We start from the raw sequence: 72,089 nt of genomic DNA, 5'->3' as shown, positions 1-72,089 counted from the left end.
TGTGTTTTGTGTAAAGTTTCGTTATTTTCGTCCTACGTCAGTTTGTTTTCGACGTTCTAGTTTGAATGTCCCTTTTATCTCTTTGCAAATAGATATATGTACCTACATGTTTACACTTTCTGTTTTAACCAACTAGATACCCTAGCCTCAGTATTCTCTCCAATAATGAAGCGAAGTGAGGTGTACATATTTCTATTTAGATATGTTACAAACATTATAAAAAGTTTGAAAGCTTATGATTAAAAAACTGTACAAATGGTATATGAGGGGTGAAAGATAGCACAGGGACAGTCAAATTCATAGATCAATAATAAACTGACAACGCAATATCTAAAAAATAAAAAGACAAACAGACAAATAATAGTACACAAGACACAACTTAAAAAACTACAGACTAAGCAGCACGAACCCCACCTATAGCTAACACAAACTAGTATCTTCTTTCCTCTGCCTGGCCAATAGACTTTTTTAATACTCATTGGTGCAAGCCTTTTTTTTTTTATTATACTGTCAATTGGATATGCATGTTATGCCACCTGGTCTATATAAACGCAAGCAATAATCGGATGAATAATATCAGTTTAAATAATCATTAAAATAAAAGGACAACTCCTTTATCCTTTAAAATTTTAATCATATGATAAAATTAACAATTGCACTTTTATTTCAACATCAATTTCACAAAATTGAAAGACATATATATACAAGTAGTTGGACTTTATAACAATTCAGGGATGTTAATACATGTCAAACTATAGTATAACTACGAAATTCTTGATTACTGATGCACAAAATATCTTAACAATCACAACGACAGCAAACCGGATTTATTAACCTTTATTTGTGTCTTGGCAATATCACAAGAACCATTACTGATGAATGGTGAAAGTGAAAATCGTCAATATCAAATTTGACCTCTATTTTGTCATCAGTATCAACATATTAAAATTTGAAAAGCTTAGATTGAATGGTTCACGAGTAAATGCAATAAAGTGAATGGAAACGCCATTTTACGATCTTTCAAGAACCATAACTCCTGAACGGTAAAAGTCAAAATCGTCATTATTGAACTTGAACTCTATTTTGTCATCAGTAACAACATATAAAAATTTCAAAAGCTTTGGTTGAATGGTTCATGAGAAAATGCACGGACACGACTGGAAACATCATTTTTCAATCTTTCAAGAACCATAACTCCTGAACTGTAAAAGTCAAAATCGTCATTATTGAACTTGACCTTCATTTTGTCATCCGTAACAACATATTAAAATTTGGGAAGCTTTGGTAGAACAGTTCATGTGTAAATACACGGACATGACTGGAAACTCCATTTTTCAATCTTTCAAGAACCATAACTCCTGAACGGTAAAAGTCAAAATCGTAATTATTGAACTTGACCTCCATTTTGTCATCAGTAACAACATATTAAAATTTGGGAAGCTTTGGTAGAACAGTTCATGCGTAAATGCACGGACACGACTGGAAAAACCATTTTTCAATCTTTCAAGAACCATAACTCATGAACGGTAAATGTCAAAATCGCCATTATTGAACTTGACCTTCATTTAGTTGTCAGTAACAAAATATTAAAATTTTAAAAGCTTTGGTTGAACGGTTCATGAGTTAATGCACGGACAACATTTGATTGCCGCCCGCACGCCCGCCCGACTGCCTGGCCGCCCGGCCGCCCGCCGTACATCCCCAAATCAATAACCGACATTTTTGTCACAAAAATCCGGTTAAAAAGGACTAAATATTGCCCCTCCCTCCCCCAAAAAAAAGTAATTTTGAAAACAAATTATTTTTTTTTTTTTAACTACTGGCTCATGCATCAAACTGTTGTTTATTGTTTTGTGTTTGTTTCTTACAATCTTTTGTTTCTTACAAACATAAATGAGTGAGATTTTTTGTTCTGCAGCTATTTGCAAATTTTAGCATTTACTTAAAGGTAAATGAAAGAAAGGGGGGTTCTTTATTAAAATCCATAGATTTTTAATAATTAGTCATTTTGTAGTTTTTATCATGCTTTTTTCCAATATATAATAAAAAGTATGGGTCACTGGACTTATTTTCATGCTACAGGTTAATTGTTCAAAATTGTTAGATTTTGTATAAATTATGCGTAAAAATCAAATGTTGTGAGAAAAAAAGAAAACCTACAACCAATAATACAGTATTAACAGTACAACATTATTCTACAGCACCCATGTTAAACCAATCGAACAAATTATACAATCATCAAAAGAAAGACAAACTTGTAGTTTTAAAAGTAAAACGAATTGCACCAAACTAAGCAAACAATAAACAAAAATTTTACAAAACAACTTGAGCAAATAATAAATATGACAAAAGTAATGTAACTGTTTGGGATAAGAATGGGCAACAGTATTTACTACTGCTAAAAAGAGTAGGACCAGCTGTATGAACTTGGCCAACCTTAAACAGTGTTAAATGCTTCCAAAATTAAAGGCTGATACTGCTCTGAATTTAGTTTGAATTACTGTTTAAATGCATTTTAAGGGTCTTTTTCCTGCTGGAAGACATTATCTTCCTTGTAAAATTGTAATTGAAATATGCATTTTGTATAACATAAAAAAAAACAAAAACATGTCAGACCATATATGTCACCAATGTGTTCTGACAAACTTGAGGCTAGCTTAATTACAATGTTTTAATGCAAATTTTTCAAATCACTTAATATGAAATATATAAAAGTTTAATTGGATTTGATTTTGCAAACTACTTTTACCTAAATTTTCAATAAATGGTTATGAGGATTATATAGTTACTATACCAAAATTTTCAGTATTTCCGTGTTTGAAGGCAAATGTCTCCCTTTCCCAAACAGGCAGTGTTCATATTGCTCTGAACTGATTATTAAAACATAGATTGCTCAGGAGAAAAATGTTTCGTCAATAATACTAGATCAATCCGAGTTTCAATGAAGCACTTTCTTATAAATTTAAAATTAGCTTTTGTATGTTCTGAAATTTGTGCCAGCATTAATAATTGAATATATTTTAAACAAGTGGCAACAATGCTAGTTTAATTAATCACGTTTCATTTAAATAAATCTATATAACAATTTGAAACTACAAGTTTTACTTCTGCACAACCTATCCTATCACATTTTTTTGCAAATATATAAAAAACAAGAATTTACAGCATCTCTTTTCAATCTCCTTCTATAATTTGAATAGAACAGCATCCCTCCCATCATTTACTTAAGAAAAGACAAAACCAGAATGTGTCCCCAGTACACGGATGCCCCATCCTCACTATAATTTGCTATGTTCAGTGGACCGTGACAATTGGGGGAAAATCTCTACTTTGGCATTAAAATTAGAAAGATCATATCATAGGGAACATGTGTACTAAGTTTTGATTTGATTGGACTTCAACTTCATCCAAAACTACCTTGACCAAAAACTTAAACCTGAAACTGGCACTTCCATTTTCTATGTTCAGTGGACCGTGAAGTTGGGGTCAAAAGTCTAATTTGGCTATTAATTTAGAAAGATCATATCATAAGGAACATGTGTACTAAGTTTCAAGTTGATTGGACTGCAGCTTCATCAAAAACTACCTTGACCAAAAACTTTAACCTGAAGCGGGACAGACGAATAAACGCACGGACGGATGAACGAAGAAACAGACGGACAAAAGAATGCACAGACGGATGAACGGACGCACAGACCAGAAAACATAATGCCTCTCTTCTATCGTAGGTGGGGCATAAAAAGACAAAAAATTTAAAGTTAAACAAATATGAATGAATTGATATATTGGAAGATGAATGGTTTATATCAAATGTAATGTATGTATTGATTTTATTTAATGATGCAATAAATGCTTGTGTGTTATATCATGGTAACAATGTCATAAACTATATATTTGAGATCATTTCACTTTTTGTATTTACTGTAATAAAACATATATCTATTATACTGATACAATTATTATTGATTAGCAAATACCTTAATGCTTTGAAAAAAATATGTTTTAAAACTGTGCACACACTGCAGTCTTTGACATTCAATACAATATCTTATGATTCACAATAGTTATGATAATAACAGGGATAATGTTCTAAGGTATTCTTGGCATTCTAATTTCTGAAACTGTGGCCATTAAGATTTTTTTTCAATTAATCTTAATACACAGTTAATTAACTCATAGGAATATTTTCACAATTAAAAAAAAATAGTTGAATAATCAAATAACCAAAAGTAAAAAGTAAAATAACATAAATATAAACCTTTACATATATATATACCCATGTTGTCTCCCAACAAATAACAAGCACCCGTACGAAATTATAAGGAGTATTACGCCTGGAAATAAGGCGTAAACCAGGCGTAAGTGGTAGTTACGTGATGCAAGCGTAAGGGAGCAGGAAACGTAAATTTGTAATCCTTACGGGCGTAGAAAAAAGCAGGAAACCTGGCGTAAATTAAAATAAGCAAGGCGTAAATTGAAATAAGCAAGGCGTAAATTTTCTTACGGGCGTAAAACTGTTGGTATGGCATAAATAGAAATACCCATAATGCTTTGTTTAAAGGATCATGGGATTTTTTTTTTCAAAATTTGGCTCTTTGGTTTTAGTTTGCAAGAGTTGGACACATGGCAGCTTCATATATTCAGGGATAATTTGCTTGTTTTGTGCTTTTCGGAAGAATCTGAAATTGGAAATACTGAATCATATAAATTAATGAAAATTGTGAAATAAAAGGAAAGAAGTAATACATGGTAAATAATAATAATGTGAGTATAATTAAATATTTTTTTGTAATATATATTTTATTATTTTCATATCATTTTCAAATCTCATCTACAAATAAAGATGTACACACAAATTATTCTGCTATAAATCTTAAACATATGGTTTACCATACTTGTTATAAATTATAAAATACATTGTACAAAGTCAAATAACAGAATACAGAATACATCTGCATCGAGCTCTATTTTTTAATAATATTATTAATGTTTGACCATTTTTCTTTTATTCTTTTTGCTTTATTGGTAGAGCACAAACTCATAGAGACCATGTCAACCCTATAATAATAGTTAAGCCATTCAATTGCTTCAGCAACAGATGGGACTGTAAATCTAACTCTACATAAGTAAACATATCTCTTCAATATCAGAATACATGTATTTAGAATATCTTTAAATATGTGATAATTAACACCCAAGATTATACTTGATAAGGTTGGGAGAAAGCTTACATTACATACATCTTCTAACTTTTGAAAAAAATTAAGCCAGAATGTTCGAACGTATCTACATTCAAAAAAGAGGTGTATGTATGTTTCTTTAGTTTCTGTACAAAAAGTGCACAGTTCTGTTTCACTATATTTACACTTCATAAGTAAAATATTTGTTCCTAGAATTCTATGGAGTAATCTGTATTGAAATGCCCTTAATGTGGGATCTTCAGTTATAAGTAAAGGAAGACTAAAAAAATAATTCCATTCTTCGGCCACAATATCTATTCCCAATTTTATTTTCCATTTCTCTTGTATGCGTGATGGGGTTTCCTTTATTTTCTCTAGAAAAAATTTATACAAATGTTTTGATACTTTATCAACTGTTTTTATGGCGGTAACAATTTTGTGACTGACAGTATTTAGTTTGATAAATACTTGTGAATGAATTATATTCTTCCATTCCTTTGGAAGAGCCAAGATTAGTCCATAGAACTCTAAGAAAGTTGTTTTTATATTATGATTTCTAATAAATTCATCATAATTGTAAAATTCTCCATTTTCCTTAATGAGATCATTTATGAAAAATACATTATTCTGTATCCACCTTTTATAAAAAACTGTTTTTCCATCAATCATAATATTTTCATTTAAAAACAATGGTTGAGACAAGATATCACTTGGGGCTGTGGTCAGAGGTTCACACAGTGAGGCATATGATGAAATTACATTTTGCCAAAAAGGGTTAAATTCTTTTTTAATTTCATTGAGTGCTGATTTTGATAGATGCCACATATTTTCTCCACCATTCATTTCAAGGTGATCTGCCAATAGAACTTTCCATGAGGAATAATTTGTGGGGTCTAAAACTTTTTTAACCCAGGATAACTTAAGTGATTTTATAAATGATTCAATATGTGGCATTTTTACCCCACCATCCTCGTAATTTGAGATAAGTATATTTCTTTTAATTTTGTCCCCTTTACCATCCCACACAAATCTGTATAGCATAGCTTGTAACTGCTTTAATATATCTGGGGATGGATCTGGTAAAACAGTAAAACATTGAATTAGAATTGGTAGGGCGAGAGTTTTCACAACTACAATTTTCCCATATATAGTAATATTTCTGAATGACCAATCACTTAAAAGATTTTTTACTTTTTGAATTTTTTCTAAATAATTATCAACACATATATCAACTTTTGACAAACAATATTGAATGCCTAGGAGTTTGAAATTTCCTGAATGGTTCCATATTATTGTTTTATTTGTGTTTAGCTCCTCACCACAGCCCCTTTTTGCCCCAATCCATATAACTTGGGTTTTTTCAAAATTAGCCTTCAAACCAGAGCATGAGTAAAACAAGTCTATCTTATTTAGAGCACTGTTGAGAGATTCTTCACTATCATCCAGGATCAAAGTCGAATCATCAGCATACTGACTGAGTAAAAATTCAGAATTTTTAATCTTTATACCATTGATGTTGTTGTCATATTTTATAGATGCACTAAGCAGTTCCAAACATAAAATAAAAAGATAGGGAGACAGCGGATCCCCTTGTCGTACCCCCCTCTCTATTACAAAAAAATCAGATAGATAGCCATTATTTTGAATGCAACTTTTTGAGTTGTAGTAAAGAGTTGTGAACCATTTCACTATTGTGTCACCAAAACCTAGAAATTTCAAGGTTTCGCATATAAAGTTCCACTCAAGAGAGTCGAAAGCTTTTTCAAAGTCCAACAAAACAAGCAAGCCAGGAATATCTTCCTCATCTACTTTTTTCAAGAGGTCATATATAAGTCTTGTACACTCACCAATATATCTGCCTTTCATAAAGCCAGTTTGAGTTTCACTAATCAGGTGATCTAGGACTTTTTTAATTCTATTTGCAATACATGTTGATACTATTTTATAGTCTACATTAAGTAGTGAAATAGGTCGCCAATTTTTTAGAAAATGTTTTGGTTTACCATCTTTGGGTAGACAGGTAATAACACCTTGTGTTTGTGAAATTGATAATTTACCTCCTTGAAATGCTTCTTTGAAAGAACGCAGTAGGAAAGGATTAATGTCGTGCCAAAAAAATTTATAAAACTCAGTTGTAAAACCATCCAGACCGGGAGATTTTCCATTTTTCATATTTTTTAATGCATTATGAATTTCTGAGCTTTTTAGTTCCCCCTCTAAATTAATATTTTGTTCATCAGAGAGAATTTTGATAAATGGGTTTTCCAGAGAAAAGAAATTAGCTCTGTGTGTATTATTTATAATTGTTTTCTTAGATGAATATAGATTTTCATAATATAACTTTTGTTCCGCACGAATTTTTGCTTGATCAGTGATAGTTTCACCATTATCTAGAGTTAATTTTTGAATTACTTTTTCAATATAATTTCTTTTCTCTAGATTACAGAAATATTTTGTACTTCTCTCTCCTTCAATTTGCCATTTTGCTTTTGCTCTCATTATTGCCCCTTTTATTCTAGATTCTCTTAAAGACCTTAACTGAAGTTCAATACGTGTAATTTCTTCCCTTTTATCATTGATATTTTCATTATTGTTCAAATTGTTCAATTGACTTTCTAGTTCTTCTTCTTCCCTACTGCGTTCTTTCTTTTTAAAAGATGAATAAGATATTGTTTTTCCTCGTATCATCAGTTTTAATGTTTCCCAAAACAGTTGGTCTGAAATGGAAAATTCTATTTCTTCCCTATTTTCAGAATCAACTATTTTATATTGATCAATACAATCAGCAATACAAGTTTTAGTATTAGCAATAAATTCTTTGTCGTATAATAAAGCATTGTTAAATTTCCACGTCCCTTTGCCTCTTTCATTTGTATTAAATTGAATGGACAGAGATACAGGTGAGTGATCAGACCTATATGCAACACCAATATCACACGAGGTTATCAGTGGTTGAAAATCAGATGAGACAAGGAAGTAGTCCAGTCTTGCCTGCTTCTTGTTAGGTCCTCTCCAGGAAAACCTCTTTTTCTCTGGGTATAATTCCCTATAAACATCAACCAAATCTATTTCTGACATCATTTCATTAACCTTTTTTTGGGCTTTAGGATTATTTTTGTGCAAATAGTTTAAAGTATCCATATCATAATTTTGTGGTAAATTCCAATCACCCCCCACTATTACTGAAGTATTACCAAAATTTTCAATATCTCTTTGGAGTATTTCATAAAAAACTGGTTTGTCCTCGTTGGGTCCATATACTACTGCTATTGTCATTCTATGATTGAAAATTTTTATATCTAGAATTGCATAGTTCCCGTCTTGATCCACTTTCTGTCCAAAGATTTCAAAAGAAAAAGTGCTTCTAAATAAGATAGCCACGCCCCTACTGCTCGTGGTATGCGACCCAAATATTATTTTATACCCCCATTCTGCTTGCCAATACTTTTCAAGTTCTTTTTTACAGTGAGTATCTACCAAGAAAACCATATCATAGTTTTCTCTACATTTACTAAATATATCTCTTCTTTTAATTTTATCAGAAGACAGGCCTCTACAATTTATGCAACCAATTTTCAAACTACCCATATTTTATATCACTTACAATCATTGACAATTGTAACGGATGAATGATCTAAAATTATACAGTCAATAAACATATTCAGAGCAATACAAAAAAATGAAGTACAAATAAATAGAGAGAAATGAAAGTGACATAAAAATGCTTTTTTCCAACCATTTAAACAATAACTACCAAAAAGCTCCCGTTTCATGGTATTGCAGCAAATACAATTTAAATCAAATAAATTAAGTAACTAAGATACAGTGGGTTTCCTTCTTCCCCAGCCATTTATGTAAACAAAATATAGTGTTGTCTAAATCTTTTTTATTATTATTATTTTTTTTTTTTTGGCTCTTTTCTTCATGCCTCTAAAAGAACAGTTTTTTAACCTTAAATATGGTGTAAAATCTATTTCCCAGTTAATTTTAATAGTGTTTGATTAAGGTTCGGAAGTTTGAATGAAGTATTTGTTATTTTTGACAGGGGTGCCCCCTTTTTTTGTGGAAAGCAGATAACTATTTGTTTGTAACTTGTCTCTCAGGTAGACATGTTTTTTTTAAAGATACTAGGGTTTTATAAATATTCTTTAGTGACATGTTACTTATATGTAGGGCTCTTTGAAATAGAGAAAAAGTGCAACATGTGGTGATATGTATCTTGACATGTGGATTTTATGATCTACCGCCGGTGACCACGCTTAAAACTTATAAAACTATTTTCACCAATAGGACAAGTTCAAACATGTTACGTAACTGGATTACCTTTTGCCTAATTACTCTCAAAAGGCACATATTGTGTATTTATTTAGTTTAGAGTAGGCAATATTACTGTAATGAATCTATTAGTGTTTATGTCTGATTAGCTTGCACGAGTCAAAACATCCGGTTTTGTTTGCGCATGTCTACCTGGGATACCTAATATGCAAATTAGCCATGTGCAGATTGACCGGGACACTCAATTAACAACATAGAAAAAAAAACCCGAATTTAGAGAGAGTTTCAAAATACACAATGGCAAAAAAACATCAAAAAACAAAGTTATAACATACAATAATACTAAAAAGATATACTATGAGTGTTCAAATGAGTTTTTGTTACAATTCTTGGTTTAATTCAGTTAAAAGTTGTCATTGGTTTTTTTTTTCACGAGTAGGTAAGCTAAAAAGTCTATGATGATCTCTTTTTTTTCAGCATAACAAACGGATAATCTTTAATGTACACTAGATGGACGTTCCTCTGTTCAGATGAGGACAGTGCACGTCTTTCATTCAGAAGGTTAAATCTAAGTTTTGCAACAGACGGCGGCACATCGGGAACGACACTGTAACCACTTCCACGTTTTAATTTCATTCCTGCAGCCAGAACATCATCTCGATCTATTAGGCTATTAAACCGTACAATGATCTTTCTCTTCTCCTTGTCGCTCTCTTTTCCTGGTAGCCTATGCACGGCCTGGAATAGCATTTTTTCTATGCGCTCCTTTGGTATCTCTAGAGTTTTTTCAAAGAAGGCCCGGACATAAACATCAGTCGCTTTAGGCATCTCGGTCAAGGGGGATCCCCTCACGACACTTATAACCAGGTTCCATTTTCGGCCCCAATACTCCAGCTTTAGACGTTCCTTTTCTTCTGTTGATATTTTTTCCTCAATATCAGGGAGGAGTGTGTTATGGACATCTTTTATACTATCCTCCATGAGTTTAGCGTGAGATTCAAGGTTTTCTACATTGTCCCTTAGTACCTTGACCTCCGTTCTCAGAGTTTCAACATCCCCCTCTAATTTAAGGTGCAAACTTGCAAAACATTCGGACACAGACTTTGATTCGTACATTTGTTTTAGTGTCTCATACCTTTCTTGTTCCCTGGGGTCCATTGTATCAGCTGTTTCAGTATAATACCGTCAAAATGTATTTCAGGTATTGGTTTCTATTCCGACCAGTGGCCTCTGTTTACACGAGTACTGGAATTCGGTCCACTCGAATGATCTTATAACTGTAATGTTTGTGGCAATTAAAGAGTTTTTATCAGATAAATGTCATTAAAACAGACAGAGTTGTTTCTGGATCATCTATTGTTTTTATTTTAAGACCTAGCTCATAACTCACATAACTTATTAACTGTGTTTTCAATAAAAACGGCGGAGAGTAGAAAAACACCACTTCATGCAATCGCCATGTTACCGGAAGTATAATTAAATATTATGTTCTATCAGAATTTTTGAAATCCCAAAACCTTTATCCTTGCATAATTAAAATTAAAATCTTTTACTTTAAGTTCAACTGCAGTATTATCATTTTTTAGTTCAAAAGACAATAATTTTCAAAAACAACTTAGTTAAAATGCTACTTTTATTTCAAGAAAAAATAATGGTGGTCATAATTCTTATTTAAACTTAAACTTATTTGAGCCATTGTCTGCATAAAATGTATTTATTTCTATATTAGCTTCTTCAATGGTTAATATTACAAGTTTTTTGTCAAACAATAAGAAATAAAAACAACAGTACAGAAGTTTGTATCAAATACACAAAAGTACACAGCTTAGGTTAATACACTGAACTAAAATAAGTGTAGTATTATGTAAGGATATTACGCCTGGTTTATTTATTGACCAGGCGTACTCATTTGCATATTACGCCTATTTTTTTGTGAACCAGGCGTACTCATTTAAATATGACGCCTAATTTTACGCCTGGTTTACGCCTTATTTACGCCAAGTTTACGCCTGGTTGACGACTGGACATGCATTTTGTAAACACTGCAATGCCGCCAGGATAAAGTATGATTTTTACGCCTGGTTTCCGTGTCATATACGGGCGTCACAGTTCGTACAGGCAGTATCTGGTATTCCTCTTTCATTATGATCAGTGTATAACTAAAACTTTTTCATTATGTTGCAACATTGTCTTCCATAACCTATGACCTTTGAAACAAATACAATGGTCACAAACTCGGCTTGCAATCTTTTGGAACCAACATTTTGAAACAACATTTATCTCTTGATCATGGGATCTTTTATGTTTCAAAAATGTTTTTGACATGGCAATGGCCAAAAATTAATTGATACCCCAAACAAATTGGGTTTCACTATGCTTTCCCTCTTTAATAAATCCAATAATAATAATAATGCCAACTTACCATCAACTGCTTTTGAAAGTCTAAATATAGAACTTTATCTATCATTGTTCAAACTATCTATAAAAGAGGGACAAAATATACCAGAGGGACAGTCAAACTCATGAATCGAAAATAAACTGACAACACCATGGCTATCTATAAATTATTAGTAAGACCCATCTGTAATCTACAAATTTACAAAAAATAATACAAGAATTATGGCACAACCTTTGACTAGTTCAGAAATTACATTTCATTAAAGCTTTTATGACTTATATTACAATTAAAAAAAATTTGAACATAGAAATCAAAATAATGTGAATACAGTATTCAAAAATCTTAAATAATAGAATAAGAATTATTAATGCAACACCTCAAAATGGACAAATAAATCAGCTCAACAAATGATTATTTTAGTACATTTGTACATCTATACAGCTACCAGAATTGTATTTTTTTCTATATATTCAATACTCAACTAATTGCATCTTTCATTTTAATATATCTTGCTCCTGATAATAAGCTATAAAATATAAGTAGGATCAATATAGATTCTAGAAAATTAAAAAATACATGAATTATGGCAGAGTCTTTGACTATTGCAAAACTCAAAGTAACCCGTGCGAAATTATAAGGCGTATTACGCCTGGAAATAAGGCGTAAACCAGTTGTAAGTGGTAGTTACGTGTCTACAGGGGTAAGGGAGCAGGTAACGTAAATTTGTAGTCCTTACAGGCGTAGAATAAAGCAGTAAACCTGGCGTAAATTAAAATAAGCAAGGCGTAAATTTTCTTACGGGCGAAGAACTGTTGGTATGGCGTAAATAGAAATACCCATAATGCTTTGTTTAAAGGATCATGGGATTTGTTTTCAAAATTTGGCTCTTTGGTTTTAGTTTGCACGAGTTGGACTTATGGCAGCTTCATATATTCAGGGATTATTAGCTTGTTTTGTGCTTTTGTGAAGAATTTGAAATTGGAAATACTGAATCAAGTTGATTAATGAAAATTGTGAAATAAAAGGAAAGTAGTATACATGGTAAATAATAATAATGTGAATATAATTAAGTTATTAAGTTTTATTTTCTATCAGAAATTTTAAAATCCCAAAACCTTTATCCCTGGATAATAAATTAAAATCTTTTACTTTAAGTTAAGTTGCAGTATTTTATATTTTTGTTCAAAAGACAATAATTTTCAAAAACAACTTAGTTAAAATGCTACTTTTATTTCAAGAAAAATTAATTGTCATAATGCTTATTTAAACTAACTTATTTGAACCAGTGTCTGTCTAAAATGTATATATTTATTTAGCTTCTTCAATGGTTAATATTTCAAGTTTTTTGTCAAACAATGAGAAATAAAAGCAACAGTACAGAAGTTTGTATCAAATACACAAAAGTACACAGCTAGGTTAATACACTGATCTAAAATAAGTGTAGTATTATGTAATAGGTATATTACGCCTGGTTTATTTATTGACCAGGCGTACTCATTTGCATATTACACCTATTTTTTTGTGAACCAGGCGTACTCATTTAAATATTACGCCTATTTATACGCCTGGTTTACGCCTGGTTTACGCTTGGTTTACGCTTGGTTTACGCCTGGTTTATGCCTGGTTTACGCCTGGACATGCATTTTGTAAACACTGCAATGCCGCCAGGATAAAGTATGATTTCTACGCCTGGTTTCCGTGTCATATACGGGCGTCACAGTTCGTACAGGACAGTAAAAATACAGTCCCAGATTATAAAAAATGAAATAAATATTGATATGTATGTTCTGGTAATCAAATAAACACTTTAAAAACAATCAAGGAATAACATTATCAAAAACCCCATGAGGTGGCTCGAAAATATATAAAATGTCAAGTCAACATGTATTAAATAGACAAAAGTATAATCACAAAAATACTGAACTCTGAGGAAAATTCAAAACAGAAAGACCCTTATCAAATGGCAAAATCAAATGACAAAACACATCAAACAAATAGAAATTACAACTGTCATATTCCTGACTTGGTACAGGCATTTTCGAATGTAGAAAATGGTGGATTGAACCTGGTTTTATAGCGCTAAACCTCTCACTTGTATGACAGTCGCATCAAATTTCATTATATTTACAATAATGCATGAACAAAACAGACATATAATAGGTAAAATAGTCAAAATATAGTCAAAATATGGGTACAGTCATCACTGTGTCAGAATCTCAAAACAAACAAATATTTAACAAAAAGCTCAAAAAGCCTCTATCAAATTTAAAAAACACATGCATTGCTTTGCGTGTTTGACGTCATAAAATGTAATCGTCACATATGAAGAAATATAAAATAAGTTGTTTAAAAAAAAAAAAAATCACATTGGGAATGGTGGTATACAGGGTTAAAAAATCAAAAGTATGATAGAACTTATTTCAGAAAGAGACCAAGATTTAAAATTATCCAGAAGTTCTTTAGAAATTTTAAGAATCCACATATGGTTAATACCCCTGTGCGAGTAAAATTATTTTGTCGTTAAAAGTATTTTCAACTTTATAATAGAACAATAACATAATGACATATAATACAACAATAACACATTGGCGGGATCTTTAAAAGTACAGAGTCCCGTCATATGAACCAAAGAAACACCTTAACTATTTCCATTATATAACTTGTTACCTTGCAGTTGATTAAAATATTTTCATTTTATGATTTTAAATTCCTTTACAAATGCACTTAAATAAACTACCTTTGACAATCAAATCATAACTTATAATTCTACTGAGCTTATTAAAACAATCATCATGATCATGAATCTAGCAGAATATTAACACAAAATTAGTGTTTCAAGAAAGGTATAAAATCATTACAAGATAGCACAATCTTTATCCTGTTTTCTACTATTGTTTGAGTAGTTCTGTGATGAAGATGGTTGGTTACCAGATGAACTTGAGCTATTCCCCATACTTGATGCTGAATTAGAAACCGGATTATATATTGGTGAAGTCCCTGAACTCCTTCCTCTTGGTGCATTTGGTGCTGAAACATAATTAGAATTAAATCTAGTTGCAGTTCCAAAACTAGTTCCTCTTTGGGAGTAGGCAGTAGAACTTGCTGAATGCATACTTGATTGTACTGGTTTCTGTGCAACTCCTAAACTGGTTCCTCCTGAGGAGTAGGCAGAACTTACTGGAGGCACTCTTTGATGTATTGGGTGCTGAGAAGTTCCTGTTGATAATGGATACGATGATACTGAACTATGTGTTGTCCCTGTAGAAATTCTTCTCTCACCATAATCCTTCTCTCTGTAGTTAATTAGATATTCTGGGTAACTTTGACTCCTGTCAAAAATGACGAAAATGTTTGGATCTACTGGATGGTCAACACAAGAATCATACAGTTTATGACTCTGCCCTGGTATTTCTGGTGGTCTGCGATAGGTTCTACTACCTTGTGTAAATTTTCCAACTAACACTTTGGCTCTGAACATGTATCTATCACCAAAATCTGAGGACGCTTTTGTGTAATTATGACTATAACTTGCATCCCTAGCAAAATATGATCCCTCTCCAAAAACTGTTGCGTTTTTACCACTTTTTCGAAAATCAAAATTGTTTATGCATATGCCTCTGCAAACGTCTAGAGAATCTGTGCCATGAAACAGAGACCTTTCATCTATTGATGAAAATGTGGGATTGTCTTTTTCTGCATCAGCATGCATGTGTTTCTTCTTGCTGCAAAACAAATTGAAAAGCATAAAAATTGGCAAACATTTTCCTGGTTATAAATGTATAGATGTTTTCTTCCAACATATTCTCTTGATGAGATTGCCTTATTATGATAAACCATCAAAATTACAATTTCTATAGCACTACTACATATGTGGTGGGATGCATAATACTTAAAGAGTCATACATGTAGCTGAATATAACATATGCATTCTCTAAAGCCTTTGTTCAGATGATTAGAAATTGTAATTAAGAATAAATAAAGTTCTATATGTCTAGTGCATTAACAAAATAGAACCCAAAACAGTCATTTTCCCTTTTAAAGAAACTTTATAAATATCAAAAATTAATAAACACACAGAAATATAGTTATATACAAAATACTCAAAACACAGATATAACTACAAATTATATTTTTATAAGGACTTACGTCTCAAACTCTGACCACAGTTTCCTGCTCTGGACTCTATAAATAGATCTGACTTCATATTTTCCCCTAGTCATAGTCTTCTGGAATGAACTCAGGACATCATTATATTCCTTAGTAAATGAAGAGACTATTTCAACCAATTCAAACTCATTAGCAAGATCCCATGGATAAAAATGTGCTGGTTTAGAATCTTCACCGTAGAGTTCAATAGCTTTACTCACAATTCTCTTTGGACTGAAAAAGAAAACGATCCTCATTCTAATTCATTGACAAGCCATTCTTTAAAACTAACGTTAAAACCTATATAGCTAGGTATCAGAGAAATTTGACCATGTAAAGAGGTAACATTTAAATTGAGGGTCAAATTGCATATAGTTTACTAAAGCAGGACAATAATTGGGTAAACTGACAACTTTTTCAATAAATAGAGTGACTTTTACCACAACTTTGAATGTATTTTGTACCCGTAAGAATATCTAGTTTTAAAAAGGATAATTCAAACATCCCCACACCTTTATCTCTTAATTTCCATGCTACTGTACCAAGTCAAGTACCAACGTCAGTGGTTGACAGTAGTGTTAACATTTCATCTGAATGATTTTTGGCCTTTAGGTATTTTGATATCCACAGCATATCTTTGAAAGTTATATTTATTCACTACTTTTGACTGTATTTTGTTTTTGTTTATTTGTGGTGCTTGGTTACCATGTCATTGACATATACCATGTAAACCCCACATTTCTTTTTATTCATATAAATAAAAAGTTTCACCAAAAAGAAATTATTTCAAAATTGATTGGAAACTCTTCTTTATAAATAAATAAAGTGCCACTGATAAAAGATAAAGGAATTGAAAGATACACATCCAAAATAGCTTATATTTTTGGATTAAAGGTCTGCAATGATTATATTATATTTTCTCTGAAAAGCTAAATATAGGCAAGCCTTTTCTATTTTCTATAGTAATTCAATATTTTCAAAAAAACATAATTTTTGACTTAATTAAACTCATTATAGATACCAGGATTAAAATTTTATATTTACGCCAGATGCGCGTTTTGTTTATAAATCGACTCATCATTGACGCTCAAATCAAAAAATGTTTAAAAGGCCAAATATAGTACAAACTTGAAGAGCATTGAGGACCAAAAATTCCTAAAAGTTTTACCAAGTACAGCTAAGGTAATCTATTCCTGAGGTAGAAAAGCCTTAGTTTTTCAAAAAGTTCAAAGTTTTGTTAACAGTTAATTTATAATCTATAAAAAAAAACAAGTTATGGTTTATTTAGCTCATTTTGGAAATTCGTTCACAAATTGATAGCAATGGGTTTGTCTCCTAGAAAAATTCCCTTTTATCTTAAAGTTTTTGACTACTTTAACTATTTTTTATGTAATTCCTTTTTTTTTACAGTCATGACAGTTTGCACAAATGACACTTACTAATTTTTTTTCAGAAGATCTTCTTTTGAAACAAGTAATGGACGTCTAATAAGTACTCTAGTTGTTCCATATTCCAAGTTGACCTGTTCCATTGAGTTGAAGGATAATCTATATTTTTTTTTATAGTTTTCTCTTGAAAACAAATATGTCTTCTGTTGTTTTAGAAATTTCACCTCCAATGTGTAAGTCTGTAAATCCTACAATAACGAATACTTGAACTAATGTAGATATTAGTAATAACATGAATATAGAATTCAAAAGAGTAAAAATTAATAAATCATCAAGATACTTAAAATTTTCATATCAATAAAATGCAGATTTCTTTCAAAATTGTATAATTGATGGTTTTTATATTTCCTATATATGACCTTGACTTCTGACATTTGATCTTAACATAATTTATGTCCAAACAAGACTTACTACACAGAGAAAGGTTTGTCCAAATAACCGTCTAATGTAGATTCAAATCTGACTTGACAGAATGAAAAGAGCAATAATTTCACAAACAGTTTACTTGTAGATTGATGGAGACAAACTCAAATTGACTGAATTCATTTCTTAAAGGACTGAAAATTATTTGAGATTCAGTTCACTGTTTAAGAACCAAAGCAATAGCCAAGGAAAGAAAGAGAAAACAATGTATTTCATATTTTCCATTTTTCTCCTTTACAAAAACTTAACTTTTCCAAAACGAAAAACCTGATTGCCTATAGCTAATCAAAGAGGGAAAATAAAACAGATGATTTTCTAGAAATCAGGTCTACTTTATGGTAGGGTTTAAATACTTACTGTATCATAACATAACCACACACCATGGTCATTTTTCCAATACCATCTCCATTGTGTAAGGTAACAATCTATATCCAGGTATCTCTCACCAAATGATGGAGTACTAAGACGTCTAACAATAACCCTATTAGAACTACTACCAGTAGCATCAAATACAATCCCATACATATTTTCATCTACAATCTCAAAGCTTATATGAACTGTACATATGCTTCCAGAATAGACAATATCCTGTCAACAGAGAAAAAACAAGAATGTGTTCTAAGTACACAGATGCCCCACTCGCACTATCATTTTCCATGTTCAATGGACTGTAACATTGGGTAAAAAATTTAATTTGGCAGTAAAATTAGAAAGATCATACCATATGGAACATGTTTACTAAGTTTCAAGTTGTTTGGTCTTCAACTTCATCAAAAACTACCTTGACCAAAAACTTTAACCTGAAACTCCCACTTTCATTTTCTATGTTCAGTGGACCGTGAAATTGGGGTCAAAAGTCTAATTTGGCTTTAAAATTAGAAAGACCATATCATAGACAACAAGTGTACTAAGTGTCAAATTGATTGGACTTCAGCTTCATCAAAAACTACCTTGACCAAAAACTTTAACCTGAAACTTGCACTTTCATTTTCTATGTTCATTGGACCGTGAAATTGGGGTCAAAAGTCTAATTTGGCTTTAAAATTAGAAAGATCATATCATAAGCGACAAGTGTACTAAGTTTCAAGTTGATTGGACTTCAGCTTCATCAAAAACTACCTTGACCAAAAACTTTAACCTGAAACGGGACGAACGAACGGACGAACGAACGGACGAACGGAGGCACAGACCAGAAAACATAATGCCCCTCTACTATCGTAGGTGGGGCATAAAAATTTGAATTACAAACTAATCAATTAAGTAGCAAACTACAATTGATATATCAACAAGAATGTGTCCACAGTACACGGATGCCCCACTCGCACTATCATTTTCTATGTTTAAAGGACTGTGAAATTGGAATAAATTCTCTAATTTGGCATTAAAATTAGAATGATCTTATCAAAGGGAACATGTATACTAAGTTTCAAGTTGATTGGACTTCTACTTTATCAAAAACTACCTTGACCAAAAACTTTAACCTGAAATTTGCACTATCATTTTCTATGTTCAGTGAACTGTAAAATTGGGGTCAAAACTCTAATTTGGCATTTAAATTAGAAAGATCATATCATAGGGCACATGTATACTAAGTTTCAAGTTGATTGGACTTCAACTTCATCAAAAACTACCTTGACCAAAAACTTTAACCTGAAGCCAAAAACTTTAACCTGAAATTTGCACTATCATTTTCTATGTTCAGTGAACCGTAAAATTGGGGTCAAAACTCTAATTTGGCATTTAAATTAGAAAGATCATATCATAGGGCACATGTATACTAAGTTTCAAGTTGATTGGACTTCAACTTCATCAAAAACTACCTTGACCAAAAACTTTAACCTGAAGCCAAAAACTTTAACCTGAAATTTGCACTATCATTTTCTATGTTCAGTGAACCGTAAAATTGGGGTCAAAACTCTAATTTGGCATTTAAATTAGAAAGATCATATCATAGGGCACATGTATACTAAGTTTCAAGTTGATTGGACTTCAACTTCATCAAAAACTACCTTGACCAAAAACTTTAACCTGAAGCCAAAAACTTTAACCTGAAATTTGCACTATCATTTTCTATGTTCAGTGAACCGTAAAATTGGGGTCAAAACTCTAATTTCGCATTTAAATTAGAAAGATCATATCATAGGGCACATGTATACTAAGTTTCAAGTTGATTGGACTTCAACTTCATCATAAACTACCTCGACCAAAAACTTTAACCTGACATGGGACAGACGGACGAACGGACGAACGGACGAACGAACAGACGGACGAACGGACGCACAGACCAGAAAACATAATGCCCCTACTACTATCGTAGACGGGGCATAAAAAATCTGATAGCAATGAAAGAGCTGCGACAATAAAAATCAAGTAACACGCAAACCCTGAAATTATGTAAAGACTGAATTTTGATGAAAATTGATTTGTCATTTCATAAAAAAGAATGAAAATGGTATAGAAAAATCAGACCGCTAAGTGATTCCATACTATTGTGGATTCATTATTATTCATTGGATACAAATTTTCCTGGACTTTGTTGGTACAAGGGAACAACAAATTTAAAAGTTCAAGGAAATACTAATTTTCAAAAGGAATGTATGCCTACTTTGTCAAAACCACGAAATTACATATCGACAAATATACAAGTTTTCCATAATCCATGAAAATTGGTACCCACGAAAATAAATGAATCCACAGTACTGTGTATGTTTTCATGATAATTAAGTATGTCAGAATGATTAAGCAATCAGCTAATTAACTTACTGAGTTACATGTACAAAGAAAAATGTCTACGCTAATACATGATAAATGTATGATAAAAGTCTGTAAAGCACAGCAAGGACTAACCTTAATCTGTACATTCTGTTCAAGTGAGCAGAAGGCATTTTCAATTATAATGTTGTCCTTTGGTAGAAATGACACCCATTCCCCATCCATTTTTAACTGCCATAAGTATGGGACACCATTCTGTAAATGTAAATCTGAACATACAGAGCTTGGGCAATCTTTCTTCGTCAATGCTAAACATATGTGTTTTTTCCCAGCAGCATCTACCAGCAGACTATCATCTGATTCTGGGGTATCTTCAGTGACTGTAGATTCACTAGACAATGTATATCTTATCCCCATTTTTTCTTGTATTGTTGGTTGAATTACATTAAACTTGAACGTTGAAAGATGTTTAAACCTTCTTCTCCCATCTGTCTGTTGTTCATTGGCTATAGATTTAATGCTTTCTTCCCTTGAAATGTCATCTGATGAAAAATCTTCTGTATCTTCCTGTTCCTCCGGTTTCTCTAAATTAGAAGGAACATAAATCATTCTTTTCAAAACGTCTTCATTCTGATTGCCTAGATGACAAGATGTTAACACCCACTTATTATGGGGATCTGAAAATGAGTGTTTATACCTACAACCATCACCCCTGTCACATTTCCCAAAGAAATAATCTTTACAATAATGTAGATATGGACAGGCTTCACTTTTATTTTCAGTTTCTTTACATCCACCATGTTCATATATATAATGGGGGCATAATCTTGGAAATTTCCAGTTTAGTAAGACAATTATGTCAGAGTCTGTAAAATCGTCAAGTCCATATTTTGTTTTGATTCTAACATTCTGAGCCAAATTCAAGTCATGAGGAAAGCTGCAATGGCGTCTTTTACAATTCCCTCTCACAAAATTCCTACAAACATGGAAGAAATTACAGTTCTGATTGTCACAAATTGTTGGCTTTGAGAAATTGAAAAAGTGCTTGCAAATATTCAGGTCCTTGTAAAAAGGAGCAATGTAGACTATTTTTGATCCATCTCTGTAGATATGAAATTTGTTTGACCTTGTGTTGAACCATTCTCTTATTCCCTCAAATGCATGAAATAAATCATAAACAGAACGCATAGTTGGCACACTGCCTGCAGTACAACCAAACAAATCCAAACTACAGCCTCCCCCAAGTGAATGAACAAGAAATTTAAGTAATTCCATTTCATTTACTTCATCTAGTGCTTCTTCTTTGAGTCGTTTTTCTTTCATTTCTTTACTTTCAGTTTGTATTTTAACCTTTGGGGTATCTTCTAGTAATGTATTAAATTTTGCTAAAGAATTAGTAACATCTTCAACTGTTGAAAACTTGTCATCAAAACCACTGGATATGTCTACTTTAGAATTTATATTCTTATCTAAATCATCTGTCATTTTATGTTTCTGTTGATGATGATGTCTTAGTCTCAATCCTCCTCTAATCCTACTTCCTTTTCTGTTTTGTTTACTACTTCCTCTGACTGAAAAATGTGCACCTCTCCTCCTTATTCGTGTACCAGAGTTTAAAGAAGATTGAGAAAGACTATCATCATCCATTTGCATAGATTCATCATCAGCCTCCTCACAACCTTGAATCTTAACAACTTGAGCTTGATGCCTTGTATTGGTCCCTTCTTTAATTGTCGGGGAAAAAGAGTCTTCTGACTTTATTAATGTTTCAGTATCTCTGGCTTGAGGTTTATTCCTAGTATCTTTATGTCTCACTCCATCACTACTTCGTTCTAAAGCAATATTTCCAACATTATCATCAATCTCTGTTTGTTTAGATTGAGAAGTATCAGCAATAAAATCATCCTGATTTCCCCACCCACCCTCTTTTTCTATATTTACTCTATCTGGTAGCTCAATGTGAACTGGATTGTGTTGTTCACTATTGATGGAAGAAAATGATTGTGTGTCATCTAATGATTTATCAGAATCTGCAATCAACTCTTGAGTTTCAAAATCATTCTTTCTTACATTAGTTCTGACATCATGCTGAATGACATCTGATATCTTATCTGTTTGATTTTGTGTGTTTTCCACTTGTTGACTAATTCTTCCCCTAATAAATCTTCCTCTCCCTCCCCTGCCACCTCTTTCTGTTCTATTACCATGTAATCTACCTCTATATGGTTGTTGATGATTGGGATTTTGCGGTTCATTATTGATTGAAGAAGAAGATTGATTTTCATCTGAAGACTGCTCAGAATCTGATGGCAATTCTTTGGATAAAGAGTCATTTAGATATTCATCATTTCTTTTAGAACGTTGAGCATCTTCATGAATGACATTTGATCTATTGTGGTTTTGTGTGTTTTCCACATGTTGGTGATTATTTCTCCCCCTGTGACCCCCACTAAACCTACTTTCTCTCCCTCCCCTGCCTCTTCTTCCTGCTCTGTTACCATATCTACCTCTATTTGGTTGTCCAGGAATTTGATGGTGCTTTTCACTATTGATGGAAAAAGATGAAGACTCTCCAGAAACTGATTCTTGAGATAATGAATCACCAATTGCAACATATGTATCATTTCTTTCAGTAGTAGTTATGTAAGCATCTTGCTGAATGACATTGGGTCTCATATCATTTTGGTTTACTGTGTTTTCTGCTTGTTGGTGATTATTTCTTCCCCTTTGACCTCCTCTCAATCTACTCCCTCTCCCTCCCCTTCCCCCTCTTCCTGCTCTATTTCCTCTCCCTCTATTTGATGAGCCCAGTTGATTACAAATTTGCTCTTTTTGTTCAACGCTGATAAAATCAGAAGAATTTTCATCATCTGACAATACTTCACTCCTTTCCGTATCTTTACCATCTGCTTTGCTACTGAAAGTGTTCTAAGAATAAAAAGAAAACTTTATACATTTCTTTGGAATTGTATTAAAACCCCAAAAATTAAAAGCCATTGAAAAAAAGAAAGTCAAACATAATTGTGCTGATAATCAGTTAGACAGGAACCAAACTTTCCGTATCTTTACCATCTGTTTTGCTACTGAAAGTGTTCTAAGAATAAAAAGAAAACTTTATACATTTCTTTGGAAGTGTATTAAAATCCAAAAAATTAAAAGCCATTGGAAAAAAGAAAGTCAAACATAATTGTACTGATAATCAGTTAGACAGGAACCAAACTTCAAGTGAACAACATAAAGCATTCAACAAAAACAAAGGTCTATTTGGTATATATATATACATAATACAGAATAAAGCTCAATCCTGTCGATAGTCTGATTTGATTTGTTGATACATTTAACAGAAGCAGTCATAGATCACTTGTTGTCAGATTTCTTAATGGTAAAAAAATCATTTGGGTATAGACTAAGACAGCCACTTTTTCTGATAAAATGTAGACACATCTACACGTGCTTTGCTTAAATTAGTTTTGAAAGTACTCAACCAAGCTTACAGGAGTTAAAAAATATTCCAGGTTCAATCAAAACATTACTTTTACATGTAAAATAAGTTTATAACTTTCATGCTTTCATAAGAAAGGTGTACACAAGTTTCACTGGCTATCATATGCCTCATCATGACTTTGAAATGTAGAACAGCAATAGGAGCACTGTGTGTTCCTTTAATGTTTATTGTTTTATGTTTGCCTAGTGATTCTGTGTCATGAAGTAGAATGTACACTATATTATTTCCAATGCATTGTATTATATTTTTATATATTTATAGAGAACACTTGCTACAAGACAGTTCTAAATGATTTATTTTAATTTATTTACCTTCAGAGCATCCAATTTGAAATTCAGCAAAATTTTGGCATTTTCTACAGATTCTGGTGTACCAATAATGTTGAAGACAACACCCTAAAAGAAATAAAGATATTTATAATATATTTATAGTCAATTTCATTGAGTGTGAAGCCAAAGGTTATATCTTTGGTTAGCTTGCTTATCAGCTGAATCATGAAGTCATTGTTATGTCAGGTAAACTACCCTCCTTTAAGAGTAGACAAGTCCAGCAGATCTATCGGTCTTTTGAACAAGGCTACTTCAAAAGGAGGGTAGAATACCTGACTTAATAATGATTTCACGGTTCAGATAACAATCAAGCTAACAAAATATATTACCTTTAACTACACACTCAATGAAATCGGCTGTAATAATTAGAACTATCAGGGATATGTCTTAAAATGAAAGCATTATTTTAGCATTCAACTTCATTCAGCTACTGTGGATTGATTTATTTTTCGTGGGTTCCAATTTTCATGAAAATTGATGAAAACTTATTTTCGTGGACACTTAATATTTTGATTTTCCCCAAGTCTGCATACGATCTATTGCAAGATATGTAATTCGTTGAACATTTAAATTTGCACCCACAAAATCCACGAAAAAATGTATCCAACAAATAATAATGAATCAACATACATTGTTCAGATTACAACTGATGATATAGGTTATAGTAAACATATTAACAACATTTTGGTTTCAATTTTCAAAATAAGTGTGCATAGTAGTCATGCAGTCTTGAATTTTGAGGTTATTTTTGAAATGAAAGCATAATTCAAACATAAAATCCTCAGTTTTGAATTTTAAGGAAATATTTATTTGTTTTATCATCAGTTTTATACATTGTAAGTTCAATCACCAAAAAATTTGCACTCCATGTATTTGTGGCCATCACGTTCAGGTTATTGTTTGGATTACACTTGAGCTGTTGTTTTTATCTTTTGCCATTAAAAAAACCCCACCAAAAGACAAGCCTCATAACAAATAAATTAAATAATAATGCTTGATAAACTTACATCAGGTCTATTTCGTCTCATAATTTTGATTACCATTGATTTATTTATGATCTCATCTATTTCTTGCCCAGCCTTGCCAATTATACGTCCTAAAATTTTAAACACTACTTAAAAATGGTGATACTTATAAAGTGTCTTGGAACAACTTAAATAAGTGTACCAGTTAAACAACTTTTTGTAATACAGTAAACCAATGCATGCAAAAAGATTAAACATAAAAGTAAAATTTCCATCGTACTGGCTAATACTGTGGTAGATATCTCCTTATCAACAGGTTTGTTCTAACATGAACAAGACGATGGGTGCCACATGTAGAGCAGGATCTGTTACTTTTCTACGCTGTATTTTGTGTACTGATATTTGTCTTTTAGTCTATCTTTTTTTGCCATGGCATTGGCATTTGTGTTTTTGTATCATATGCTTCTGTTTTGTAGTTTTATTAGGGTATGCAAGTATTGACATAAGCATATTTGTCATCTAGCATGATAAAAGTCATACTAAAAACTTGTTCAGGGTTATCATTTGTACAACCATATACCACTGCAAAAAATTAGTCCAGTCAATCTAGCATTAATTTGACCCTAACCTTGAAGTAATTGCAACAGAAGATGTTATAGTTTTTCTCTGCAGCATTATATCCTAAATATACACAGAAAAAGTCCCATAAAATCTTAATTAAGGAAGACTAAAAAATCATGACTTAAAATTCCTATGGAGATTTGCATTGAAAAGGGAGATAACTCTGCAAAAAAGGCAGAAATATCAATAAAAATTGATACAAAATTATAATTTTACCGCTTCATTTCAACAGATTGTATTGATTCTTGATATTTTAGCCGTATTTGGAGTATAACTAACAAGTCTAAAGGTGTTTTCATATCTTTTATCAAGCCAGACTTGGGGTAATTGTAATTGTAATCGTTAATCAGCTGTAATTGATTACAATTTTTCAAGTAATCAGTGTAATCATTAATCAGCCAAAAATCTGATTAACTACATGTAATTTAATTTAATCAATTACTTTTCAAAATACCCTGTAATCATGATCACTTTTTGATTACATTCTGATTACAATGAAAAAAAAATTGTGTTTTTGGTCATTAAATGAACCTCTTTGTTATTCATATTTGATAACTTTTTAACATACTAAAATGGTTTGGTTACTTTAAGCATGTCTACTTCATTAAAAAATAAACTGTTACAGTATTAGCCTAAGCAGAGACATATAATACAACTATATACCTTTTATCTTAGTAAAAGATATTGTACATACATGTATATTCATCGTTTTATAATGATCTTCATACTAATATTTGATAACTGTTATTTATTCAAGTAATACTTTTCTTTAACCCTGAATTATAATCTTCATCGATCTTTTGTTAATTTTTGTGATTTTTGTCAACTTTGAATTGACAGGTAGGAGATTAATTAAGGTTTGTTTTTATTGTAATTACCAATTGAGTATAGCTGTAGGGAAATATTTATGATAAAAGATATATCAGACATGAAAATTTATCTAATTAGCACAAACTGAATTAAAAGTTGGACAAATATATTATTGTTTAAAATTTTAAAAAATGTATTTGGACTGGACATGTAAAATGCAATGATTTTTAGTACTTACATGTTGTTTACAATTTGATTAAACATTATTTTAAAAATTTAACATAGTTTTAACTGGTAACTGTATTTCATCCATATTTAAACTTCCATAAACTGCAACTTGGAATACATATAAATTATGAAAGAGGTCAGAAGACAAACAAAAAAACTCTTGATTATGATATATCTTTATTGTATTTAATTCAAAATAATTCAGAGATCATTGGTGATAAAGTGTAATGTATATATGTAGTTAAATTTGGTGTTTATTTAAATAGATGAATTTTAATTTGAAGTTATCATTTTATAATTGAACCAAATAAAATACTTTCTCAAAAATGCTATGGTTATATTGACATTTATTCATTCAAAATGTTTTGTTTTTAAATTCATTGTAATCAGATGTAATCATGATTACTTTGCCAATGTAATCATTAATTTAATCAGATACTTTCAGAAATGATGTAATCATTAATTTAATTTAATCGTACAAATGACAAAGTAATTGTAATTTAATCAATTACATTGAAAGTAATCGGACCCATCTCTGTATCAAGCTACAATCTAGATTTCATAATTCATTAGTTGACCATTTATTTAATTTTTCAACATGTCAAGGTAAAGAATCTCAAATTAAAAAAAATGATTAGGCATACATTCTTCTTTTTATGGTTTAAAGTTTCTTTAAACAAGGTAGATGCTGAGCAAATATAATATACAGATATGAACAATACCAAATTTTCACATTATTTTTTCAAAAGGGTCACAAAGCCACAAATTTGCAATTTCCTTAATGAAATATGCAAAAAAAAATTAATAATACCCATAATACTTCAGTTTTGTACATTTCAGGAGCAGAAGATTATATAATATTGTCAACTTTGAACATATAACCCTATCAAAATATCATACTTTACCTAAATTTTAAGTAGATCAACCAAAAACTGAAAAAAAGACTCAATTTTGCGGAGTTATCTCCCTTTACAATGTTAATTTCCATAGGATAAAAACACTGATTTTGAGTTTTTCTTAAAGTTGGATTTAATGGGACTTTTTTCTATGTATATTAAGGGTTTAATGCTACAAACTAGAACTTAAACATTTTCTGTTGCAATTAGTTTGAGGTTAAAACTTAGTTTGACTGGACTAAGTGTGGGTCTTGAAAATCATTTTTTTTAAGAACATCTAACCTGCAAAATGGTGTGGTACTGTTAGTTGCTCTTTCTTGAACTCCAACAACTCTCTAGCTTGTTTAACAGCTTCTGGAGACTTAAATCAAAGCAATAGACAATTGAAATTTTTGTATTGATTTTGTAGTTTGTTACTCAGATTTTTTAGTTTGTAACCAAGATTTTGTAGTTTGCAACCCAGCTTTGTTTTCCCTCAATTGATTTATGACTTTTGAACAGCAATATACTACTGTTGCCTTTCTTTATATGACCCACTGCCAGACTAACAAAGACGAATCTATATACAAAATTAAATACAGTCGATTCCACTTAATTGCATACCGCTTAATAGCATAATTCGGTTAATTGCATAGTTTTCTCCTGCACAAAACCATTTCCCATTCATTTAATGTTAAATTGTCCGGTTATATGCATAGCTCTACAAGTGGCCTTTTGGTTTATTGCATAGAAAATTATTGCCGTCTAGATATGCTTAGTTAAAACTGACGAGATTTTTGACCGGAAACGGTCATTTGGTAAGTATATTTTTCTTGAATGCATCCTTATTTGCGTTATTTCATATTTACTTTTGTGTTATTGAAATAAAGTTTTAAAACAGTTTCTTTCGTGTTTATATTATAAGATATAAGATATAAGATATAAGATTTTATTGATATAAAAATCCAAAATCTGGATTGTCATCAACACATACACAAAGAACAAACAAAAAGTAATTATTACAATCAATTATATGTACATAAAATGGTAATATATATTTTCTTTCTTATCTATCTATTTGACTATATTATGGAATTTGATTTAAAAATAAACCTCGATGTCTACACAGGTAAAGTTTTCCATGTTCTATTTTAAGCCTCGAGGTCATAAAAATGTCAAACAGATAATTGTTGTAAAAACACTGACCATTCTACTTCAAAGGGTGTTAATAATTGATTGGATTTAAACAATTGTCCATAGATTACATTTGGGGTTAATTTTTAAAACTCCTGCTAATTATCGATCATAACCAATATGAACTCTATTGGGCTTGGGGTGATCTGTATTAATGTTAATATTATAGGGCATTTACATATGGTTAAAGAATTTTATACATCAATCATTTGTTTTTAAAATTTTATGAAAAGAGCATTTACTTTTAATTGTTATATTTTCTCACTTTCAACACTTGTGTCCAGCAATTAACCCTTACAGGGCCCCACCATTACTGCTTTGCATATACGAAACTAACAAGTTGTTACTTCAGTGCCCAACTGCATATCAACAGCAATTCATTACACATCTATTGTTAGAATAATTATAAACTGTGAAGTATTGTTTAAAAGTTTATTTTAATCAAAACCTAACAATGTACATTGTACATATGGGTCATAGAAACAAATCTATTTTTAGAACAGTTTATTTTCGTATCCCAGGTAAAGGAAAGTCTGAATGCAAATAAACTAAAACTAAATGTGTTTATAATCTTTATTTAAAGAAACAAAATAAAATAACACATATGACACTAGAGTAGACATAAAATTTTTATTAGAATAAATCAACATTCAGTATATTGTATGTGGATTACAGACGTTCATCTTTCTTCAGAGATTTCTTTTATTGATCTGTTCTATCGATGTTATTTGACTATGTCATTTGGCATTTCGGATATAAGCATACTCCGCTTTATTGCATAATTTTGTCTGACAAATAGGCTATGCAAATAACCGGAATCTACTGTATCTGGTATTTACTTTGCACAGAGGAACACTTAAGTATGTGTTATTGGAATGAAAGTGAAAGTTAACCCCTTCTCTTGTTAATAAAATAAATGGAGCATGAGTATGTTCTATTGGAATGAATGTGAAAGTTAACCCCTTTTCTTGCTAATAATATTAAAAAAAATAGAATTCAAAAGTATAAATTTCAACCTTGTGTTTTGCAATCAATCTGCATTTGATTTTTTAATGCCATTCAAAAACAGCCCATTCTATAACTACAGAAATAACTGTCTGCAATTTATATTGCAGCTGTTAATGGAGTTATGAAAGTGCAAGATTGATTAATATTAACAAAGGAACATTTTACATAAAGACGAGAGAAAACATCTTTTTCATTTTGAAAGTTCAGCTATTTTTTTTTAGCAAAGTATTGAATTATGAGTATTTGTGTTTTTACCTAAAACAATCCAAAATTAAACAAAAAGTATCTTGAAAGGTTCATGAGGGAACATATTGATAGTGTCTATTAGTGAAAGTTAACAAGAGATCCCCTTCTGTATCCTTTGTCCTTTATATGACCTACAGACAGACTTGCAAAGATATATCTTATTGTTATTTGGAAATTTGTCCCACTTGACAAGTAAATCTGTTGCTCTTGACCCAAGAATCTGTTCCGCTTGAACTTTTGATGTCATAACAATCCCTTTTTCCATTGTGGTGTCAGATATTTTCTATTATGACAAAAATTTTACAGGAACTTTTATGATGTCAAGTAATGGGGACAAATAGTGATAAGGTGTATTAAACTACATACAAAATTAAATAGCTGTAATTCAGTCTTTTCCTTAATAGAACTGACTGTGAATATATATGGCTAATCAGGCAGAAACACAACGACGAGGTCACAGGTATACATGCAGAGGGTACACCAATAGTCCCTCTTTACAGGAATACTAAAATAGTTTCAGTGCTGTAGCTTACTGTCAATCATTACCGTATAGCGGATTATTTTCGCGGTGTAAAATTTCACGATTTTCAATGAATAAGGTATACGAAATATTTTGGCAGTTATTTTTTTCACGGATTCTAAACTTTTATCAATACCTTTGCATGTGCACTTTAGAATTGGCAGAATTTATTTTGACAAATTTGTTCTCACCACGAAAATAACAAAAATATTTACACCCTGCGAAAATAACCCGCTGTACCATATTTGAAAGTGATTTTAGGGGCACAATCTTACTGACTTGGTATAAAATGTAAAGTCTAATTTTGCAAAGATCCCCAAATTAGATAAAAATTATCGCCAAAAACAATAAACTTTACCTCACCACTAATTTTAAACAGATATCCATCATCACATTCCACGTTAGTTACAGACCCAATGCCTTTTATGCCTGCAGCTTTCTTGATGTTAGAACCTTTGGTACCAATGGAAAATTTCATTAAATCTGATGTGACCATGAAAGTTTCTGTATGCTTCTTCTTTTCCTGCAAAAACAATCAAATTAACTGTTATTACAGAGATATGTCTCGCTCGTTTATAACTTCTATAATGCAAATGTTGAAAATTAAAAAAGCAACACTTTAACATGCAATTTTTGCAAATATTCAAAGTTGATGCACCATGACTGAAGGTACATGGCTAAACAATCTCCATGGAAATGAGATGTGCCAATGCTAATACAACTGCAAATACCATTGACTTATCATAAGTAGTTTCCTTTAAAGAAATATTAACACAAACTAAAACATGTAAACTAAGCAATTTCAAAGTCAATAAACCATAACTTAGGGGGCGGGGCGGGGTCAAATAATCTCAATGGTAATGAGATGTGCCAATGCTAATACAACTGCATACCAAATATCATTGACCTTCCACTTATGGTTCCCCATAAACTGACCTAATCACAAACTAATACATAAAAACTAAGCAAAGTTTCAAAGTCACAAAACCATGACTGAGGGGGTGGGACCAAATAATCTCCATGGTAATGAGATGTGCCAATACTTGTACAACTGCATACTAAATATATCACAAAATTGACAACTTGTGAAAATATCCCTGTTTACTGTACATCTTGCGTTAAATAATCTCCAATGGTATGTAACTTACCCTATATTGTCTCTGATGTAACTTTTCTTTTAGTGCCTTCACATGTAAATCTGTTAGAAGTTCAGCTTTCTTTTTTAAATCTTCACTTGTAGACTGTTCATGATATTAAATGTATATATGATAATATAAGATGTAGAATGTATGCAATTGAGACAACTCTTTACCAAAGAACAAATGAAGTAGAAATTAACCAGGCCAAAAATAAAATATTGTTTGTTTCCCCTCACCCGACCAACCCGGTAAAATCACTGTGACCCGAAAAATTTTATTGGTCATTCTTGTCCACTATTTTTTTTGTTGCTATGTTGGGTATTGGTGATAACTTTCCGATGCTGTAGTCAATGAGCGTTGGGTTTTGGTGATACCTTTCCGATGCTGTAGTCAACGAGCGTTTTAAATCATGGTATTTTTGCATTGAAGTGTCTACATGATTCGGAATCAAGGAAAACAAACAAAATGCTTTGCCACAAGATTTGTTTGTAGGCAAGGGTGATCTTTTTTTGAAAATAAAAATAAAAAACTGAAGCATCTTTCATTGACCCACTGAGTGCATCTTGAATCGCTTTGTGTCTAACCTCTGTTCCTGTTTAAAGGATAAAATCTTAAATACTATGAGTAAAAATGGTCTGACTCGTGCTTTAAAATCTATCTACTTTGTGTTTGAACAGGTTGGGCACAAGTCGGGAAATGTGGGATACATGTAATTTCCCTGTTTTCTGGTGTAAAACAAACCAATTTAAATGGGATTTCCTTTTTCAATTTATGGCATGAAAATTACAAAAGGGCACGTTTTAACGTTATAACTGCATCAGTAGAATTCATAAATACTTATTTAAAGTATTTCAGGAAATACAAAACATGAATATAAAGTGAAGCCTTGTTTTTTCTAGAACTCGAAAAAAACATGCAAATCTTTGTTTAGGAATCAATTGACCAAGCTGCATGATCCAGGTGTAACTGAACATAACTGAATTATGTTCACTTCTATTGAAAAGTTTTATTCATTCAATTTTAATTCCCAAGTGATTAACATACATGTATTTTTTTGTCTGACATCTCATAATTGATAATCAAGGTATGAATTGGTGAACAAAGGAATTGTTTTGTTGTGAGTTATGCATCAAATTAGACTTGAAATAAGCTTGATTTTTTAACTAAAAAAACACTTGCTATCATTAAGCATTGTTATCACTCGTAGAATGTGCGCTTTGGTAGATTTCATTAATTAAATGAATAGGAAAAAAAGGAGTCCCTGTCTATACTGTTTTTTCTTAACACCAGAAAACTGTGGTGTACACTGAATTAGAAAACAGGGAATACCCCACTTTTCTTGACCTGAGCCTTACCTGTTGAATGTTGTACAAATTCAATATAGAAAACCATATCAAGGAATAAAATAAAATAATTTGCCTACCTACCTACCCATACCCTAACAATCTCAGTTGGGAGAGGGAAAAAAAGAAATTTTTAATGTTGGCCCCATTCATATATGAAGGTTTATTATATAAACACATGTTGAAGATTGATACTCAAGATTCATAGTGCCTTAGAAAAATGTGAGAAATACTTCAAAAATGGATAAAATATATGTAAATATCAAGAAATGGAAATTAATGCATCTGATATATACAAAAAAAATGAAATAGTACTGTATCAAATGGTTTAAACAATCTTTATGACAGAGATAGTATTGAAATAAATCTGCATAACAAGTATAGAAATAAGAAGATGTGGTATGAGTGCCAATGAGACAGCTCTGCATTCAAGGCACAATGTTTACAATCAAAATAGATATGACGATGTGGTATGAGTGCCAATGAGACATTAAGTTACACTCCATGTTTACAATAAACTTACTACAAAAATCAATGATGATGATGTTCGACTGTATATTACTGCGAGTACGCCTGAATGTTTGATGAATTCTGAATGTATTCCATCTTCTTCACAGCTACAAAATCATGATTAAGTGTCAAAAACATTCCCTTGAAAATACTGAAAATTCAGAAATTATTGCGTGCATTTAATATTGCGACTTTGTCATTTTAGACTTAAATGCGATTTTAATTTTTACGATTTTGAGAAAAATCCAATTGAATTCATATAAAATATTTCAAAATGCGAATTTACATAAATTATTGCGTTTACAACTCAGTCGCATTTTGCGCAATAATAATAACCTCGCATTAATTTCTGAATTTACAGTAACTACTTTCAAAATTTTAAGAACCATTGTGTTTAATGTATAATATTAGTAAAGAAGTATTTATGGTTTTGGTATTTAGTGTAGTTTTGTCTAAGAATAAACCCTAGCCTCTCACGTCAATCAACAATCAGCATGCATAAATATAGTTATGATGTCAAACATTTAAAATTGTCATGCAACATTTTGCAGAAACTTTTGTAATTGTTTTTTAGTAATGGCAGAAAAAATGCATTAAAGTGTAATGAATTCTATTAAAAGATAAATTTAGTATTTAAGTTAAAGATTTCATCCATACTATGATACGGTGTGTAATTATAATTTTATATTTACAAGGCAAAATTATTTTTTTTAAATATATACAGCAGATGTAAGTGTTCAGGAAGTTGAAAATACAAGTTTATAAAAAAATGATTTATTGATTAATAATTAATGTCATCTGGCAAATATTAACATGCATTATAAAAACAACACTTAGGAGAAATGATCACATACCTTGTTTTCTATCAAATAGACATGCAGAGCTGCAGCGCTTTATTTAATCATTTTTAGTTCAAAAGGTCAAAGATTGCTGGAAGGGATTGTTACTCTATCATAGCTCTATTTACACCTAATTGATGTGAGCTTTCGCCAGAAGCAGTTACAATTTTGTGAATTAATTAATCAAATCTTTAAATAAACTTACATGGTTTTGAGATTTTTTGGTACTTTAACTATATGCTTTCTAAAACAATCACTAAAAAAGAAATATTTTTAAGTCACTAAAAAGTCATTTACTTAAAACACATCCTAAAAACTAACATAAGAAATTGTGATACACTTCCTTTGACATTTTTTGTAGCTTAAGAAAATGATAATGAAGCAGAAACGCCTATCAAAAATACAACTGATTTTGGCGGTTTTACGAAAGGAATTTGTAAAGCCAATGAGTTCTTCTGACATATTTTGAAACATCTTTCAATTGCTGTCCATGACCTTAGACTTAAATGACAGTGTTCTCACAAACTGGCATAATAGCTTTATATTACCATGGTGCTTAATCCAATGCTATAATTGTAGCAAAACCGTGCTATTTCAAATTCATGTTGCTATTGGGAAATACAAGGATATTCACAGAATGATTTTATTTTTCTGTGTTCTTACTCAAGTGAGCCAAAACAAATACAATATTTGACCTCAATCAGAAAGTAAAAGAGATTCTGGAATTGTTTTTTACTATTTAAATATTCTTTTTAATTAGGGTAGTTTTGATTTAACTGTTTGTAAGTATTAGACACTGTATTATGTTTTCTTAAACTACTTGAATAAAATGAGAAATACTGTAGATTCAAGTATGCATATTGTTCCTGGCATAAATTCTCATTTTATGAAACCTCATTATTTTTCAATCCAATTCTTTGAAAGTTGTTTAAATGATTGATGCGTTCTAGTACAAACCCCTGATTAACTGGTCGAATGTTGTCCTTCGTAACTAAATCCATGCCGTCCCTGTCTATGTATTTTATATAACAGTTATCTCCCTTTAAAACTTGAATCTTAGCTTTCCACCAACCCTCAATCTGATCTTCATCAGCCTTTGAATTAACCTATGATAAATCCAATACATAAAATTGAGAATGGAAATGGGAAATATGTCAAAGAAACAACAACTTTACCAAAGAGCAGAAAACCTCTCTAAATCTAAAACGAGGTAAACCAGATACCTGCCTTTAAAAATTTACTAGATTAATTTTAAAAGATGAAACATTGCATACTATTTATTCATTTTAAACTTGTAGTGAGAAAACTCCTGCATTATCTGTGAAAATAAGTTCTGTGTTGCATAGAGTTGTTCATATACAAATCATCTTAATCATTTCTGTCTAATTGTTGTGTGTAATGTTCTGGTGTATTTAAATTGGATGAATAAACATAGAATTTCTGTATTTCAATGAACAAGATATTTAAGCAACTTTTAAAATTTTTAAACAAAAGGTTGATATAAAAATAAAAGCATGTGGTATGTTATCTATTGAGACAACTCCCCACCAGAGACCAAATTAGTAAAACAAAGAAATATAAGCCTGTCTGAAATCAGGAACTTTTCAGTGGTTATTGTTTGTTAACATGATAAAGTTGGCTCGGGCCTATTCGAAGTTTCTATCAGAAGTGCCATATGTTTTGTTATTTTAATCTTTACAGAGAGTGAAACAAATTAGTCGAAAAACACATGGGTTCCCGGACCATTTAAGCTCAAAACTTAACTTTTAAGGTTAATCATAACAAATGGACAAATATGGCCGTATTTTCACCTCAAAAACTACTCTGTGTACAGACTTACCTGTGCTGTTTGGAAAGTTGTAAGATCTAGCATCCACTAGATAAGCATCCACTAGATATATAAAAGTTAAATCCATTTTGTGTTTAAGAACGATCAAATCTTTCTTGCTTTTTGATGGGCATTTTTTTTTCCTTTCTGCAGAAGGTGTAAAAATAAACAAACACCTGAATTACTTTGATACTGTCCACTCATGCACTGACTCAGATAAACTCTTTAACTCACCTATAGTTGTGAAGATACCTCTAGTGCATGTCAATTAAGGACAATCAAAACAATACAAACCGTTTTTTTACCTAAGGGAGCATCTCAAAGTTGTACCACAACTTTGTTAATTTTCACACCTTATGCATGAAGGGAAAAAAATGTCCATCAAAGTCCGAAGAGATTTTATCTTTCTGAAACACAAAATGTATTTAACTTTAATTTATCTAGTGGATGCCAAGCATTAAAACTTTTCCAACTTCACAGGTAAGTCTGTACTCAGAGTAGTTTTTGGCATTGTAAATACAGCCATATTTGTCCGTTTGTTATGATGAACCTTAAACAGGTATGTAAAAGGGACCATTTTTCAATGAAATGATAGGGAAAATAGAGGTGTTGACATATTTTTATCAAAAAATCGGTCTGTGACACATGGCCTAAAACTTTAATATAAAAAGCTAAAATATAGCTTCAAAGAATAAGCGGAAAGTATGAAGCTTTACTGGTACCTATAAAACATGAATAACTTTTTACTCTTTTGTGTCTTTTTTTTAACACCATTTACACAAACCTGGATTATGTCCCCTTGTTTGAAATCAAAACTCTCTTTATCTTGATGTAGAAGCAGTTTTACTTTTTCAAATGTTACTCTGGTTTCTGGCTTCAAGCTAAAAAATAGAATGAATGATCAATGAATGATCAATGAAAACAAGGTGATTGTCGCTCTTGCTTGTCTTTGATTATTGGTGATTCATGGTAATCACTATCAATTAATATTTTTCCACTGTTTTTTACAGGTCAATGAACCAGATATAAAGTTTTGTTCCTTTCCGTTTTCATTCATTTCAAAATCTCTTTCAGATTTATGTATTCATGTCACTAACTTACTCATCTTTGAAAACAGCAAGAATTCCAGATTCTGTAATTTCTTTTATTGACGCCTGCAATAGATGTGATACTTTATTGCATAATTATGTAAATGTTGTTCAATGGCAATGCTTATATCATTCATGTTTACCTATATATATTTGAAGATGTAAATCTTGTATTCAAGGTTTAAATCATTTCCCCCTTTGCTTACCACATTATTTTGGAGTCTTTGTAATATATCTTTAATTCATAGATAAAATCATTTCACAATAATTTGTCAATTCTTTTTTTTTAGTTTCTTACCTTTAATATGCAGGATTTAAGATATAGAAGTACTGTTAACCAACTTATTTTCTCACTACCGTTAAATCTATTTTTATGTTTATTCTTTATCGGTGGACTAGCTTTGCAGCTATTAATTTTTGCGATTCTAGCTCCTATTTCCTTGATGTACATTACAATATTAAAGCATGATAAGTGAATATTCATTTTCTATATGTTTGCTACAATTAAGATTTGTATATACAGTAAGGTTACAATATTTTTCTACTAGAGAAAGTTTTGAAAATGAATTTTACACCTAAAAAAGTTGCTTAACAGTAGTAAAGAAGTATTTGTTGCTTCCTTCTTCTGGTTTTTAAACTTAAGAAAGTTATACACAGGGGGATATATCATATTCATGTAAAGAAGAATATTAAAAAGTCATTTCAAAAGTTAATATACTGTTTGATCATTTAGCAAAGACAAAATTGATTACCAGCTTACAAAGGGAAAGAGACATGGCTCAACGGAGTTCACTCCTTTAACCAGTAATATATATATATATATATATATATATCTATTATGGACTTTTGACGAGGTCAATAAGTTTTATATTGACCGAAGACGAAGTACGAGGGTCAATATACATGTAATATGACAGTTAGGTCCATATATAACATATTGACTAAGTAAAAGTCCTTAATTCCTATATTACATATTTAATGTAACGCGTTAGGAATATGACGTTCAATGTTCTTTCTGTGTATTTTTTAATTGTATTTCGCCAGAATTTTAACATGTTATTGAAAATATCATACTTTTTTTAAATTTTTAAATCAATAGCTAGTTGCAAAAGCATTCTTGTATTCTTATCATCTGCATTTAACATAAAATTCTTGAAATCTCCTGATGAACTAGCAAATTTTCCTTTCTGATGTCACGCTTCCTTTGTGGTTGTTATGTGTTACGTTATCAATCTAAATTTAGTAACATTTTCATATTGACCACCAATATACGTATACATAGAAGCATAGCTTCAATATATATACGTATAAATAGAAACAAGACGTCAGATACCTAGAATAAACTTTGAAACACATTACTGATCCTCATATCCAATGAAAACCGTTGAATGCAACATATAGTTATCTTCATAAATTCTTTTAATGCATTAACGTCAAACAGCATTATAGAAATAATCTGTGTTATTGATTGTACTTAGAAGCTGAGTATATGCTGGGTACGCTAATGTTTGCATCAACCATTGCTATAAATATATTTAAGAGAGTCGTTGATCCTTGATCCAATGATATACTACGACTCACCAGATAACATGCACCATTTGGCGAATAAACCTCTACTTCTGTATTTCTCCAATCCATGCTTTTAAACTGTATTTTTTATCTGAACATAGCTTCCATGTCATGCCGTCGTCTGCTTAAATATTTAAGACAAATCTAAATGTATTTGTAACCTATAAATTCAAAAAAATGATGCATAAAATCTTTCTGAAAGTCACTGACTTGAACATGTTGAATTTAATTTGGCATTAATACTTTAATTTGCTTTTTCAGCATTTTTCCATTACCATAAATTAAGGTTAATTTATGTTTGCGAAAAATATAACTGAGTTCGAAATTGTGAGCCATTAACACTATAAAAGTATGTCTCTTTTGAAATAGTGTCCTACTGGACACTTTTTCACAGAAAAAGTATGTTTAAATGTGTCCGATGCTGTGAAAAAGTGTCCTTACAATAAAAAATAATTTCATTTAAGAATTGCATGCTTCTTTTTGTAATTTTATTCGGGTGTAAAACTGCTGATCGAAGCACATTTTGAATTAAGCGCAGAAGCGGTTCATTCTAGCGTAACTAGTAAATGAGCGCACAATGAACACTTTTACAACTTGACTTCTGTTACCTGTAACCCATGGCCAGTATTCTGACATACAGTATGTTATATTTATTCTTATAGGTGATTAACTTATAAATTAAGTTCCTTACAGAATAAAGCCTGACAGTGGATGATTAACTTATAAATTAAGTTCCATACAGTGGAGGATCGAGAACTTTTTATAGGGGAGGGGGGCACTGACTGTTTTAAGAGGGGGCCCGCTTATACGGTTGTTTCAGTGATTTCCTATATCAACCAATTTTTTCCCACAAAAATGGGGGAGCCCCCTCTAGTTCTTTATTTCAGCCAATTTTAAGAGTAAAGGATATTTGTTCCAAAAGGAACAGGATTTATATCATGCTTTTTAACGTTTTCAATTTTCTGTTCTAGATAGGAGAAACAAACATATGTGTAGCCCATCCCCCTTTTTGTGTCATAAGTCATAAATCATAAAGCTTTATTTAGAGTCGGTATAAACATGAGCTCTGAAGAGCTTTTAAAACAGACAAGTAAAACAAAACATACATATCAAGTCATGCACACAAAATTGAACATATATAAAGCAAGAATTCATATCAGTATATTAACATGCAGCACAAAAGGTCTTTAAACATCTTACAAGTTAAACACATACCGATTTATGAAATTATGAGATAAAAACACGATAAAATGGTTTGCACATAAAAGGCACATTAAAAGCACATGAAGTATAGAAAGTCCCTGCATAAAGTTACTAAAATTAGCACAAAGCAGCAGAAGCACTATAGTTGTGAACCAACCTCAACCACTGTAAGTATCTGTAATTATTTAATGTCGTTGAGAATAGACTACTTTGGAGAAGATCATTGTTATCTAACAGTTAAGTGTTTATCACAGTATTATTTATCTTATATCAACCTTTGTGACTCTACTTTCATTTCTGTTTCCAATGGGCTTGTTTATTTATCATCTTAAATCTGAAGTACACCACACGTTGATAGTACTCATCAAAAGTAAACAATGATATGATGATCATTAAACGGTTCAATATTGCATTATCATATTTCTATAGCTATTGATTTTTCTTCAAATATTTAAGATAGTACAATAAACCAACTATTATATAATTTTGAACAATATTCAAATTAAAATGGAAACCAGCGTACTTTTTTTACCGTTCAGTTCTGCCATAATTTTCTGGAAATCAGATGTTAGAAAATGTTCACGAAAGTTTTATGAACACATGATGAACAGATGCAACCTAATATTCATGTCACTTGTAAACATGTCATCCAATGAATAAGATATGATAAGAAATGTTACTCTTATAATACTCAAACTGGTAAGTTAAAAATGAAACCACATTTCTAAACAGACAAAACGATATTTACTACTATATATAAGAATCAAAGTTTATAGTAAATATAAACAATTAATATGTCACTGAGTATTCTAAATAATTAAAGCAACTAATTGACTTTGATTTCTTGATTGGATAATCAGGGGCAGATCCAGTCATTTTCCAAAGGGTGTGTTCCAAACCCAGGACAAAAGGAAAAAAAGGGGGGGTGTTCCAACCTTTACATCTTTATTCAAATGCATTGAACTTCCACAAATATAGGGTTTCCAACCTCCGGAACTTCCCCCTGGATCCACCACTAAAAATACCTCAGCCAGGACTCTATGTGTTCTGAGAGTCATACTCATATTTGAGAGTTTGTCATGTGATATGAAAGTCCAAATAAGTATGACGTGTGGCAAGGCTATTTTAGTTTTTTGTCTGGGACACCTTCCTACATCATAACCTGAAGCCATTTTTAACGTCTGGACTTTGAGAGCAAATTACCATGTCTATTTCCAGCAGAACCGGAAAATATAATATATATCTCGCAGTTGATACAATATTCCAGAGCTTGCATATTCTATCCTTATTTCCTTTTGTAAGTGGTGATTTAGATTTCCTCATTCGGAAATGATACAAACGCTACAGCGAGTTGGTCGACTGTTAAGGAATATCTCTTTCATAGATCAATAAGTTGTAACCCTATTCTCGTTTTCTTTCCCCTAATGTGACCTACCAAATGAGCACCTGCGATCACCCCTGTTTTTGTTTCGATTCATGTTGCTCAGATTTTGGAGATTTCTATGTTGTGTTTTGTGTAATGTTTCGTAACTGTCGCCCTAAGTCAGTTTGTTTTCGATGTTCCAGTGTGAATGTCCCTTTTATCTCTTTCCAAATAGATATATGTACATATATGTTTACAGTGTTTTTTTACCATCTCGATACCCTTCAAGATTCTCTCCAATTATGAAGCAAAGTTGAGGTGTACATATTCCTATTTAGATATTTTACAAACATTTTAAAAAGTTTGAAGGCTTATGGTTGAAAACTGTACATGAGGGGTGAAAGATATCACAGGGACAGTCAAACTCATAAATCGAAAATAAACTGACAACGCAATGTTTAAAAAAGAAAAAGACAAACAAATAATAGTACACAAGAAACAACTTAGAAAACTACAGACTAAGCAACACAAACCCCATCTATAATTTGGGGTATTATCAAGTGCTCCGGAAGGGAAAGCAGATGAATACAAAAACAAGTATCTTCTTTCCTCTGCTGGTCAATAGACTTTTTTAATACTCATTGGTGCAAGTCTTTTTTTTTATTATACTGCCAATTGGATATGCCTGTCATGCCACCTGGTCTATAAAACGGAAAAAATTATCAGATGAATAATTTCAGTTCAGATAATCCTTTTAAATGAAAATGACAACTCCTTTATCTTTTAAAATCTTAATTAATATATCATTAAAGTCACATTTGTAAATTTATTTCTAAATGCATTTCAATACAAAATGACAGACATGTTAACAAACATTTGTACTTTGTAACAATATAGAGTTCTAAATACAGGTCAAACTATAAAAGCTCAACCAAATACTTGCTGACTGATGCACAAAATATCTTTACAACTGCAATGTGAGTCTAATGCATTAAAGTTATCCAACTGTCTTGTGTTTCCGAAAAACAAAAATAAAAAAAATGAGAATTCTTCTGAAGTTATAAGTTATAACTTCAGAAGAATTATCATTTTTTTTATTTTTTTTTATTAAGCAGTTACTAGGTTCTTCTAACATTGTTTAGGTATACTTTCTATATAACAAATGTCCATCATTACTACTTAAAGATAATTGTTTCATATCCAATTGAAAGTCATATCAATACACACTTGAACAAAGGAGGTATAATCAAAACCATTATTTCATCCATAGAATTACCCATTTTCCAAACAATGAATTTTACAGAAAGGCTAATTTAAATTTATATATTTGTTATTTAAAATGTACATTTGTTTTTAATAAAAAAAAAAATTATGTATTATAATTTATAATAGTGTTAACTGATGGATATTTCCATAAGGAATATTACAGCCTTCAAGACCATTATAACTGACTGAGGACCAATAAGAGGGTCAATTTGAAAACACCCATTTCTTTACACTTTTATAAACCAAACCATCAATGTGTAAATAAGATTTTGTGTGTGGAGAAGAAATATATTTATATAATTATTACAAATGCAGTACTATTAAATAATTGATGCCCCCGCTTGCATTTTGTATAAAATTATAAAGGGACTTAAGTGAAGAATAGTATATTAAGTGACTCTACTCAAATTTGTACTTGATATGATTTTTGTGGTAATTAATGAACATTTTGTATAAGAATCATAACATTTCGTTGAGGCAAACTAAAGTTAGAGAAGGTAATCTTGTAACTTTTATTGTGATGCAATGGAATAACATGTAAATGTAAATATAATTTTATTGCTGTCCTATTTCAAGTAATGTATGGCATATAAAATACAAGATTTCACTCGGGATTTTAAAACTCAAAATATTTTGATACACATCATGGAATGCATCATGTAATTATTGATGTGACAACTTGTTCAATTCAAATAAGTCATGATTTTTTATACCTTTCAATTTCTTTATGTTTCTTTTCCCCCTAAATACCCTTGAATTGATAACAACTGAAAGTCATTTATAGCCCTGATTAGCTCATGTAGCTATAATTTCCTTTTTTTTCATAATATCCATATTTTTCATAATGACCTTGTTTTGTTGTAATGTTTTTCTTAATGGCTCTTTTTATACATTATAGCCCTATTTATTAATAATGGTCCTGTATTAATGCCCTGTTAGTCTGTAATGGACCCAGTTTTGTTTTTAAAAATAAATGGGCAGTTTCATAAATAGAGCACTAAATTGGTTAATAGCTTATTTTATGACAGTTTCAAAAATTTTGAAGGGTTCCTTGGAACCCAGTGTCTCTCCTACTTTTGCTGTTCGTCGCAGGCTGAAAAAAGAGGAGAAATTATTAAAAATGTTCTTTGAGGTACCAGTTCTTGAATGTAAGAAGCTCCTGTTCAAATTTGGTAGAAATCCAGGATGGTATATGAATGTAATAAATGTTTTAAAAAATTTCAGTGCAGACTGTTACAGTGTTTGTAATGTTAACTTGAAGAAAAAACTATAAAGTCCATTTATCATTGTTTATAAGTAATATACAGAAAAACAAGAAATAAACTATACAACATTTCCCTCTAGATACAAGCTTTTGATTATGAACAAGCTTCTGTCCAAGTTTGGTACAAATCAAGGATAGTTTAAGAAAGTTATTAAAAATTTTAAAACTTTAACCACAGAGTGAATGTTATGTTAACTGGCATAAAAACTAAGTCCATTTATAGTAAAATACTAATAAAAAGGATTGTTTTTAAAAAAAATACTTCTGGATACTATCTTATGATCATAATAAAGCTTCTGTCTAAGTTTGGTACAAATCCAGGATAGATTAAGCAAGTTATTGAAATTTTATAACAAACAAATAATGAATACATATAGATGATTGGTACCTTAAAAGAAATGTATGTGTTATTCTGTACATATATGGAATAAATACTTTTACATGATTAAGTCATAAAATAAATGTAAGAACATAGAAAATATATCCGAGATTCATTAAAAAAAATACATGTAAATATTGTAGTGATGAATGCATTTATCATACCTTTTTAACATTTGGTTAGCATATACCTAATCACTGGTTAAAGCATACACCAAAACAGCATACAAGATAGTTCTTTACAGTTGATACAATGCCTAATTGTTCACAATAACAACAAGAAGCTCCTAGCCAACTGTTTTTTTCTTAACCTGTGAACACAGGCACTTGTCTCAGACTCCCCCCCCTATATATACCTTACGGGCATATGATACAGTTACAGGGGAGGTAATGACATTGCTAAAGTAAATTGTTATTTTTGCGACATCAAGCTTATAATGACTTATCAGGAAAAGATTTAGTTTTCGAATGATTTTTATCATTCCAACTTATTTAACTTGAAAACAAGTTTATGGACACCTATTTTTTAAAATGCCATTCGATTTGATTATGGGAGAAGATTATGTATGCCAATTTTCAGGAAAACATAAATAGTGCAGTTTTTTTAAATTTGATAAATATACAGCATAAAATGATGTTTACTTCTACATTCATGAACATTTGATAAATATGAGTTATTTCTGAATAAACATGCATAATAAATTTTAAGGATACTTATAAAATACAGAAATTACCGATTATTTAACCAAAAAAAATGTGTGTTTATCTTTTAAAACAACAAAAGTTTTGTCTTTTTTCTAAAGTGAAAACAGGACCACAAATCTGAATTATTAGCAAATATACAAAAATTCGACCTCATTTTACTCAAAAGGTAGCACATACAGGTATATTTTTTATTACATATTTGATTTACTCAGGTAAAAATTAGTCTATATGGATTTTCTGTCTTGTATGCCCTTAATATAGCACTATTAAGGTATATAGGGGAAAAAATTCTGAGACAAGTTCCTGTGCCTGTGAACTAAGTTGTTGTAGAATAGTTAAAATAAATATAGCTAGTAGTGAAATAACAACATTAAATGAATATTTCCAAAGTATGAACAAGTTTTGCTAAGTTAATCAATTAACAAAAAAATGGTACTCCTCTTACATTATTAATAAATAATAATTTAATTTTGGATGTAACGCGTCTTCTGATTGGCTGAGGTTATTTTGTTATGAGCCCATAGACATAATTTAGTCATGTGACCGTGACGTCATCAACGTTTTTTCATGGTTTTCTACGGTTTAAAATGAAATTTAGAATTAAATTATAAGAAATGACTGTAATATTTTTCTGTCTATTCGAAATAACATAAAAAATGTGGTGCACACTGTTAAATAACCCACTACACGCGTTATTCAGTGTGCACCAAATTTTTAATGTTATTTCTTCATAGACAGAAAAAATATTACAGTCATTCCTTAAATGTATTGTTGTAACATGAAATGTTGTAATATAAAAGAAAATTGAAAACAACACTGCAGCTCTAGTCTAGACTAAAAATCCTCCTAAATTTTGTAGTGATCTTGTATTCTGAACCTATAACACATCAAGCTTGTGATGTTTAATGTTTTACAATTAATAACAGGACTTTATCTAGTCTAAAACAATCATGTCAAATAAGTTTCATCCCAATCATGGTTATGGAATGTGCAAATTGTAAGTCTAGGTTAGTCTTTTCATGCATGGCTTTCCTTGAAATTATGCTGAATTAAATATAATTTTTTTCTTTTGGTCTTTAGTAAAATCTATCTAAATATTTCCAATGAACACAATGACAACACATGGTTTCTTTGCAATGCACAACTACAAATATTCATAAACAGAAGTCAGTATTCTTATAAAACGTATAACATATTAAATAATATTAATGATTAATTCATAACATGTTCTTAGCAAATAAAATTCTTATCTAGTAGTTGACATCTTAAAAAAAAGAAATCAGTTGTGTCTGTTATGGTCATTGCACCAAAAAACTATGCCATTCACAATTATTTGTCAATAATCTAGCCAATAGATGCTAAAAATCAACTAACAAAAAATTCAAAGATAATAGTTTTTGTGTTTTTTTATAATTTCAAAGAAAAACTGGAAGATTGATTATAATACATATATATACATGAATATAGGTGGCACATTTTCTTCAGGCATTATCACAATTTTTCCATTCAGGACATTGTACTGAACACACTAACATACTTGCCATTGGACATCAGAAAAAAAAAATAAATCTATGAATTATATGTATTGACAAAATATATCAATTTCCTTAAAAAAGTTTTAAAAACATTTCTTAGTTACCTTAATTTCTTATCAGGAGGTTTCATAGTTCAAACTGTTTAGCGTACAAACATGACAAAGTAATTGCATGCCAGGATGATAAATCATCACAGTTTGTAGATAGCTTTGTACTCTAATCAAGGTATAAATAACTATATGTGTTTTTCTTTATCTAAATGAAAGAAACTTGCAATTGTCAAAAAACATTTTAATAGCCGGATACATAATCAAAGTGGTTGTAAGCACTGAGGGTAAAGATTGCCTCAATTTATCAGTGGGAAGTTTGTTTTTATAGTGATCAAGATTATAACACAATGTTGACGGCTGTACCCCTATTTTTGACCTTTTGACTTTTTATGTCCATATGTCTGTTTGTTTTGTTTACGGATCATTGTCAATAAAACGGAATTTGATGCAAGTGTCATACATGCGCGTGGTTTATCTTGCTAAAAAACAGGTTCTATCCTCCTTTTCTACCTAAGAAAATGTCTGTACCAAGTCAGCAATATGCATGGCATGACAGTTGTTATTCATTCGTTTGATGTATTTGAGCTTTTGATTTTGTCAATTGATAAGGGACTCTCCATTTTCAGTTCAGTATTTTTTTTTTATTTTACTTTTTAGATATTTCACTCGTTTCAGTTGATGTAACAGCAATTCTAGACAAAGGAAGATAATTCAAATTTTTAAAGATGACTTTAACAATGACATCATTTATATTTGTAAAACAGATATTAGATTCCTGCACCTTGTAAAAGTAATGTAATTTCTTGACAAGTGTACTATCATTTTGTGCCTTAAATATCTGAGCATGTATTACACATAAATATATTTCTTGAAATGTTTATGGATAGGATGTATGAAATGTTATGATCAATGCACTATATATGTGCACCAAAAAGGTAGATTAATAAGCCTTGGAAGAATTAGATTTCAAGTCAGTCTAATAAAGTTTTGATTGCATTCACTACATAAAAGTGAATGTGAAAACTGATCACAAACAATTTAGTTTAATTTGAGAACATTATTTTAGCTAATAAAATAGGAGATGGAAATTTCTGTTTCAATATCTTGACCACAATAAAATGAAACTTTTCCCTTTTTGTCATTCATGCATAGTTACTTACTACATGGAAAAAGTATATATATACTATGTACTCTGAAAATTAAAAGTCAAATTCAAGCTTTTTGATTGGATTGATTGAGAAAAAACAAATTCGTGTTACCAGGGTTTCCCCTGGGTCAATTATTTTTTCACCACCTCTTTCGCCAAAACAATATATTTTTCGTCACTTCATTATTTTTTTCGCCAAAGAACATAAATATATTTTTCGTTTAAAATTTACCTTTTTTTCTACCCCCTTTCCCTTAAATAAGATGATTTTGCCCTATAAAATTGTGTCTATGGTTATTCTCTCAAACTTATTTAAGAGTCTACATTTTAATGAATAAACGCTTAATATTAACTTTAAAACAACAGAATTTTTTTAAATTAAAAGGGAAAAATATTCATGGTATTTTAAACAACTGAGGGGCCACTATACTTTTAATAATAAAGAAGATATAAGTCCTGGAATATAACAAAATTAATGGACATGCTTTCTTCATATAATACCAGTATAGTTCGTAGGGAAAGTTTCTTTAAAAGAATAACACTGATGTTTTTTACAACAAAACAAAAGCTTTTATCACATGAAATTGATCCCTCGTTTCCTGTTGAGTCATTACATTGAAGGGATACTCGCATTCGAGGGGTTGTTCCCAACCTTTACGATAGATTTCTTCATAAAGACAGTTTTCTTTTCTTGACCATCGTAAATGAAAAAGTTGAGACGTAAAACTATGCTTGAAACACGTGTGTCACTCAAACGACTTAAAAGTAGTCTCCCTAATCAATTACTTATATTAAAGTCAAAGGATAATTAAAGTTTTAAATCGGAGATTTTTCTTGCTTTTGAACATTTTTCGTCACAACAACAGCTTTCTTTTCTAAACTATCTTTAAAAGGAGAGGAGACGTCAAAAGTTTGCTTCAAACACGTGAATAAATTCTGTATGTGACATTTAGCGGAAGCCATTTAACCATATCATTTTGTCAAACAATTCAATCAACACCTTTATTAATTAGTCCTTTGTTGTAGATAGCTATAAAATGCAATCAGCTGATTATTGATTTTCTGTCCAAATCTTAATGAGGTCAAGGTGAATTCCGAGTATTGTCTGATCAGCTAAAGTCCGAGAAAGTCGAAAAAAGTAGATAAACAAGATGGAGTAAAATAAATCGCTCTACATATTTCTTTCGCCAAATTCTTTCACAAATGAGGAATTTTTATCGCCACAATTATTATTTTCGCCAGCGGAAACCCTGCGTGTTACAAACTAAAACTGAGGGAAACACGTCGAATACAAGAGAGAAACTACAGAAACACAATACTAAAATGTAACACACACAGAAACAAACTATAATATAACAAAGGCCATTTTCATGACTTGGTATAGGACATTTTAAGAAAAAAAAATGGCAGTTTGAACCCAGTTTTGTGGCTAGCCTAACCTCCCTCTTTTATGGCAATGTCCAATATAAAATTAAAATGACAACATTACATGACAGGACTTCAATACAAATAAACATGATAAATGGGAGAACATATAGAACAGAGAAACACATGCATAATAGCTATCAAAAGTACCAGGTTTATAATTTAATACGCCAGAAGCATGTCTCGTTGACAAAATTTACCAGTGATGTTCAGATAAAAATGTTCAAAAGCCAAAACAAGTACAAAGTTGAAGAGCACTGAGGACCAAAAATTCAAAAAAGTTGTGCCTAATACCGCTAAGATTTTCTACCTGGAATAAAAACATCCTTATTATTTAGAATAATTCATACTTTTGCAACAGTAAATTCATAAAAATGACTATATAATAGATATACATGGCAACACCAAAGTGGTGACTAACTACAGAAAAAATACAAATATATAACACAACCTATACCAGCATATAAAATGCCACAGCCTAGTTAGCTGACGAGATCAATGCACAAAGTGACTTCACATTTAAATTTCTAAAAATTTACCCCAAAAAGGATAGAATTAGGACAGAATTTAAGATAAGGTTTGTAATACTGATTAAATTAATATAAGCTTAAACTCATTTTATAACTTGACCTTTCACATTTGATATATTAATGTGTTCCTTTTGGCAAACTAAGTAAGCACTCATGGAGAATAATTTAAAACAAAAAGCAAACTTCAGCTAAACAATATTAGTGTTACTAGTGTATAAACTGTTGTAATTACAATATAACACAATCTTTGTCCTGCTTTCTTCTTCTGCCTTTGTTAATGACTGTAGGATTACTGTTGCCAGAATTCACATTAGATTGAGAAGTCTGAACATTGGATGAATGCATATTTGAACTTGATGACATTGAACTGTTTCCCATACTTGTGGCTGGAATAGAAACAAGATTGTATCTTGTTGCAGCTCCATAACTTGTTCCCCTTGACACATTGGATCCGGAAATAGAATTAGAATTAGAACTTGTTGCAGTTCCTAAACTGGTTCCTCCTGAGGAGTGAGCATAAGCACTTGTGGAAGGCATACTTGAGTGTACTGGTTGCTGAAAAGTTGACAAAACTGGAGGGATCCGCACTGAATTTGGTGCTGTTCCTGAAGAGATTCTCCTCTGACCATAATCCTTCTCTCTGTAGTTAATAAGGTATTCTGGATAACTTTGGCTCCGATCAAAAATGACAAAAATTGATGGATCTATAGGGTGGTCAACACAAGAATCATACAATTTATGACTCTGCCCTGGAATTTCTGGTGGTCTGCGATAGGTTCTACTACCTTGTGTAAATTTTCCAACTAACACTTTGGCTCTGAACATGTATCTGTCACCAAAATCTGAGGACGGTTTTGTGTAATTATGACTATAGATTGCATCCCTAGCAAAATATGACCCCTCTCCAAAAACTGTTGCGTTTTTACCACTTTTTCGAAAATCAAAATTGTTTATGCAAATGCCTCTGCAAATGTCTAGAGAATCTGTGCCATGAAACAAAGTTCGTTCATCTATTGATGAAAACGTGGGATTGTCTTTTTCTGCATCAGCATGCATGTGTTTCTTCTTTCTTTAGTTAAAAAATAAAAACATTATAATGATTACAATTTTCAATAATTTTTCATGGTACTATATTAATTGCACATTAAACATATTTATTTTAATGTGATTGCTATAAAGGATTATGTTCAACAAGTGTTAAAATTTGCCCAAAGATTTTGATATTCTGATTAAAAAACTAAAAATTTCTCAAGAAAGAGTTGTTATATTACTATTACTTCAAAATAATTTCATTTTGTCACATCACAATTTAAACAAGAATGTCTCCAAAGTACACAGATGCCCCACTTGCACTATCATTTTCCATGGTCAATGGACCATGAAATTGGGTAAAAAAATCTAATTTGGCATTAAATTAGAAAGATCATACCATAGGGAACATGTGTACTAAGTTTCAAGTTGATTGGGCTTCATCAAAAACTATCATGACCAAAAACTTCAACCTGAAACTCCCACTTTCATTTTCTATGTTCAGTGGACAGTGAAATTGGAGTTAAATGTCTAATTTTTGCTTTATAATTAGAAAGATCATATTATAAGCAACAAGTGTACTAAGTTTAAGGTTGATTGGACTTCAGCTTCATCAAAAAACTAACTTGACCAAAACCTTTAACCTGAAGCAAGACAGACAGACAAAAGGATGCACGGATGGATGGACGAACGTACAGACCAGAAAACATAATACCCCTCTATCATAGGTGGAGCATAAAAAGTCAGTTTTGTCAATTACCATTATAAATTAACTGCTTACAAAACGATGAATTTTTGAACACTAAGGCTTTGTACTTTATTTGACCTTTTTAACTTTTTTGGATTCGAGTGTCACGGATGAGTCCTTTGTAGACAAAAGGCATGTCTGGTGTAAACTCAAAATTTTAATCCGGGTATCTATAATGAGTTTATTTACAACCACTGGGTCAATGCCACTACTGGTACAATTTTTATTCCCCAAGAGTATCACCAGCCCAGTAGTCTGCACTTCAGTGTTGACATGAATTATCATTGATATGGTAGTAATTATAAATGAACTGCCTACAAAACATTGATTTTTTTAAATACTTAAGGCTTTTCTACCTCAGGAGTAGATTACCTTAGTTATATTTGGCAAAACTTTTAGGAACTTTTGGTCCTCAATGCTATTCAACTTCATACTTTATTTGACCTTTTTTACTTTTTTTAATTTTAAGAATCATGACACTCAGTCTTTTGTAGACAAAACGTGAATACAAAATTTCAATCCTGGTATCGTGGGTAATATTTTTAATTATTCTATCAGTTAAATGTATAATTCACTGTGATCTCCACCCATGATCCAGAATTTGTTTTTAGGGATTTAATAATAGCAACTTTTGGTTAGAGATCATTCTTTTTCTAGATTGCAGCCAAGGGTTTTCTCTAGCTTTTATGTCCAAAAAATGCACAAAATCTTAGTATTTGGAATATTATTTATCCAAAATGTGCTGCTTTTGAAGCCAATAATGTACTCTTATGAAAAGATTTAGTTTAACAGAGCAGTAAGGCTTTTAAAATAGATCCACTTAAAAACCAAATTATTGCCATTGTGGAATATACATTAGGATCCTTACTTTTTCAAAAAAAGATAGAAAAGTTTTTGTCCAAAATTTTATGGGAAACCCAGCAGATCTGTTTTATAGAAGTATGCAATAAGACAATTGGTATTTTTTTTTCATGGAAACAGCAGAAATAGTAAAGTCTTACAATAATATAAAATTAAGGTTTCCATATAGTCTTGAAAAAAATAACAGAAAGTTTCTAATCAAATGGCAAAATCAAAAGCTCAAATACATTCAACAAATGACTAACAACTGTCATATTCCTGACTTGGTACTTATTTAGAAAATGGTGGATAATAAATAAACCTGGTTTTGTAGTTAGCGAAACATCTCATTTGTATGAGTGTCACACTAAATTCCAACACAAATATGTATGAACAAAACAAACAGACAAACAAAGGTAAAAAAAGTCACAAACAGAAATGACACGATTGAAAATTATAGGGTTGTGTCATACTATCATTATGCATTGTCCAGGGTAATAAAAGGCAAACATATGATTTAAATTGTACTTTCCATTTTTGTAAAACTGTTCAACACTATCTATAGCAACTATCAAATATTGCCCAAAGACGAAAAATAATATATTATCACATTGCAGGCAATAATTAAGATTGACCTTTCAATAAAAAGCTTTTTCTTTTTAAACTTACGTTTCATAATCAGACCACAGTTTCCTGCTCTGGACTCTATAAATTGATCTAACTTCATAATTTCCCCGATTCATGGTCTTCTGGAATGAACTGAGGACATTGTTGTATTCACTATTAAATGAAGAAACTATTTCAACCAATTCAAACTCGTTAGCAAGATCCCAAGGATAAAAATGTGCTGGTTTAGAATCTTCACCATAAAGTTCAATTGCTTTACTCACAATTTTCTGTGCACTGAGAAAGAACAATCATAATTTTAACACATTAACATTCTGTTTTAGACTTCATTCTTTGTTCATTTAAATAAATAATTTAAAGAGATGCTTGAAAAATAATTAATTTCTTCCCTCTTCATGTTAAAGCAGTGCATATTTTTCTTTTTGTCATTTAGGAATGTGTTTTGATGGTCAAAATCATGAACGTTTTATTTAATTTAAATACAACTTTCTAGACTTAATGGAATTAAGAGATTGACTTTTGATGAAGACAGTGTGTTGAGTAAATTCCTACAAAGTGATAATTCTTACTATTGAGAAGATCATTTTTTGCTTAAGAAAATCTTTCAAAAATCATTCAGTTTGAAAATAATCATAAGATGTGGATGTGAACAAACTATTAAATGGTGAAATATTTGAAAATGGCAATTAAGTACTATTCGAATCTCCAAAATGTTCACAGTTATGGCATTTTTATTCCAGAGATATCTTCTCTACTTGTGTTGAATTTTCCTACTTCCACTAATTTGTTTATCAAAATTGTAATGATTTTTTTTGCTGTATTCATTAGTAATTTCCTGTCAAGTTTTCTAAAATATATCTTGATGTGCCTCCTGATTGTCTAAATGTTTCTACATGTATTGTTTCTAATAAGTAACAATACTTTATCAGAGTGATTTATTGTCTTGCAGTTTATGACAGCAACTGTTTTTACCAGGTATATTTAGAATTTGTTGGTATTACACTATACATGCTATAGTCACATAAGCAGGTCTTAAATACACAGTGGTAGTGTGATTGACATTCAACAAAGTACTGTCAGTTGAAATTGGTGCTAAAGGGCCCTATTCTATAGAAATTAATGTAGGTTTCTAAAGGGTATATCTTTTATAAAATAATTGAATGTACTGAATTTTAAATGACATTGCTGATATAAATTTGATAAAAATCTGGCAGACTAATATTTCCAAAGGACATAACTCTTTTAAAAAAAAGTTGATTAGCACTGATCATACAAATGTAAAAGTGCTTACAAGGATGGTTGATGGATTGACACAGGGTGGAACTATTAGTTTGGAACTACTTTTTCCTGTGGGGATAAAACTCAAAATAGCATTATAACTGATGTCCCCTATTTGTTTAATTGCTTTATAGATATGTTTTGTCTAAATTATCCTCATTTGTTTACCCCATACATTAATGGAGTTTACAAATATCTGTGTATACAACGACACACAATGAATGATAACTATATTTTGCACTGAAAGTAGAACATAAATGTTATCAAGTCTTCTTTTTCAAACAGTTGTACCAGTTGATATAAAAACACTTACTATTTTTTCTTTTCAAGATCCTCTTCTGAAACAAATAATGGGCGTCTCATGAGCACTCTAGTTGTTCCATATTCCAAGTTGACCTGTTCCATTGAGTTGAAGGATAAACGATACTTTTGTTTATAGTTTTCTCTTGAAAATAAGTAAGTCTTTTGTTGTTTTAGAAATTTCACTTCCAATGTATAAGTTTGTAAATCCTAAAATAAAGAGACAATTGAATTAGTTTTGATATAACAACAGAAGAAGCTACCATAAATGCATTATCTATCTAATTTGAATGTGAATAATATTATATGATATATGTCCCAGGTTAGGTGGAGGGTTGGGATCCCGCTAACATGTTAAATCCTGCCACATTATTTATGTATGTGCCTGTCCCAAGTTAGGAGCCTGAAATTTAGTGGTTGTCGTTTGTTTATGTGTTACATAATTGTTTTTCGTTCTTTTTTTTTTAATATAAATAATGCCTTTAGTTTTCTCGTTTGAATTGTTTTACATTGTCTTATCAGGGCCTTTTTTTGTGGATAGTTGTCTCATTGGCAATCATACCACATTTTCTTTTTTATACTTCATTTCTTTGAAATTTATTTTGCATGGTTTTTAGTCCATTTTTATGACCTTGCCTTCTTACCTCAGGTTTCAAGATGGTTTGTGCTAAAATCAACATTTAACAATTTGAATAAACAGACAGAGAAGGATTGTCAAATGAAATCATTTAAATTATAAAGACTTTACATCCAACCAAAAATAGATGGAAGAGCAACTATCTATCAAAAAAGGAAAAGCAAGAAAAAAAAATCACCAAAAAATTGATTATTTCTGCGTTTCATATAATATAAACACTTCTGTAAGGTATTATTAAGTTGAAGATCAAAACTCTATTCATATCAATATACTGTTGATTTGTTCAAATCATTCTTGTGAATATGCTTGAAAATTTTACTTATTATACTAGAGCAAAAAATACACTTGTACAATTTCTTCCATATGTACAGTAACTGGTAACAGATCATTCTCTGCTAATAACTTATATTTTTTTTTAGTTTTATTAAAAAAATGAAATCACTATATTTACATTTCATTATAAAGATTATGGTTTTATTATAATTAACCTATTAAACTATGAATAAAAATAAGGTTTAAAATCTGTGTTAAATTTTTAAAAAATTACTTAAACCTTCACACTTTAGACCAATACCTTTAATTACAATAAATGCAAGCACAATTTATAATTTCTTTTTTTCAGTCACATTAACCTTTTTATTAAACAAAAAAATATTTATGAATGACAATGGGAAAACTGTCAATATCAAACTTGACCTTAATTCATCTTCTCATCAATATCAACATATTAAAGTTTAAAAAGCAATGGTTAAACAGTTTTCAAGTTATTGCACACAAAATGGTTGAGCCCATGTACCTGCCTACAGTCAGACTAATATACAGAATAATCTGATTAAAAATATTCAACTTGAGACCAAAACCAATATCGATTCATGCAATCTCTCATAAAAGAGGGACAAAAGATACGAAAGGGACAGTCGAACTCATAAATCTAAAACAAACTGACAACGCCATGGCCAAAAATGAAAAAGACAAACAAACAGCACACATGACACAAGATAGAAAACTAAAGAATAAACAACACGAACACCACCAAAAAACTAGGGGTGATCTCAGGTGCTCCGGAAGGGTAAGCAGATCCTGCTCCACATGTGGCACCCGTCGTGTTGAACTAATTTCCAATTCAGTAACTCATGAAAAATGTTTGAATATTTGAATTTATAGTAAAATATATCAAAACAATGACTGTTACATGAAAGTTTACGAAGTATTCCTAAATGCTTTTCTCTCCACTCATTTATGATGACATTTGAAGATTAAACAAAATTATTGCCTGTACTTAATAAAAAAAGGTTATAACACCTTTTTCAAATCACAGCAAGAAAAAACTTAATTTTTGCTCAATATAAGCTTAAATCATAATAAGTGTTGAACTTCAAAAGCTTTTAAACTTTTATCTTTAATAGATTATACCTTTAAATTAAATATATTTATTTTCAATGACTTACTGTATCATAACATAACCATACACCATGGTCATTTTTCCAATACCATCTCCATTGTGTCAGATAACTATCTACTGATAAAAATCTCTCGCCAAATGATGGTGTACTGAGACGTCTAATATCAGCCCTATTAGTTTTGCTACCAAAAGCATCATAAACAATCCAAAACATATGCTCATTCTGTACTTCAAAGCTAATGTGAACTGTACATATGCTCCCTGAATAGGTAGAATCCTGGAAATAAAAAAAAATTGATCATCATAACCAATAATAACTTCCCTCAGAGGCATCCTTGATATTATTATATAAAACAATAAAACTTTAAACAAATAATTCTTTGAAATTAAGTCATTAGAAAGTCAGGTTGAACTTGATATATTAAAAACTATAAACCATTAAAAAAAGGCTTTCAATACGGTAAATTTAAAAGCATATTTAAGCACATACATACTCATAAAAACACTTCTGACAATGTAAGAGGAGCATTATGTCCTCTTAATCTTAAAATCTCAGATGAAGATTGTGCAAGATTGGCAGTTATGCTACAGATAAAATTTCACATAAATTTCATTGTATCGAAGATAATAACCATCACTGGAAGTTAAGCAATCAAATGTTCACAGTTTTCCCCCTGTGTTCAAGCTTTAGTGACCAATTGTAACCTCTAGTTTTTATAATACTTTACAGGAACATCAAGTAAAAAAGGAATAGTGCTTTGCAACACCAAATATTTATGTTTTTGACTCTGAATGTTTACTGCCTTCGACCTCATCAACTATGGATTTTACTTACACTCTATGGATCCTTAAAGGGTCAGTAGCAAACAATATAATTTATAATAAAGCAGCAGTCTTCTTAAATTTAAAAGAAAGTTGTGTAGCAAACATATCAAATACTTACCTTTAACTGTAAACTCTGCTCAAGAGAACAATAGGCATTTTCAATTTTGAAGTTGTCCTTTGGTATAAATGATACCCATTCTCCATCTTTCTTTACCTGCCATAAGTATGGCACACCATGTTGCAAATGCAAATCTGTACAAACATGACTTTGGCAATATTTCTTTGTTAATGCTAAACATATGTGTTTTTTCCCAGCAGCCTCTTCCAATAGACTAACATCTGATTCTGAAGTAGCCTCTGTAACTATAGATTCACTAGGAAAAGAATATCTTATTCCAATGTTATCATGTAAAGTTGATTGATTTCCAATAAACAAAGACTGTATTGTTGAACGGCGCTTAAATCCTCTACTCCCATCTGTCTGACGTTGATTGGTTGTAGATTCAATAGTTACTTCCCTTGCCAGATCCTGCACTGTCATCTCTGTATCCACCACTTTTTGGGGCTTTTCGAAATAAGAAGGAACATAACTCATGATTCTTTCCTGTTTAGTTGGCTGATTTTCATTAAACTTTGATTTTGATTTTGAAACAAGTACAAGCCCATCTACACCTTCTAACCAATATTGATCTGTAGTTCTAGATTTAAGAGCTTCATTAATTGAATCGAAGTCTATTGTCATTTCTGTATCTACCTGTTCTCTTTGCTTCAAATTAGGAGGAATAGTAATCGTTTTTCTTCCCTGTATAGTTGGTCGATCTCCAATAAACTTGGATTTGGATTTTGAAGCAATCATATCTTTCCGTTCTTCCCAATATTGATTTGTACTTCTAAATGGAACATTTTCTTCCCTTGAACGTGTTGAAAGGTTATCCAATGTTGCTTCTGTATTTACCTGTTCTGTGCGATTCTCAAACTTAGGAGGGACATAAATCATTTTTTTCAAAGCATCTTCATTTTGATTGGGAAGATGACAAGATGTTAACACCCACTTATTGTGGGAGTCTGAAAATGAGTGTGTAAACTGACAATTATCACCTCTGTTGCATTTACCCAAGAAATAATTTTTACAGTAGTGAAGATATGGGCAAGCCTCATATTTATTCTCAGTGTGTTTACAGCTATCTTGCTTGTATATATAATTAGGGCATAACCTTGGAAACTTCCAGTTCAGTAAGACAATTATGTCCGAGTCTGTAAAATCTTCAAGTCCATATTTTGCTTTGATTCTAAAATTTTGAGCTGAATCAAAGTCATGAGAAAGGTTGCAATGCAATGTCCTGCAATTTCCTCTCACAAATTTCCTACATACATGAAAGAAACTACAGTTCTGATTGTCACAAATTGTCAGTTTTGAAGGGTTGAAAAAGTGCTTGCAAATGTTCAGTTCCTTATAAAAAGGAGCAATGTAAACAATTTTTGGACCATCTCTGTAAATATGAAACCTTTTGGACCTAGTATTGAACCATTCTCTCATTCCATCAGATGGTGGAAATAAATGAGATGCTATACAGATAAAAGTACCAAAGCTGCAACCACCGCTACATGACTGAACTAGTTTTTTTAGCACCTGCATTTCATTTATTCTGTCTAATTGTTCTTCCATAAGTCTTTTCTCTTTCATTTCTTTACTTTCAACCCATGTTTTGACCTTTGGTGTATCATCTAATAAAGAATCAAAGTTTACTAAAGATTTTGTAAAATCTTCACCTGTTGAAAACTTGTCATCCAAACTAATTGCTAAAGGGGAATATTCATCAACTTCCATCATTTCTACATCTGAATTTATATCCTCATCAGATTCATCTTTAAATTGCTGTCTTTGTTGATGATGATAACTTTGGTAAAACCCTCCTCTTATCCTACTTCCTGACCTTCGTCTTACACCATTTCCTCTGATTGAAGAATTTAAATTTCTTCCTGCTCTATCAGTATCAGTTTTCAAAATTTGTGTACACCAGTTATTATAAATTGAAAGGCTGTCATCACTCTGTTGTGTCCGTTCATCACTTCCCTCATAACCTTCTTTTTCCCCTTGATGCTTTTTATTGATCCCTTCTTCAATATGTTTTGGAAAATAACACTCCTCTGCCCTTGTTCCTGTATCTTTTGCTTTAGGTTTATTCCAAATATCTTTATGTCTCACTCCACCACTACTTTGTTCAAAAGCAACACCACCAACATTATCATTTAACCACAAACCCTCTTTCCCATCATCTAAATAACATGAATAATCAAAATATGAAATTTGATCCTCACTTGGTTGATTATCTCCACTATTCAGCTTTTCTCTATATCTTCCTCTTCTTCCACCTCTACATCTTCCTCTTGGTCTGCTACCATTCCAGCTACTTCTGTTTGGTGGCTTGTGAACTGGATAGTGTTGTTCACTGTTGATGGAAGCACATGAAAGTGTGTCATCTGATGAACCTTCAGAATCTGCAACCAGTGTTTTAGAATCTAATAGAAATCCATATTTTTTTTCAGTAGCTCTGACATCTTGCTGACTGGCATTAGATTTCATGTAATTTTGATACTGTTTGCTTTCTTCTTCTGTGTGATTATTTCTTCCTCTTTTACCTCCTCTAAATCTATTTCCTTTCCCACCCCTGCTTCTTCTACCTGTTCTATTCCCTCTCCTTCTGCTTGGTGTGTGCTGGATACTAGAAATGTTTTCACTGCTTATAAAACAAGAAGAATTTTCATCATCTGACCATATGTCACTTCTTTCAGGATCTCTTATATCTATTTTGCTAGTGTACAAGTTCTAAAATATACAAAAAAGCTGTTTGTGTGTAAATTTCAGGACACTTTAATAACCTTGTAATTAACAAAACAATAAACTTTGATAGACATGATGAAGACAATTGTTAATTGAAAAAGTATAATCACAAAAATACTGAACTCCAAGGAAAATTCAAACGGAAAGTCCCTAATCAAATGGCAAATCAAAAGTTCAAATACATCAAACGAATGAAAAGCAACTGTCATATTCCTGACTTGGTACAGGCATCTTCTTATGTAGAAAATGGTGGATGAAACCTTGTTTTATAGCTAGATAAACCTGTCACTTGTAACAACAGTTGCATCAAATTCCATTATACTGACAAAGATGTGTGAACAAAACAAATTTTGCATTTTTGGTGGATATATCTGATTTCATTGTTTAATAAGGTTTGAATACAAGCCTATAGACCAGTTGAAAACAACCTCTCAAGGGCTCCCAATCTGAAAAAAATAAGTTTTATGTCTTTTTGTCAGGTTTCTTCTTGCAAATAGTTAGTTGAAAAGTTATCATAATATATTTAAGAAAAGAAGTCATAGATACGGTTACAATGAAAGACAATTGACAAACACATTTAAATATGGCTGGTTTAAACTAGTTTTGATAGTTTTCAACCCAAAGAGCATTTGATGAGTACACAATTTTTACAGATTCAAACATGTATATTTAAATTGAAAATTTTAAACTCTTTTGCTTTCCTTGCATTAATGTATAAATGTTTCATTTGCTAACATTGGTCTCACTTTGACTTTGATATGAAGTACAGCAGTAAGTGCACTGCCCATAGCTTTTGGTAGTTTTATGTGTATATTTAATAGTGGTTTTGTGTCATAAAGTTATACATGTACACCATATCCTTTCTGGTCCATTATATAACATTTTTGTATATTTATATTAAAAGCACTATACAGTTCCTAGTGATTCTTTTGAATTTATTTACCTTCAGAGCATCTAGTTTGAAATTAATCAAAACCTTTGCATTTTCTATGGATTCTGGTGTACCTATTATGTTAAAGACAACACCCTAAAAAAATAATAAAAAATATTTCACAATTAACACTGATTAATTTTAATACCAATTCATGGAAAATGAATTTAATGTGGGGAATTTTCACCAGACGACTTAGGCTCTACAAAAAAAAAAGCTTTTGGTGGCTGGGTGTTACTTTCCTTGTTAGTTTTAATCTTGTGTCGTAACATAGTACATGATATATAAGGCATGAAGATGGAATTTTGACAGATCAGCTTAATTATCTAGTGTAGAGATCTTTCAAATTAATGCAGGATGCAGTTGCAGAAATAATTATTTTATTAAAGACCAAACAGCCTATTCATTTCTATCAGTGATTTTTCCTTAAAATTTTGTGTGAAGGTGTTGCATGATTTGAGGAACAAAATATGATGAAAAAAATTGGGGGTCACCGACTTAGTTTTGTCACTATAGCAACCTCAGTTTCGTGTTTTCCCGAATATTAACATAATATTTGCTTTTTATCTAAACTCTCAAAAAAATGCTTTATATCAAACCTACAAGCATAATTCTTGTTTCACGTTAAACAGTAGATTTGTATCTTTCAAATACAGGTTCAAGAGTTTGAGGCTCATATTGATTTGATCTTTAAAAATATGATTTATTTCATTCCCGCCAAAAAATTAAACGTAAAACTGAAAAACGTTTCCAGTATTACAAAATATCTACCAGTGATTTTTTCATAAAAATTTAAAGAAGGAAAGTGCCATATGTAGTCTTCAAAATAAAGCAAAAAAAAGTGTATGTCACCGACCTTTCAAAAAAGTTATGAGTAGTTTTCATGTTTTTTTCTCGTTCGTTTTGAAGAAAAGAGTTGTCTTTCTTCAGAACATTGCATCTGACGTCATAGTACAAACTTTCCTTGCTGGCGCACTATTTGAAAAAAGAAATCGCAAATTGGACGTTTGAAACCCACATTTAAATTTCCAAGAATAACAACTATATTCACCTACTTTATTATCCGGTAATACTAGAGATTAAGCATGTATCAGTTTCAGATCTTTATGATGTTGTTGCCGCACAATACAAACCTTCAGAAACACCATCCGCCGGAATGGAAAATTGTTTAAAATAACCTTTCACGCCGCTTTTGTATTGAAAGTCTGTTTTCGACCTCTGTCCCACATAAGCAAAATTATTGAAAATAAAAATAGAAATGAAAGATGGCACTGGTTAACTTACAGAGTATTTGAATATACCAGACTAGATGTGCTTGTTTCTTTTTCGCGTCAATTTCAGAAGTTTGACGTAACGAACTCATTCGGTACTGTTGAAAGACGGACAAACAAAAGCATGGACGGAGTTCTTTATACCAATATTTTTCCCGACTAAGACGAACGTTTAGAAATTATTGCATCGAGTTTGTGAATTCATTGTTTTAGAATATTTTGAAAAGATATAAGGAAATTAAAATTATAGGTAGGTCTTTAATGTATGAATGAAAGTTTTGATTCTAAAACGTTATACATCTATCTTAAAATACAATCCTTTTATTACTACCTGATGCGTTTTCAATAAACGAGACAGTAAATATAAAATACAAAAAGTTTTTGATTCAAAAATTAATTTAGAAATTTTCCGTTGAAAACTACAAAGTAAGATTTCTCAAACAGGATAAAATATAATAAATCTAAATTGCTCATTTCGGAAATTAAAACAAAGAAAAGGTTGTTGCCGGCATTGAAAATCGAAATTTGTTTTCAATCTTTCCGGTCACAGTTGTAGCTAAATGAAAGGGAGCGATTTTATGTAACATATTATTCTTGGAGCAATTGTTTTTGTCATAAGTTAAATTTACAACAATTTAGTTTTAAACACCGAACATTTTGATTTTAATTCACATTCGCTGAGTATTATGCTGAGTTCACACGTAATTCGAATTCGATTCGCATTAACTAATTCGAATTAGTTTAATTCGCATTCGAAACGTTTAACGTCCTAGGTAACGTCAATTCAAATTCGAATTGGAATGCGGGTCAAATTCGCTTTACTGTCCTAACGACGTTAACTTTTAATTCGGATTAACAAAAGCGTATTTCTAATGCGAATTAGTTAATTAAAATTAGCCAATTCGAATCAATTCGAATTAAAAAAAAGAAGAGTGTGTGAACGCGATTAGCGAATTCGATTCGCATTCGATCCGAATTCAATTCGAATTAAAGGTACGTGTGAACGAGGCATTAGTTTTATTAATATGTTTTGCCTTACAGCTAATTTCCTAAGCATGTAGGGTAAAAATTTAGTTGGTTTCCTTGCTTTGTTTGTATAAATTTTTACTCAAGCTCTGTAATTAAGATTGACATGTAAACCTGTATATATGCTATTTAATTGAATTGGACGTTATCAAAATAAAATTGTATTCATTCATACATAGGGAGACGGATTTATATAAGTTTTTCTTGTTTCCGAATCCCTGTATTTATATTGTATTATTATATTTCATGCACTTTTTTTTTGAATAAATATTGTTTAAACTAAAATAAAATTATACAAAATATACAAACAAAGCAAGCAGGCAAACCAAAGTGTTGGTCTACATATATTAGGAAATGAGCTGTTAGCTTCAGTGAGATTAGACAATATGTTTATCATTTCTCCTTAAGACAATTTGAAATGAAACAAATGACAAACAAAAATTACTCTTTGTCATCATTTTATTTTTACTATAAGATTTTGTCAAATAAGCAGTATAAATATATTTTAACTTCATTGCAAGATCGGACATTATTTTACGAGAATCATCCAGACATCAGTTACATGCACATGTTGCCAGTATGTCAAAACTTTTAGGAATAATTGATGATCGGCCTAACCTTGTGAATACTCAATATTTTATTTTTTTTTAAAATTGACACTAAAATTAGAAGGATCATTGCATAAGGAACATGTTTACTAAGTTTTAAGTTGATAGGACTTCAACTTCGTCAAAAACTACCTTGACAAAAACTTTAACCTGAAGCGGGACAGACGGACGAACGACGGACGCACAGACCAGAAAACATAATGTCCATAAATCGGGCATAAAAAATACTTTCACCTAACCTGTACACAATCGGTGCAAACGAAAGACAAAATCTACGCAAGTGAAGAAGAAAAAAAAATGAAATGCAGATCGACGCAAATATAAGACAAAATCTACGCATGTGAAAGAATAAAAAAATGCAGAACGGCGCAAATGCAAAAAGTCGAGATCAAAATTTATATTTTATTATTTTTATTAGAACGAAGGTTAAATATAGTGTAGTATCTTATGTGTCCATTTGTGTTTGGGAGACGAAGCGTACCTACGTAGCGTACACCATGTTGGAATCCGAGAAAAACGCGACATAGGACGTCGTAATTTGACGTTGTTTCATTGCTAGAAACAACGTCATAGAGCTTTTATGTAACTACCAAGTTGCGTTAGCTGATGCGCATAAACAATAGGCTGTTTGGTCTTTAAAAGTACGTCTGAATCAGTGAATCAGTGACAACTCTGTGTACCAGTATGTATTTGAATTGTGGTTAACCTATTTCAATAAAATCGATGAAAATTAGTATCAACTGAAAAATAATGATTCCATAATATATATATATAGGCTCTGACTTAAACCTTATGTTTCGAATCTAAAGGTTTACAGCCGATTGCAATGAGTGTGTAAGCAATTGTAATATATATCTTTGGATAGCTTGCTCGCTAGCTGAACCTTGAAGTCATTATTAGGTAAGGTATACTACACTCCTTTTGAAGTAGCCTAGTCCTGGTTATCTGTCTTACTAGTCTTCTCTTAAAGGAGGATAGTTTACCTTACCTAATTACGACTTCAGGGTTTAGCTAGCAAGCAAGCTAACCATTACCTTTGCCTACACACTCAACACAACAGGCTGTAAGATTAAAAGAGCTCACCTCTTTGATTGTATCATTCACCAGTGTTGTCAGAAAACTAACAATAATGAAATTTTGAGTTTTAAGAAATAGGAAGATAACTGAGATTATTATTTTGAATAAAAGAGTTCCAATGTCCAAATATGATAACAAATTGTGTTAGTTTAGTTTAAACATATTTTATTGTTCCAAAAAGAGACAAATGGATTAGACACAAGTTTTTCAACTTAGTAACGTCTTCTCCAACAAATTGTGTAATGGAAAGGTTGTTAATATGAAGTGTGTGCTGAGAAATTAAAGAAATATACATACCATCCAGCTCACTAATGAATATATATATATATAAGCACAGTAGTTATATTCTATGTTTTGCTGCCAAGACTAGTAAAGTTTTTTGATATTGAGTGCTAACAATGTAGGTACTGATCAGGTGCGATTATGTTTATAGAAGCAAGTAAAATTAGTTCAAAATTGTCAAAACATATTTATCCTTCAACTTTACATTTGATGTTATTGTGAAAGAAAGTTATATCAGTATTGAGCTTGAGCAACACTGTATTTTAGCATAAATTTTTGTTTTCAGAGATATTCTTGTAAATAATGCAGATAAATTATATGCCAAATATATTTTTACTGTAAACAGAATACAGAAGTTTGCTATAATTCTCTCTTTGCTTTGGAGGTACTTAATTATGTAGTGATGCTTCACAGTGGTTTTACTCTTACAAATTAAGTTTTCCTTCAGACATGTAGCAGATAGTAAGTCAATATTTATGAGGGTAAATCCATGTATTACGAGGGCAAAGTTTGAAATGCAAGTTACCTTTATAAGAAAAAAAAACCATCCCATTCGAGTTATTTTTAAAACATAAAATTTTCCTTAATCTAAAGTCATAGGAAAGATAGGTTCTTGTCTTCGGCAGTCAGTTAACCATGTAATAGTCAAACATTTACACCAGAAGTTTTCAAGCTTTAAATATGATTCAGATGTTTTACAAAATGATTATTTTCAGGTGAGAATTATATATTAATAGTATTTATTATAAAGAAAATCAAACACCCATTAATTATAGAATTTAAAATGAAGGCGTCTCTAACATTTCTAAATCAAAGCCTGGTAAACTCATGGATTTTACCACCTCATGATTTATAACATTGTTCTATCAAAATCCTTACTAAAACAAATATCCTTTTTACTTCTGAAAAACTTACATCTTGTTCAGTTTGCCTGATAATTCTGTCTACCATTGATTTATCTATGATCTCATCTATTGCTCTTCCAGCCTTGCCAATTATACGTCCTGAAATAGAAAATTACATTACTAGATGCTCTAAAGAGCATGTGTGGCTCACCTTGGTCTGTGTGCATATTTAACAAAGGACACTCTCCAACTTTGTAGACAAAATACAATTCATTACAAAAATCTCTCTATATCTTCTTTAGTTTATTCTCAGAACAAAAAAGAGGATAAATAGAAAATCCCAATGTAAGGGCAATCACTCCTATAAAAAGTGACAGTCTACTAACTATATTAGCAAAATATTACTTGTTAGTAGATCTTACCTTTCTTATCATTTTTGTGATTAAAAGTGTCTTCTTATCAATTATAATTTTTATCATATTCATATCAATGCAAACGCAAAAAAATATGGTAAAACTTGTTATAAAAGGGCAATTACTCCAATAAGGAGTCATAAGACGATTTAAACCAAACTGTCTTCATTGAAGATCTCATCTTTCTGATCATTTTTGTTAAGTTAAATTATTATCTCTATATTATAATTATCAGATATAAGACAAAAAACACAAAAAAAATGGCAAAAATTGTCACCAATAACTTTAATAAGATGTCGACTGACAATTTCCACCTGTTTCTCCCTTTTTATTATAATTTTGAAGATTATGAACAGGCAAAAATGAAAAAAAATGGTAAAAATTTCTCAATTAAGGGCAATAACTTCCATATAAAGTTGTCCAACAGTTTTGACATATACAAATAATTTCGAACATTTTAATCACAGTCAGTTTTTTCTTTTAGAAGGGTTTTCATAAAAGATTAGATTCAAAGAACCCCAAGAATTCAATTTTGATGAAATCAAATAAAGTTCAATTTTTGACCCTTTAGAACTCTATGTTGACCAATTTGATAAAGGGGCCCAAATATCAAAAACCTAAATACATGGTTAGATTAAGCATATCAAAAATCTAAATACATGGTTAGATTAAGCATATCAAAGAACCCCATATATTCAATTTTTGTTAAAATCAAACTAAGTTTAATTTTAGACCCTTTGGACCTTAATGCAGACCAATTTGAAAATGTGACCAAAAATTAAGAATTTAAATACACCGTTAGATTTGGCATGTTAAAGAACCCCAATAATTCATTTTTTATGAAATCAAACAAAGTTTAATTTTGGACCCTTTTGGCCCCTAATTCCTAAACTAATTGGGACCGAAAACTCCCAAAATCAATCCCAATCTTCCTTTTGTGTTCATAAACATTGGGTTTAAATTTCATAGATTTCTATTTACTTATACTAATAAAAGTTATTGCACGAAGACCAAGAAAAATGCTTATGTGTGCCCCTTTTTGGCCCTTAATTCCTATACTGTTGGGACCAAAACCAATCCCAGCATTCCTTTAGTGGTTATACACCATGTGTTAAAAAAATTTATGATCGTATAAAAAAATATATGAGAGGAAATTTAGCTACAATATATAAATTATGAACTATGAATTTTGGAGCCAAAGTATCTAATTAGTGTTCATAATTCAAACTGAAGGAACAGATATTTATGCTGTTTAATTTGTAAGAAACATATTATGAATTTAATGCTTTCCCTTATACTTTTGTGTCAGTTTTCTAGTTATGACAGAAGCACATTTTCATATGTAGCCTTGAAGCCATCAAACTTTAAATGCTATTTTCAAAACCATAGAAAACTACAAAAAAGAAGGAACTAGAAAATCAGCTGTAAACTGATGCAAATCCTATATAATATTTCTTTTGAACAATGTTGAGAAAAATTTACCTGCAAAATGGTGTGGTACTGTCAATTGCTCTTTCTTGAACTCCAACAAACTTCTGGCTTTTTTAACTGCCTGTGGAGTCTTAAATAAAAGTCACGAAAAAACATGAAGATGTATTAGAATGAAAATGAAAAAAAAACCAAATATTGACAATATGTTATTCAAATACAGAAATTTCATCTTTTTACTGTATTATTCATCAATCAACCTTTGTTTTTCCTAGTCCCATTTAATGGAAAGAAGTCCATTTTATAAATTCAGAAATAAGTGTTTGCAATTTGTATTGTGACAAGTTACAGTGGTAAACACAAGGATGAGATCAAAGACTCAAAAGATAGTACTGCAGTAGGAATTCACACTACTTTGTATATGCAAGGAAACTACAATGATACCAGTGTTGCAGCATTTAAATTGTCTCTTATTGTCCATATTTGAAAACGATTTTTTTATTTTTAAAGGGACATAATTATATTGATTTTTTTTAATTAAAAGTCAAAATTTTGGCAAAGATGCCCAAACTTTACCTTTGAAAAAATGTTCACCTCGATCTACAAAATTTCATAATAATCAACAAACTTAAATACCTCGCCACAAATTTTGAAAAGATATCCATCATCACATTCAAGTTTAGTAACTGACACAATGCCTTTAATGCCTTCAGCTTTCTTGATGTTAGCATGTTTTCGACCAATGGCTAGTCCCGCTACATCTGATGTCACCATGAATGTTTCTGTATGCTTATTTCTTTCCTGAAAATAATTATTTTAAAAAATAAGCTTTCATTAACTGAATGATTTGCCTGCATGCTTAACTGATTATGGCATATTATTTCTTGTTGAAAGTGTTTAAGAGCAAGATCTTAGTTCATGCATTAAAAAATCTTAATTCAACTTAACAGATATTAAATTACATTGAATTAGTGAGTTAAAGGTCAATCTTAACCGGTCAAACAAACATGTGGACTCTACATTCATTTATAGCTCAGACTTCTTTATAATACAGTGTATTTGACCTCCCTTATCTGACATCTGAGTATTCCATCATCCTGCTTTAACCGACACATTTTCATGGTCCAAAAATCATTCCAGAAAAAACCTGAGTATTCTGACAACCTGCTTAATTCTGAAAAAAATTCTGGTCCCCTAGTATGTCAGATAACACAGGTTACACTGCACTTGAGAAATCAATCATAACCTTAAAACGTACACTGAACATTGATCAATGCACTATGAAAATGAGGTCCTGGTCCTTGTCAGTTAACCCTGTCAAATGAGACTTTAATTTGTATACCTTATTTACATTGTGTTATAGATCAAATCTATTCGTTCAATGTTCACTTGTTTGTGTTGATATGTCTTTTGATTGAGATAAGTCATTTCAATTGATATCTTATAGTGTGTCTTTCTATGTTGTGATGTTACATTATTGTTTCAGGTAAGGGTGAAGGTTGGTACCTATTATACATTTAAATCTGATGCATTTGTTTGCACCTGTCCTTACTCAGTAACCTGATGTTCAGTGATTGTTGAATTTTTCTTGATTTTTTATATAGATTAGACCAATAGTTTTCCTGTTTGAATGGTTTTACACTAGTCTTTTCTGGGACCCTTTATAGCTTGCTGTTTTGTGTGAGCCAAGGATTCATGTTGAAGACTGTACTTTGACTTATAATGGTTTACTTTTACAAATTGTTACTTGGATGGAGAGTTGTCTCATTGGCACTCATACCACAACTTCCTTTACCTACTAAATTACTCATTTTACTATATATCAAGTAATTTGTGCTAAGATTTTTGTTTGTTGGCAGCATATCTTGCTACCCGATAAACCTAAATATATATTTATAGCATTGTATAGTCCCCTGATATCCTGCTTCTGTTGTGAGCAGACAGCAATATACATGCAAATTACTGTTAAAGTCACTGTTCAATCTTCATCTCAGTCAACATTTAAGTCATTTTGATTTCATTCAAAAACAAGTTCAACAGTTGGGAAGTAGAACTAGAGGCTCCAAGGAACCTGTGTCATTCACCTGATATTTTTATTTACAATAGTCCATTTGCCAATTACCGATTTGATTCTATTATTACACACTTTTAAAACAAATTACTTCCCTTTGTCAATCGTAGACTGGTTCCATACCGGACAAGATTCCCTTTTGCCAATGCAAAGCATGATGAATTGAAAGTGATGTATCGGCGGTTTAACTAATTTTTTATGAAAAATAATTTCTGATGTCAAAAGTATTTACCTAAACAACAAATTAATGTAATTAAAAGATTTAAAAACCGTATAGATTACTCACATTACGCACAGGTAAATATGCTCTATCTGCTAGCTCTCCATTTTAAATAAAAAATAATGTCCGTCATAAGGGAGACAACCAAATTAGGGATCTCTAATTACAGGGTCAATTACGGGAATTGGCATATAGCCTATTGATGCATGAAATAATATGCAACCCTTATACCTTAGCTTTAGTTCCAGAGATATCAGTCAAACACTGCTTTTCCCCCCTATGTTCTTTTTTAGCCATTTCTGCCATGTTGGTTGGCAGGCAGGCAGGGTTATCGGACACATTTTTCAAACAAGATACTGGTACCCTAATGTTTATTATGGCTAAGTTTGGTTAAATTTGTCAAAGTAGTTCAGAGAAGAAGATTTTTGTAAGATTACAAAAATTTACAAAAAATTGTTAAAAATTTACTATAAAGGAAAATAACTCCTTCATTGACCATTTTGTTCATGTTGACTTGTAGGTAGATCTTACTTTGCTAAACATTATTGCTGTTTAGTTTATCACTATCTATAAATAGAGGCTGTCAAGAGCCTGTGTCTGTGTCGCTCACATTGGTCTATGGGCATACCAAACAAAGGACACTCTCCAACACTGTAGAAGAGAATAGACCATGACAAAAAATCTCTATTTTGTTGATCTTGTATATCTGATCTTTTAGTCTGTTTTAAGTTTCTTTGACTTGGCCAAGTTTGGTTAAAGGAGTAGGTCCAGTAAGACCCCTTTTTGGCCCCAAAATATAGCAGTTTTACAAAATTGTTAAAATGTAAACTTTTAGTTATTTATTGTACAGTAGAATGCTTCTGCTACATAAATATGGGCTGTTTTTGACAATACGATGCACATATATATTGTACTAGCACCATTAAGTCATGCTAAATTACGGAAACCTTCACAATTCTAGCATTTTAGTTAAATTTTAGACGGTTTTCGTGTGAAACAAAAGTGGCCGCATTCGTGTTCATCCTTAATATTAAAATGTAAGTTGTATTTTATGGTAATACATAACATATATAAAGATTGAGGATGAACACGGATGCGGCCACTTTCATTTTTGACAAAAACCGTCTGAAAAGTGACATTTTTCGGCATATTAGGTAGATTTTTCATATTTGAGCTTGAATCGGGTCGTTTTTAATGACTAAATCAGTTAAAATCTTTCACATAAACTAATTGATTCAAATGAAATAGACACTTAAGTGTTTAAAAAGTGGTCAAAATCTTTCGTCAGATGAACTTGAAATTTGAGGCCAAAATCGGTCCTTAC

At 31.1% G+C, this 72,089-nt stretch overlaps 2 protein-coding genes across 2 annotated transcripts; both read right to left on the bottom strand.

The window, feature by feature from the left end:
• Positions 1-13,399: 13,399 nt before the first annotated feature.
• Positions 13,400-34,965, bottom strand: LOC143057082 (uncharacterized). The gene is made up of 12 exons (XM_076230314.1): positions 34,920-34,965; positions 33,889-33,982; positions 32,032-32,124; positions 31,242-31,406; positions 28,219-28,297; positions 25,424-25,512; positions 24,399-24,482; positions 20,718-23,510; positions 18,228-18,458; positions 17,439-17,635; positions 16,000-16,233; positions 13,400-15,575 (listed from the first exon to the last, which is right to left on the bottom strand). The coding sequence occupies exons 4-12, from the start codon at positions 31,377-31,379 to the stop codon at positions 14,708-14,710; spliced, it is 4,713 nt and encodes a 1,570-aa protein (XP_076086429.1). The 5' UTR covers positions 31,380-31,406; positions 32,032-32,124; positions 33,889-33,982; positions 34,920-34,965; the 3' UTR covers positions 13,400-14,707.
• Positions 34,966-49,529: 14,564 nt separating this feature from the next.
• Positions 49,530-60,373, bottom strand: LOC143057081 (zinc finger CCCH-type antiviral protein 1-like). The gene is made up of 5 exons (XM_076230313.1): positions 57,870-60,373; positions 56,973-57,203; positions 54,901-55,097; positions 53,352-53,585; positions 49,530-51,134 (listed from the first exon to the last, which is right to left on the bottom strand). The coding sequence occupies exons 1-5, from the start codon at positions 60,333-60,335 to the stop codon at positions 50,294-50,296; spliced, it is 3,969 nt and encodes a 1,322-aa protein (XP_076086428.1). The 5' UTR covers positions 60,336-60,373; the 3' UTR covers positions 49,530-50,293.
• Positions 60,374-72,089: the final 11,716 nt, after the last annotated feature.

The sequence above is a fragment of the Mytilus galloprovincialis genome, chromosome 13 (assembly GCF_965363235.1).
Source record: "Mytilus galloprovincialis chromosome 13, xbMytGall1.hap1.1, whole genome shotgun sequence".
In the NCBI taxonomy this organism is placed as follows: domain Eukaryota; kingdom Metazoa; phylum Mollusca; class Bivalvia; order Mytilida; family Mytilidae; genus Mytilus; species Mytilus galloprovincialis.
Note: the sequence above shows the minus strand (reverse complement) of the source record. Positions and strands in the feature narration are given on the sequence as shown.

Excerpts from the sequence above, each read along its gene's own strand:
- LOC143057082 (XM_076230314.1), bottom strand. The coding sequence starts at position 31,379 with ATGGTCACATCAGATTTAATGAAATTTTCCATTGGTACCAAAGGTTCT. Across the intron at positions 28,298-31,241 it reads TGTTTAAAATTAGTGGTGAG|TCTCCAGAAGCTGTTAAACA; the intron begins GTAAAGTTTATT and ends CTTTGATTTAAG. Across the intron at positions 18,459-20,717 it reads AACAGAATGTACAGATTAAG|GATATTGTCTATTCTGGAAG; the intron begins GTTAGTCCTTGC and ends CTCTGTTGACAG.
- LOC143057081 (XM_076230313.1), bottom strand. The coding sequence starts at position 60,335 with ATGAAATCTAATGCCAGTCAGCAAGATGTCAGAGCTACTGAAAAAAAA. Across the intron at positions 57,204-57,869 it reads AGCAGAGTTTACAGTTAAAG|GATTCTACCTATTCAGGGAG; the intron begins GTAAGTATTTGA and ends TTTTATTTCCAG. Across the intron at positions 53,586-54,900 it reads GATCTTGAAAAGAAAAAATA|TGCACAGAAAATTGTGAGTA; the intron begins GTAAGTGTTTTT and ends GTTCTTTCTCAG.